The following is a 72,089-nucleotide window of genomic DNA, read 5'->3' as shown; positions in this document are numbered from 1 at the left end:
TTCAGTTTTAAAATAGAAATGAAAGGCAAAACATTTGTGTATACATATAAAACACATTATAAATACCTTTTTTTATCAGTAATCACATACCCTCAACTACATGAGGGGCTCAGAGAACTGGCAGAGGAGAAACAACAGCACAGTAATCTTCCCAGTGAATGCCTGTGCAAGAGGGGTGTGTCAGAACAAGTCTGATCATTCCAGAAGAGTAGGCTGAGTCCCCAGTACAACCATAAACCTGACCACTCTGTGCTCTCATGCCTTGTGTGATCAAATTTGGATAGAAAATGATAGAAAAGCATAGGGACTAATAGGAACACCAGGTATTTCACACAAAGGAAACAATATAAAGAGTAAAGGATACTTTTTCATACAAGTACATGGTACAGCTGGCACATATCAGGAATAGGAAATGTTGGGTTTACATATTATTAAAGGTCTGCTTGTGAATTAGAGACATCATGTAAAGACTTTATTCTACTATATAATTTTGGTGTCATCTATAGACACAGAAATGGTACTGTAATCACAAACTCTACATCATTGATAGGTTATAAAGTAAAGGTCCCAACACTGAACCTTGGGCTTCACCTCTAAAAACCTTAGACCATTTGGTGTTTGAATTATTGATCACTACTCTCTGAATACAGTCTTTAGGCCAGTTTTCTATTATTTGTTAAAATGTATTTTCTAAGTATATAGACCTTAATTGACATATTAGCTCTGAGTGGGGAACTGCGTTAAACACTTTTGCAAAGTCCAAGTATACTTTATCCACTCAAATAATGCATTCGTTGAGCTAATATAGGGACTTGGCACTTTTGTAAATTTAGGGTTAACATTGCATTGCCACCCAGAGATCTCTCAGTCAAAATTCTATATCCACAGCCAGGGCCGATCCTAGGCAGGGTGCACAGGGTGCTCCGCACCCAGGCGCCGCAGAGGTTGGGGGGCCGAAGCTCCAAAGTGCTCCCCTCCCTCCTCCTTTTCTTTGTCCAGAGGCGGAGCGCATGTATCGGTTGCTGTCCCCGGAATCCGAGCTGGGTACCACAGCAGCGCCTACAACTGGAACACGTTCCGGTACTAGGCTCCACTAATTAATTCTGTCTGGTGTGCATGGAGCAGTCTCCTGTCTGCCCCGCCCCCCCTGCGTGTGTTGGCTCTTTTCCCATAGGCGGTGTGATGAGAGGCTTCTGGGTTGGCCAGAGCTGCTGAGCTGCTGCCAATCATCCCGTGCACTCCCAGAAATGCTCTCCGAGTGCCACCCTCCAAGTAACCAAAGATGCCACGTATGCCCCGCCCTCTGTAATGTGCTTCTGCTCCCAGCGTTCCCAAGCTACATGGATCTATTGGATCCTGTGCATTGCCAGCACCCATCTGCTTCTGAGTGGACATCAATTACCCTAGTGAGCTCACCTGGAGCGGCAGCTCTCTTACCTACATGGATCTATTGGACAAGTACTGATCTATGGGGACACCTGATGTGGGGGGCTCTGATGGGGTTCACCTGCTGTGGGGGGGGCTCTGATGGGGGACACCTGCTGTGGGGGGCTCTGATGGGGGACACCTGCTGGGGGGGGCTCTGATGGGGGACACCTGCTGTGGGGGGCTCTGATGGGGGACACCTGCTGGGGGGGACTCTGATGGGGGACACTAATGAAGACTTCTTAGGGGAGCATCTCTGTGTTTGAGTCGTAGCCATAGAAACATTTGTAAAGGGGAGAAGTTAGTAAGATGACCATGCCCATGTGGGGGCGCCAGAAATATTTCTGCACCCAGGCGTCTGTGACCCTAGGATAGGCCCTGTCCACAACCACTCCTTTGTCTAAGTTTTGCTTCCTTCCTTATGAAAAAAAAAATAGTTTGACAACTTCAATCTTTTTTGAATCTATGCTGAATATCACTTATAATTTACATTTGTAATGGAAGATTGGGTATGTACAGTATATCTCCTTTTATGGTTCCCCTAGACATAAACAAGCATCTGGCACAGCCCCTTATTTGCCCAGAGTTAGGCATTAACATGTGTTAATGTCCATTGTGTTAAGGCAGTAGACACATTTAAATTAGTTGCCTAATGCACCAAAATGCACCAAAGAAGGCACAAGCACTATTTTTTTATAATGCAGCACACTACATCACATGGGTAGCTTGTTATCAAGTTTTATAGTACACTGCAACACAAGTCTGTTGGCAGGGTGTGTATGGGTGCCAATCATAATTACACCAACCACACAGAACACTTGTTACCAAGCATTGCAGTAACTCATATGCTTTTACACCTCAATGGTGATTTGCTAAAAAAAGTCATGGAACCCTTTATGATTTTAAAATGTGATGCCATCATTTATCATAACTCCCATGAATGTGAGTCATGAAGACAATAAAAATGAAAGGGCATCTCTAGATACAATGGCGCCGACGCAGCGCAGAGAGGCAAGCACTGAATTCATAAAGCACTTCCTCCCAAATCTGCGCTGGGTTTCCAAGGCGTAAGTCGGCGTAAGTGGAAATGGGCGTGAGCCATGCTAATGAGGCGTGACCCCATGAAAATGATGGGCCGAGCGCCAGACAGATATGAATCGCCAACTGCGCATGCGCTGTCCCGTGGGCGCATCTCAGTGCGCATGCTCACAATCACATCGGAACAACTGCCTAGGATACGTCGGATCACTGCCTACGGCGTGGACGTAACCTACGCCTAATCATATTCACGTCCTGCGTAAACTACGTAAAATACGTCAGGTTGTGTTCCCTGGTGCAGCCCTTTGCATGGATGCTGCTGAGTTACACCTCCTTTATGGGGCATAACTTTACGCCGGACGTATGACTTTACGCGCACTGCATCGGACGGACGTAAGTTCGTGAATCGGCGTATCTCCCTCATTTGCATATGTGAATCGAAAATTAATAAGAGTGAAAAATACGTCCAGCGTAAATATGCGCCCACTCTACGCTGACGTAGGCAAGTTACGTTGGTCAGATGAATATGATCAAAACCTTTTTATTGTTTCGATAATTAGTATAGATAGGGGGTGTACCATCGTCCTAGTTCAATAGAGAAATAGAGGGGTCTCAAGGATTCCCCAACAAACCCCGAGACTCCAATGAAGCAGTGTGGGCGGGGAGGACTATATCGGTACTTAATAATTAGGTTTAGAAACCTGGATAATTCATATTTATGAAAGTATTTATTAACAAATAAACATTCAAGACAAGCATAAAATTACACAAAATATACAGACATTACAAAAAATACAAACTTGACCACAATCAGGTCACCGGTTGTGCAATCCCCATTTAGCAGACGGGGTAGGTATCGGTGAAGCAATTGAAATCATGAGACCATAAGTCTCGAGTCTCGACTAGTTTCGCTTTCGCTTCGTCAGGAGACGGTCTAAAAACACAACATAAAACAAACATCAGGTATATTAAAAACAACACAATTTGTTATTAGTGGCGGGGTTCTTTTGTGTAAAAAGACTGCCCGGTACATACTGTAATATCCAAGGGGATTTTTATGTCCAATTATGTCTCATACCTAGAGGCACAAGGTCTCTTGTTCCCAGAGAGCGGGTCCCAGTTGAACGATAGGTGCATAAAAATTATGACCAGGTCTAATAGAACAGACCTGGATAACACAACAATATATAGTAAGTTGAGTGTGTATATGTGAAAATATGCAAAAAAGGGGAGGAGAAGGGGGATCGGTTTGTGAAGAAACTTCCGCAGTGCATGCAGTGATATTGAAGACTGTGACCTGAAAGAGAGATTAGGTCCAGATACTATCCAAAAATTACTTGTAGAGGATAGTTGGTGCATATATGCAGTGTGCTACAAAAGGTAGTGTAGTATGGTGGATACCATCCCAACTGAAAGTGAGTAAAATGTGAAAGAAAGAGAAAAAACAGAAATAAGGGAGAGAAGAAGTGGGGGGGAGGGAGGGAGAAAGTGGGGGGGGGGGGGAGAAAGTAAAGAAACGGGAAGGGGATTGTGAGAAGTGGAGGAGGGTGGTCAGATGAAGCCTATTTTCAGGCGTATCTTAGTTTCTGAGTCGTCGGCGCAAGTGCTTTGTGAATCCGGGCCAATATCTCTCCATGCTTATGACAACAAAAACCCTAGTATCTCTAAGTATGATTTTAATTACAACTATGTGGCTATGTTGGCCCTTAGTCACATACAGTGGCTGCTGCTGGATGTAATATCACATCCTGTGATTGCAGCTTTGGCCCAATATTCTTTCTACTGTTCTGCACTCTAGAAGGCTTTCTTACTAAAGCAATTGAAGTGAACCATGCTAACAAAAGTTTCCAGATGTTGTAATCTATGTTTTTATTACACCTAGAAGGATAGAAAACATTATAAATGCCTGTTCTTTCTCTTTTTTTTTATAGGTGATCACATTCTCTCTAATCTCAGCTGCATAAGAGCTAAGGGAGGAGAAAGAGCAGCACACTGATCTTCCAAGTGAAAGGCCCCTTTCACACAGGCGCCTCTGTCTTGCGGATTCCGCTTGTTTGGCAGGGGATGGCTCCACTGATCCCCTCTAAACAGGGGGGTGACAGGACCATGTCTGCTCCAGGTGCTAATCATACAAGATCTCGGATCATTTATGGACATTATATTTTAAACAAATGTTTTAATATTATGTGTATTGCTCACACACACACATTTTAAGTATACCTATATTCCAGTTGCTATATAATTTTATGTTATCACCATATCTAGCGCTGCTGTTCACCCCTGTTTTTTTCTGCTCACTGTGCAGAGTAGACACAGACACAGTTCTGCTCTCCTGTATAGGGAAATCGGATGGAAATGAACCGCCCCAAATTGTCGCGTCATTTGGCGGGCGTCTCCCATGGAGGCAGAATCGATCGTGGCGGTGTGTATTGTCGGGTCATGGAAGGATTACTTTGCTGGAATTTTCTTTTTAATTAAAGGACTTTTTTATTACCATTTTTGTCACTTTTTTGGTGAACTGGTAGGGGTACAATGTACCCCGTTACCAATTCACATAGGGGGGCCGGGATCTGGGGGTCCCCTTTGTTAAAGGGGGCTTCCAGATTCCGATAAGCCCCCCCGCCCGCAGACCCCAACAACCACCGGGCAAGGGTTGTGGGGATGAGGCCCTTGTCCCTATCAACATGGGGACATCCTCCTGCCAGGTTGCATGCTCGGATAAGGGTCTGGTATGGATTTTTGCGGGAAACCCCACGCCATTTTTTATTTTGGCACGGGGTTCCCCTTAAAGGGTCTGGTATGGATTTTGAGGGGGATCCCTACGCCATTTTTTTTTTATTTGGCTCAGGCTTCCCTTTAATATCCATACCAGACTTGAAGGGCCTGGTATGGAATTTGGGGGGACCCCCACGCATTTTTTTTATTTTGGTGCCGTTTTTTTCAATGACTTTGATCTATATTGCCTGGACCCGACAATTCATTATACCTGCGAGAAGAATGTGCCACTTTACAGGCATACTATAGACACCCCCCAGGTACGAAATTTAAAGGAATATTTCACTTTTATTATTTCATTTTAAGCATTATTAAAATCACTGCTCCCCAAAAAACTTCAGTTTTTAAAACCTTTTTTGCGCACTTTTGATTTTTCACGTTCGTGTCCCATAGACTTTAACGGTGTTTGCGTGTTCGAACACATTTTTTGCCTGTTCGCATGTTCTGCTGCGAACCGAACCGGGGGGGGGGGGGGGGGCATGGGGTGTTTGGCTCATCCCTAATACTTACCAATAAAGGGTCTAACGCTCTACAAATGTTCCATCACCTTACTCTAAACTCCTTTCTTCTGTCCTCAGTATGCCTGTGTAGGTATTTCTCAAACAGTAGTACACAATGCTGCATTACTAATACCAAGCAGTCCTTACATATAAAGCCCATCAGCACACACTTATCCTTATGGCCTAACATACTGTAGCTACACCTTTTGCCACAATAATATTTTAGAACAGGTTTTTTTTGCTAGCACATGACATCCCCCCCCCCCTCTTTCTAGCTCTGTTGGCTTTTCAATAATTACCTGGATTGTCCCACACTGCTGGGACCATTCCCAGTAAAACGATCTTTATTGGCTGCAGAACTGATGGACTTGGAGCTGCATACCTGCACCTTAACGACTTCAGCCCCGAACCATTTGGCTGCCCAAAGACCAGAGCACTTTTTGCAATTCGGCACTGCGTTGCTTTAACTGACAATTGCGCGGTCGTGCGATGTGGCTCACAAACAAAATGAACGTCCTTTTTTCCCACAAATAGAGCTACCTTTTGGTGGTATTTGATCATCTCTGCGGTTTTTTATTTTTTGCGCTATAAACAAAAAAAGAGCGACAATTAAAAAAAAAAGCTATATTTTTTACTTTTTGCTATAATAAATATCCCCCAAAAATTCCTCAGTTTAGGCCAGGGGTGGGCAATTATTTTTTCGATGGGGCCACATGAGAAACTAAAAATATTTTGGAGGGCCGGGCCAAAAGGCTAAACTCAATACTGCATAAAATCAATTGTATTTCTTTATAAAAAGCAGTAAATATCATTGTTGGAAAACTGGTACGAGTACTTGTTATGGACATGGCACAGGAGGGGGACAGAGGCTGGGGACATGGCACAGGAGGGGGACAGAGGCTGGGGACATGGCACAGGAGGGGGACAGAGGCTGGGGACATGGCACAGGAGGGGGACAGAGGCTGGGGACATGGCACAGGAGGGGGACAGAGGCTGGGGACATGGCACAGGAGGGGGACAGAGGCTGGGGACATGGCACAGGAGGGGGACAGAGGCTGAGGACATGGCACAGGAGGGGGACAGAGGCTGGGGACATGGCACAGGAGGGGGACAGAGGCTGGGGACATGGCACAGGAGGGGGACAGAGGCTGGGGACATGGCACAGGAGGGGACAGAGGCTGGGGACGTGGCACAGGAGGGGGACAGAGGCTGGGGACGTGGCACAGGAGGGGGACAGAGGCTGGGGACGTGGCACAGGAGGGGGACAGAGGCTGGGGACGTGGCACAGGAGGGGGACAGAGGCTGGGGACGTGGCACAGGAGGGGGACAGAGGCTGGGGACGTGGCACAAGAGGGGGACAGAGGCTGGGGACATGACACAGGAGGGGGACAGAGGCTGGGGACATGGCACAGGAGGGGGACAGAGGCTGGGGACATGACACAGGAGGGGGACAGAGGCTGGGGACATGACACAGGAGGGGGACAGAGGCTGGGGACATGGCACAGGAGGGGGACAGAGGCTGGGGACATGACACAGGAGGGGGACAGAGGCTGGGGACATGACACAAGAGGGGGACAGAGGCTGGGGACATGACACAAGAGGGGGACAGAGGCTGGGGACATGGCACAGGAGTGGGACAGACGCTGGGGACATGACACAGGAGGGGGACAGACGCTGGGGACATGACACAGGAGGGGGACAGATGCTGGGGACATGACACAGGAGGGGGACAGAGGCTGAGGACATGACACAGGAGGGGGACAGACGCTGGGGACATGACACAGGAGGTGGACAGAGGCTGGGGACAGGCAGCCACTGTTTAATCAATAGCCACAATTGATTAAACAGTGGCTGCATGTGATGGCACAGTGGCTGCGTGTGATGGCACAGTGGCTGCGTGTGATGGCACAGTGGTTGCGTGTGATGGCACAGTGGTTGCGTTTGATGGGCACAGTGGCGACAATTGATGGCACAGTGGCTGCGTGTGATGGGCACAGTGGCAACAATTGATGGCACAGTGACTGCGTGTGTTGGCACAGTGGCTGCGTGTGATGGCACAGTGGCTGCGTGTGATGGGCACAGTGGCTGCGTGTGATGGGCAGAGTGGCTGCGTGTGATGGGCAGAGTGGCTGCGTGTTATTGGCACAGTGGCTGCGTGTGATGGGCACAGTGGCTGCGTGTGATTGGCACAGTGGCTGCGTGTGATTGGCACAGTGGCTGCGTGTGATTGGCACAGTGGCTGCGTGTGATTGGCACAGTGGCTGCGTGTGATTGGCACAGTGGCTGTGTTTGGGAACAGTGGCTGCGTGTGATTGGCACAGTGGCTGCGTGTGATTGGCACAGTGGCTGTGTTTGGGAACAGTGGCTGCGTGTGATTGGCACAGTGGCGACAATTTATGGTGGCACAGTGGCTGCGTGTGTTGGCACAAGTGGCTGCATGTGTTGGCACAAGTGGCTGCGTGTGTTGGCACAAGTGGCTGCACCCCCCCCCCCTCCGTGACATACAGACTGCCCCCCCATGACATACAGACTGCCCCCCCCTGGACATACAGACTGATCCCCCCCGTAGGTAGCCTATACAAGACTGTGTCCCCCGCGGTCATCCTGATGCAGTGTTCCTCGGCAATAGCTCTCGGCGCGTGCAGAGTTAATCTGACTCAGCTGTGTTGTAGTGCAGCAGCTCTGCGCTCGATTTCAATGGACTGAAATCGGCACATGCTCAGTTGCTACATGGGATGCCAATTTTCTTGGGATACCGATCTTACTGCTACACCGGCCCTGCCTACTGTTATCACCGCGGCGGGGAACATTAGACAGCGTTCGTTTGAACAGCCGTTTTCCCCGCTGCGCATAGACACTCCCCCTTGGACGGATCTGTCCAATCGCGAGCAAGGGGGAGTGTCTATGTGACTCCCCCTTGCTCGCGATTGGACAGATCCGTCCAAGGGGGAGTGTCTATGCGCGGCGGGGAAAACAGCTGTTCAAACGAACGCTGTCTAATGTTCCCCGCCGCGGTGATTAACGTGGCAGCGGCGGCGGTTTCGGCAGCGGGGGTGGGCCGGATTAAAAGGTCCGCCGGGCCGTATACGGCCCGCGGGCCGTAGTTTGCCCAGGTCTGGTTTAGGCCGATACATTTTCTTGTACATATTTTTGGGAAAAAAAAATCGCAAGAAGCGTTTATTGATTGGTTTGCGCAAAAGTTATAGCGTCTACAAAATAGGGGATAGTTTTATGGCATTTTTATTCATATTTTTTTTTTACTAGTAATGGCGGTGATCAGCGATTTTTATCACGACTGCGACATTATGGCCGACACATCAGACACTTTTGGTGCTATTTTGGGATCATTCACATTTATACAGCCATCCGTGCTATAAAAATGCACTGATTACTGTGTAAATGTGACTGGCAGTGAAGGGGTTAACAAGTAGGGGGTGCTGAAGGGGTTAAGTGTGTCCTAGGGTTGTGTTCTAACCATAGGGGGGGATAGGCTACATGTGACACGTCACTGATCACTGCTCCCGATCACAGGGAGCTGTGATCAGTGTCTTGTCACTAGGCAGAACAGGGAAATGCTGGTTTACACTCCCAGCAGACATCGAGTTCCCGGGACCCGTGGTCACACTCACTGAGCTTGCGGTGGGCATATATATACGTCCATATGCCCAGGCGAGCCATTCTGCCGACATATATAGCCATGCATCGGTCGCCAAGTGGATAAACTGCTTGACTTTTTCCTCTCAACAGAGGCTGACCTAATTTCACTGGCCCGGATTCAGGTAGATTTGCCCCTTAGTTACGGAGGCGCAGGGCAGTGTTTTTGCCCTGCGCCCCCGCAAATTTCCTGCGCTACCCGCGATTCACGGAGCATTAGCTCCGTAAATTGCGTGTGCGCTGTGTAAACTTGCCCTGCGTAAGGGCGCCTAATGTAAATGATCCCGTAGGGGGCGTCCCGTAGGGGGCGGGAATCATTTAAATTAGGAGCGCTCCCGCGCCGAGCGTAGAGCGCATGCTCCGTCGGGAAACTTTCCCGACGTGCATTGCGGCAAATGACGTCGCAAGGACGTCATTTGCTTCAAAGTGAACGTGAATGGCGTCCAGCGCCATTCACGAATCACTTACGCAAACAACGTAGATTTAAAATTTCACGACGCGGGAATGACGGGTATTCTTTAGCATTGGCTGCCCCTGCTTTTAGGATGTGCAACCTTACGCGAAACCCAACGTACGCAAACTACGTAAATTGCGTACGCAGGGCTCACGCAACGTTGTGAATCGGTGTTAGTATGCAATTTGCATACTATACACTGAGCACAACGGGAACGCCACCTAGCGGCCATCGCTAGAATGCAGCATAAGAGCCTTATGCCACGCAGATTTTAGGCTGCAGTCGGCGTTACGATGTTCCTGAATCAGGAGCATTCGTAACGCCGGGGCAAGTAAGCAATTGCGCTGTGTAACCTATGGTTACACAGGCGCAATTGCTTCTTGAATCTGGGCCACTGTCATATTTATTGACTGTTTTATGATATTTTCAATCATACCAAAATCAAAAGCATTTTAGGATAATACATTTTTTGGGGTCCTGGTCTTATTCAGTTTATGTTTCTATAAGTATATACAGTATATTGGTTATGCCATCCCACTGAATTTAGATTGTTGACTCAAACTTCCTACTGTATTAAAGCAATTTTTTAAGTCTTCCTAAGAGTTGTTTATTATCCTTCGGCCTATAGGAAATCCTAAGTACCTACCAACATCCTTCATGTATCTGCCAGATTTACAATATTGCAAGTCTCAGCTTGGTTACACTGACAGTAAAAAATACATTATTGAATAGGGTTGAGCGAACCCGAACTGTAAAGTTTGGGTTCGTACCGGACTTTTGGGTTTTTGGTACCCGGACCCGAACCCGAACAATTTACTGTAAGTTCGGGTTCGGGTTCGGTGTTCGGCAATGTAATGGCGCGCTGCAGGGCAGCCAATCACCATTTGTTTTACTCGTGTGAACAAGAAGCCATCACAGCCATGCCTACTAATGGCATGGCTGTGATTGGCCAGTGCAGCATGTGACCCAGCTTTAGATAGGGTAGGGAAAGGCTGCTGCTGCTGCTGCTGCTCTGAGGGAGAGAAATATATAGGAGTCAGACTGTCCTGCTTCAGAAATCAAATTACACCAGCACTGCATATGTTCCTGTGAGATACTCTGCATTAGATAATTTAGGGAAAGGTTCCTGATTGTGCTTGTAGAGAGAGAAATATATAGGAGTCAGATTGTCCTGCTTCAGAAATCAAATTACACCAGCACTGCATATGTTCCTGTGAAATACTCTGCATTAGATACTTTAGGGAAAGGTTCCTGGTTTTGCTTGTAGGGAGGGAAATATATAGGAGTCAGTCCTGCTTCAGAAATCAAATTACACCAGCACTGCATATGTTCCCGTGAGATACTCTGCATTGGATACTTTAGGGAAAGGTTCCTGGTTTTGCTTGTAGGGAGAGAAATATATAGGAGTCAGTCCTGCTTCAGAAATCAAATTACACCAGCACTGCATATGTTACTGTGAAATACTCTGCATTAGATACTTTAGGGAAAGGTTCCTGGTTTTGCTTGTAGGGAGAGAAATATATAGGAGTCAGTCCTGCTTCAGAAATCAAATTACACCAGCACTGCATATGTTCCTGTGAGATACTCTGCATTGGATACTTTAGGGAAAGGTTCCTGGTTTTGCTTGTAGGGAGAGAAATATATAGGAGTCAGTCCTGCTTCAGAAATCAAATTACACCAGCACTGCATATGTTACTGTGAGATACACCCTTTAGATACCTTTCTTCTATTGTGCTATTCAAAAAACATCCATTTAGGGAAAAAAAATTGCAGTTTCCCTCAGTGTTTGCAGTGTTTCCTCCATATCTGTACGTGTGAGATAAACACTTTAGCTACTGTTCTTCTATTGTTCTATTCAAAAAACACCCATTTAGGGCAAACAAATATATTTTGCAGTGTTTCCTCCAGTGTTTGCAGTGTTGCCTCCATATCTGTATGTGTGAGATAAACACTTTAGCTAGTGTTCTTCTATTGTGCTATTCAAAAAACACCCATTTAGGGCAAAAAAAAAATATTTTACAGTTTTTCCTCCAGTGTTTGCAGTGTTTCCTGCATATCTGTACGTGTGAGATACACACTTTAGATACTGTTTTTCTATTGTGCTATTCAACAATTTTTTATTTAGGGCAAATAATTTTTTTTTGGTGCATTTCCTGCATATCTGAACGTGTGAGATAAACACTTTGGGGTAGATCCACGTACATCGGCGCATAAATAGACCGGCGTAGCGCATCTCATTTCCGCTACGCCGGCTCAACTTAGAGAGGCAAGTACCGTATCTTCAGAGTATTTGCGCCCGACGATGTGCCGGCGCAACGTAAATTCCGAGGCGTAAGCCGGCGTAATTGAAAGTAGGAAGGAAGTGGGCGTGTTCCATTGAAATGAGCCGTGACCCCATGCAAATGAAGGGCTGAACAGACGGCGCATGCGCAATGATGCTGACTATGTTCAGCGCCTCTCTGCGCATGCTCAGAACTCGGCCCGGCGTAATCAGTGAGATACAAACTAGGCCCAGCGTAATTAGTGAGATACTCCCAGGGTATAAATACCCCCAGACATGCGCCCGTCCAGTGCAAAAGTACATCCTCTTGTTTCCCCCCCTGAAGCAAGGTACTTTTGTTCTTTTGTTTGTAGCTGTTTGTTTTAGAACCATGTCAGCAGCTCGGAAGAAGAGAAAGCTTAATTTCTCCCCACAGGAGAGGGCGATCATTATCAGGGCCATGGCCCAGTATGATAGGTATCTCTATGGGGAAGAGAGTGCCAATACCACCCAGGCCAGGAGGAGGGAGATCCTGGCGCTGATTGCTGATGATGTGAATGCTTTGGGGAGTGAGACCAGGAGCCCCAATGAGATTTTTTCAAAAAGATCAACGATCTGCGGCACGTGGTCAAAGGTAAGCTGGCCAGGATGACCACTCATGCCAGGGGCACTGGAGGGGGACCAGCAACTACGGAGACGCTCACTGCTGAGGAGCGGGTGGTTGCCCAGTGCCTCCACAGGCATCAAGTGGAGGGAGTTCCTGGCTTTGACTCCATTGAGGAGGTCTTGAGGACAGGTAAGTGTGTTTTATCTCCTATCTGGTGTGTAGCATGTGTGGGGGTGGAAGGGAACATGTGACAAGTGTGTGGATCCTCCAACATGTGAATGTTTTGTGTCATCCACAGATGTGCAGGAGGGTGCTGGGCCATCTGGCCAGTCCAAACCATCCCCCGGACATCAGGCTGAGCCAGACCACCTGGCAAGCCCGGAGTCCTCTGTGGAAGGGAGTGGCCACACCTCTCCTCATGAGGTGGTTGAGGAGGAGGAGGTCACCAGTGGCAATGAGGTGAGGCTCCATTAGGAGTTGTCTTCCCCTGTTGCTGGCACCAGTCAACCCACCATCAGTGGTAGCCCCTCCCGCTCCTCCCCCAACAGGGCTTCCCCCCAAGGGTCTCCCCTTCACCTAGGCCCCAAGCCACATCAGGACCCAGGAAGGTGATCAGGAAGACAAGGGGGGTGGCAGACGTTCTGCCAGAAAACCTCTGGAGGGACCAGGCCCGCCAGATCCGCCATCTGGGTGAGGTTGTGAGGAGTATGGGCCACATGGCCCAAAGCATGGCCTTCATAAAGGAATCTGTGCAGGATGTTGGATGCAATTCCTCAGCTGTGGTCACCTGCATGGCTGATCTGCAGACCACCACAGCAGGTGTGGGTGAGGCTGACAGAGGCTGTCAGGGCCAACACGGCAGCCATCCAGGCGGGGGTGAGGCTGCAGGAGGACAACAATGTGGTCCTCACCCGCATTGCCCTGGCATTGGAGGGCAGGCCGCCAGGTGTGCAGAGACCAGGGGATGCTTCTCCTCCTGATTCCCCCCCCCCCATGAGTCTCCCATGAGGAGCCGGGGCCGCCGCAGGCGTGGGGCACGGAAGCGCCGTTAAGTTTTTTTTTTTATGTTCGACTCAGGTTATGAGTGTTTTTTTATGTTTTTTTTTCTATTATACTCAGGTTATGAGTTTTTATATTTTTTTGTAGCCCAAGCACACGGTTAGTAGTGCAGGCTACAGTGTGACTGATGTATGAATGTGGGGGTGACATTCCTGCCAGGAAAGGGGTGTCACCCTCGGTTGTTGGGGAGAAGTGATGCCCAGGACCAGGGAGAAGTGATCCCCAGGTCCGTTTGAATGGTGTATGAATGTACAGCAACATAATTGGAGCCTGGTCGTGGCATGCTGCTCCCAAGTCCTGATTGGTGGACTTGGGCTAATCCAATTTGATGAGGATGTGGGGTGTGTGCTAGGGACCACAGTTGTGTGCATGCGTGCATTCTGCTTGTGCCATGATGAATGTGTGGGTTTACATCTACCGTATATACTCGAGTATAAGCCGAGTATAAGCCGAGTCAGTGTACCTGTCGGGTCGCGAGTGTCCATTTTTAAAAAGTCGCGGCTTCCTCCTGGTCCATGATAGGCGTTTGACACTGTGTTCCACTACCGCCTATCACGGAGGTACTCTCATCCTCGGACTTTCCCAGCAGACACTGTGTTCAGTGTTCTGCCTATCCTCTTGTCCGAGGATGAAAGAAGGTCTGTGATTGGGGGAACACTGAACACAGTGTCTGCTGGGAAAATGAGTCTGAGGATGAGAGGAACTCCGTGATAGGCGGTAGCGGAACACAGTGTCAAACACCTATCATGGACCAGGAGGAAGCCGCGACTTTTGAAAAATGGATGCCCGCGACCCGACAGGTACACTGACTATCACAGAATGGAACAGGACCAGGAGGAAGCCGCAACTTTTGAAAAATGGATGCGTGCAGCCTGTCAAGAATACAGGTACACTGAGGCTGCAATAGGCACAGTGAGAATGGGCACAGTAAGGCTACAATGGGCACAGTGAGAATGGGCACAGTAAGGCTACAATGGGCACAGTTAGAATGGGCACAGTAAGGCTGCAATGGGCACAGTAAGGCTACAATGGGCACAGTCAGAATGGGCACAGTGAGAATTGGCACAGTAAGTCTGCAATGGGCACAGTGAGGTTACAATGGGCACAGTGAGGTTGAAAATGGGCACAGCGAGGCGTGCAAATGGGCACAGTGAAGCTGCAAATGAGCATTGTTGAACCTTTTTTCCCGCTTACAGTAGCTACAGCATTCTCACCCTAGGTTTATACTCGAGTCAATACGTTCTCCCAGTTTTTTGTGGTAAAATTAGGGCCTCGGCTTATACTCGGGTCGACTTATACCAGAGTATATATGGTATTTAGATGAAGATAATTATAAATTGTTGATAAAAGCCCCTATCATACTCACATATCCGACAAAGAGGATGCATCTTATGTTATATTGAATAAACAATTTTGTTGCCTTCCTCTGGATCAACTGTAGGCAAAGGATTGTGTGTAGGTTTTCTATTTGTGTTTATGTGTGTGTTTGTGTGTGTGTGCATTTTATTTATTTTTTGTTTCTTCTTTTTTTTTTTTTGGGGGGGGTTGAACTGGATGAATTTGTGTCCTTTTTTCAATCAGAATAACTATGTAATTATGTAGTATTTGCATAGTCTGTCTTTACAGCAAATAGGATGGCACCATAATCTATCTGTGGCCATGCTTATAGACACCAGAAGATATGATCTAATAATTATTGCACTGGTGCTCTCAGCAGGGCTTAACTGGGAAAACTAGTGTGGTGTATCATCATTACTGTTCATTCCCTGTAGATACTTCTGTTCACTCCAACAATCTGGAAACATAGCAGTACTTGGTTGACTTTGACCTAAATTGACATTATTGAATGTGTGATGATATATGGCTGGTAAGGGACATTGGAAAGTAAGCTTTACTAGGACCGGCATTGATACAAGTTATATGGAAATGTACTTTGTAAAGTATTGACAGATATATATGTTTATATAGTATACAGGAAAGGTAATCCACCTAAAGCCACGTTTCGAGTAATCTTCAGTCCTATATGTAGACTATGAATTTTAAAATATAAGGTGACTTACTTTAAAATAACACAAATGTACAGTTGTACCATGCATGTATTTTGCATCAAAAAGTAAATAAAAAAAAAATAGAGATGTAAAAAATACCATTGGAAACCCAAAAAACTTAGCATGCACAACAACTTATCCATTGATTTACTTGGAATGCTAAATCACTTTGCAAAAGCTTTGACCACTAAACATAGCAGAATGGATATTAGCAGCGGGCTGTCTGTATTTCTTGGCTTCTAAGAGATTATTTTTCTCCTGGACATTTTGCTGAAAGCTTTGGAATCCTTTGTTTAAGTGTATCTTGTTTCACATGTTCTTACTGCTCGAGTTCCTGCAGTGACTACATTTCTTTAGAGCACTTTCTGTAATAGTAAAAGTCAAAAAGATTGTTGCTTTTTGATGTTGGATGGTTATTACACATGACTTAGGTGCTATAAGCTGTTTGTACGTCTGATCAAGTAACACATAATAAAATTGCTCACATCAATTCTATATGCATAGTCTAACTTCAAGTTTACAGTGTCTGTATTTCTCATATTAAAGCAAAAGAATTGTTAAGTAAAAAGTGCTGTTAAATAGGAAACAAGAAAACTTATTGAAGAATTGTATTAAGGTCAGATTAATCACACCTGCTACATTAGAGAAATGCTAAAAATAAATATCAATCTGTATCTTTCAGACCTATAAAGAGCCTACACCTGCATGTATTTCTTAAGGAAATTGGTTTTCTCATACTACCACCATGAATGTGTAATGGCTTAGTACCAGTCTGAAGATTGTAACCTTAGTAGTACATGAGCATAACAATTGTAATTAGGTGAAATGTGGCTGCATATTATCCATGCTTTAGCAATACTGTGTCTGTGCTGCACTATGCCCATTGATGAAATTTGTAATATTTCCTAGCTACAAATGTACAGTTGATTTTGGGTCCAACTAAATAAATTATATACAGTAGTGCTTGAAAAAATCCCTAGCAAAATGAGTCAATTCATAGTTGAAATTAATAATATATATACATTCACTGACCATTTTAATAGGTACACGTGTTCAATTGCTTGGTAATACAAATTGCTAATCAGCCAATCATATGGCAGCAACTTAAAGGGAGTTTCAGCCTTTTTTATGTTTATTAAAAGTCAGCAGCTACAAGAAGTGTAGCTGCTGGCTTTTAATAAACAGACACTTACCTGTTCCATTGTCCAGCGAAGCGCCGCCAAGGAGTTTCGCTCCTCTCCCCTCCTCTCCGCCGGCGCCTCCATTGTGGGCACCCGGCCGTGACAGCTTTCAGGCTTCATGGCCGGGCACTCATTGCAGTGCTCCCTGAGTGGACAGGCGATCACGTGTCCCAGGTGATCACCTACAGGGAGGGGGCACATTAGGCGATATGATGAGCCACCTAAGTGGTACCTGGGCGGAAGGAGGAAGGAGGAAGTGGGACAGGAAGTCCCACTCCTACTGAAGCCCCCCCCTCACCCCCCACAAAAATTACATGCCAAATGTGGCATGTAAGGGGGTGAAGAGTGGTTTAAGCGGAAGTTCCACTTTTGGGTGGAACTCCGCTTTAATGCATTTAGACATCTAGACATGATGAAGATGACTTACTGAAGTTCAAACCAAGCATCAGAATGGGGAATAAATGGAATTTAATTGGCTATGAACGTGGCACGATTGTTGGTGCCAGACAGGTTGGTCTGAGTATTTAAAAAAAACTGCTGATCTACTGGGATTTTCACACACAACCATCTCTAAAGTTTACAGAGAATGGTCTGAAAAAGGGAAAATATCCAGTGAGCAGCAGTTGTGTGGTCAAAAATGCCTTGTTGATGTCAGAGGTCAGAGGAGAATGGGCAGACTGGTTTGAGAAGATAGAAAGGCAACAGCAACTCAAATAACCACTCATTACAACCAAGGTATGCAGAATACAATCTCTGAATGCATAACACATCGAACCTGGGAGCAGATGGGCTACAAACCACACCGGGTGCCACTCCTGTCAGATACGAACAGGAGACTGAGGCTACAATTCGCACAGGCTTTCCAAATTTGGACCATAAGAGATTGGAAAAATGTTGCCTGGTCTGATGAGTCTTGATTTCAGCTGTGACATTCAGATGGTCAGAATTTGGAAAAAACAACATGAAAGCATGGATCCATCCTGCCTTGTATCACCAGTTCAGGCTGGTGGTGTAATGGTGCAGGCCCCTTATTAACAATTGAGCATTGCTTAAATGCCACAGCCTACCTGAGTATTGTTGCTGACCATGTCCATTCCTTTATGACTACAATGTCCCCATCTTCTGATGACTACTTCCAGCAGGATAATGCACCGTGTCACAAAGCTCAAATCATCTCAAACTGGTTTCTTAAACATGACAATGAGTTCACTGTACTCCAATGGCCTCCATACTCCCCAGATCTCAATCCAATACAGCATCTTTGTGATATGGTGGAACGGAAGATTTTCATCATGGAATGTGCAGCCGACAAATCTGCAGCAACTGTGCAATGTTATCAGGTCAATGTGGACCAAAATCTCTGAGGAATGTTTCCAACACATTGTTGAATCTATGCCACGAAGACTTAAGGCAGTTCTGAAGGCAAAATGGGGTCCAACCCGGTACTAGCAAGGTGTACCTAATTAAGTGACCGGTGAGTGTATATTGGGTTTATTATACGTAGGCCTCCTGTCAGTGGTATAATCATGACCACTCGTGGATACAGATATATACAGTAATCTTCTGCGGTTAGCATGTGGTCAGGATATTTCATTGTGTTAAGAGTATTTCAATTACCAGAGGCTCAAATGAATGGGAAGCTTAGCCACAAAGTGGCGTAGTAGTAGGTAGGTGGAAGACTTCTGTAAGGATAATTTAGACATAGACCTATAGTAAAAAGATTTCAAAGGGGGCAGCAAGCTGAGGGCATCTGCAGCTTACAGAAATATTCACACTCAGAACATATTGGGACGTATGGATTTCTCAGTTTCCAGACTGCTAATATCTGAAATTATGTATTACATAATTAAGTTCTGCAAACCATAGATTGTTGCACATTATTATTAATGACATGTAAAATATTAACTGATTAACATGGAAAAATCTAAACATTTTTACTTTTCTAAAAAATAAGAAGTCTGCATTACCATAAAAATCGAAATATATAATGCTTTGTGTGTAGTTTTTATTTCTTCAAAGAGAACAGGTTTTCTTTCAGCCCTTAATAATTGCACAGTAAATGTATCTTTGATTGAAAAAAATCTTTTTTTCCCCCTTCTTATTTCTATCCAGAGTTAAAGGTAAATTGGATATAACCAGGTCATTAATCTTCCTGTCAAGGGTATTGCTGTTTTCACTCTTTGTTTGATCAATGGCAGTCTAATCAGAGGATTTAGTAACATGGAGATTAATGGATATTGATCATTATTTTCTTGAAAATCATGATTTGATTCTGTAGTGTAAGGATGAAAACCATACATCCTACGCATTAGCCTACACAATTACTTTGTGACAATTGTTTTATTATGTTAAAATTGGCTAATAGGTTGGTTTAGCCACATAATAAAGATATCTTTATTACAATAACCTACCTTCAACATGTAACCAATTTCTGTAATAATGTCTGCTGGTTATAGGGCATGAATTGAGAATGAAAAAAGGATCAGTATATGTGACCTTTTACCTTTTTCACAAGGAATAAGAGGACTTATAAAATAAATTAACTCTAAGTACAGATACAGTTACAAAGAGCCGTGTACTAAAACTCATCCCAATTAAAGGAATACAGTAATGGTTTTGTTTAAAATAAACTGCTATTTTATGTTAAACCTTTTTTTTCCCACAAATAAACATTTAATGAGTGACAATGGAATTCCCAAAGCACTATGGGTTAACTAACATGAGATAGATTATTAGTTGTCTTTATTTAAGTAGCATCCTTAAAACTTTGCTTGGAGCCTTAAGGAGTCATGGAGTGAGAGGGATGAATCATTGCTTTTGCTACATTCCATCTGGTATGTAAATACCAGACTGAAACACACACACGGTTTTCTCTGCAAGAACCAGCAAGAAAACTGTCGGCAGAGCTTTCTTGCCGAGTAAACCGTGTGTGTGTACGAGGATTTGAGGTTTCTCGTCAAGAAAACTGCCCAGAATCTAGACGATAAAAATAGAAAATATGTTCTCTATTTTCTCGTTGTGAGATTCTCAGCAGTGTTTTCCTGCCGAGAAACCCGAACGTGTGTATACTTAACTCTCCATGGAAACCTGCGCATGCTCAAAATGACTTCGTCGAATGCGCGGTAGCTTCCAAGGCATAGGTAGGGTGAAGCAAGATGGCGGCGACGGCATTGAATGTGATGAGCGCATGCTAGTCGTAGTTGATCACTGCGTTCGTGCCATTCAAAAGAACAGCGGTTCTTTTAAATGGTGTGTCTGTACTCGGCCGGCAAGGGATTCTTGCCAGGAATCTCGTCAGGAAAAACAACGTTTTTTCCCTGACGAGAATCTGGGCCGTGTGTACTGGGCTTGAGTCATGTTTTTGCCCCTTGATCTTTGTGAAATGAATTTCAGTATAGCTTTAGCTAATGTTTTACCTGCTATCAAGTACCATTTTTTGCATAGATTGAGGAAACCAGTGAGGTAAAACCTGCAATTCCTTGCTAGGGAAGTTTGGGTGGGTGAGGAGCCCAGGCTAAAAGCTGGAAACACAGGACCAATTCCCTTGTGTTTAACCCTTTCACTTGCAGATTTTTACATTTTTTATGCATATGTTAAAGCAGGAGTGTCAAACTCAAATTTATCAGGGGCCACATCCGAACTAGGACTAGGTATTTACTCTAGGACTAGGTATTTACTCTAGGGGCATGCTGCATACAGAGTACCGGGTTCAGGAGCTCACTGCGTACAGAGTGCTGTGTTCAGGAGCGTGCTGAGTACAGAGTGTCGGGTTCAGGAGAGTGCTGTGCACAGAGTTCAGGCGAACACTGTGTACAGAGTGCAGGGTTCAGGAGCACACTGTGTACAGAGTTCAGGATTCAGGAGCAAGCAGGGTTGAAGAACGTGCTGCCTACAGAGTGCAGGGTTCAGGAGCGCGCTTCGTACAGAGTGCAGGGTTCAGGAGCACGTTGTGTACAGAGTGCAGGGTTTAGGAGCACGCTATGCACAGTGTGCAACATCTTATTTCCACCCCTCCTCCTGGGTTCTGACCTCTGCAACGATCACATTCCTCCCATCCCACCACCTCTACACGCATTTTCCTCCACAGCCCTCTAAAAAAACAGCCTCACGATTCAGCCCGCTGAATGAAAAAACAAAACAAAACATAGCCGTCGAGCCCCGCATAGATGTATCAGCGGTGGAGTTTCCTGACAGCTTTGCTGGGCTCAGTTCACAAAAGGCGGCACCGCTGAAGGGACTGAGGAGGAGAGAGAGCGGGAGATGTTTATTCTTGTCCCCTTGGAGACCGACAGACCACGCATGCACTCAGCTCACAATTTCTATCAGAAAGCCGCTACACATCAGAAAATGCAACCAAAATGACGTAGTGGCCTACTTTGCATGCATGATGAGTTCCACAATGCGTTCAACTCAATGTGTGTGATGGATAATGGCTTTCTGATAGAACATATTCAGAACAGCAGATAACAATTAAAGAGGTTTATGAACGATTGCAATAGAGAACAATCTCATTGGTGCCTCTGGAATTGGTGCTGTAACAAATAATTGGAGCAAGATTCTGATGTTCTCTATTGCAACAGTTCAGAAACATCTTTAATTGTCATCTGCTGTTCTGTATTACAATCCTAATTGTAATTGGTGCATGCTCCCGCCACGGCTCACCCCGCTTGTGTGGTCAAAATATGTTCTATCGGAAAGCTGCTACCCATCACACACAATGTGTGAAAAACATTGTGGAATGGATCGCGAATGCGTAGTATGCTTCAGTCGCATTTTCTGATAGGTAGCGTCTTTCTAACAGGACACCAGCACCGCTGAAGGGACTAAGGAAGTGATCAAGTGGGAGAAGTTTATTCTTGTCACCTTGGAGACCAAAGGGCCGTGCATGCGCTGACACAAGCCTGCGCTGCTCGCAGGACTAAGAGGGTGGGTGTTTACTTTTGGGAGACTTGGCAGTGAGAAAAACAGGTGTCAGCCAGAGGCCACTGTTCAGGCCACTTAGCAAGGCCTGACAGGCTGGATTCGGCCTGCAGGCCTTTTGTTTGACACAGGGGAAGATCCAGGGGGCAACGGGGCAATTGTCCCCCCTGAGAAATTAGTGACAAGCAGGCGGGGGCAGCATGTGGATCAGCCGGCGGGTATGCCGGCAAATCAGTTAGTGGGGCCTACAGGTGAGTTGGTGGATCAGTTAGCAGGGACGGCAGGTGAATCAGTCAGTGTGTCGGCGAGTGAGCGGCCAAACAGGCCAGTCAGCAGGTGAGCAGACAGGTGGGGGAGCAAAGAGATGACATCATCTCTCAAAGCCTGCCCTGCATCACTGCTCTCCTGCCCTCACTGTGCAGCCACGTGCAGCTGAGAGATTACATTATCTCTATGCTGCCTGCCCTCACGCTGGGACACAGCAAGTGAGAATCTGCACCGTGTAGCTATAGCAGGCAAGTGACACAGCAAGTGACAATCTTCATCTGGTGGCAAGGTGACGTGGCAAGTGACACAGCAAAAGACAATCTGCAACATATAGCAAGTGACACAACAAGTGACAATCTGCAACTTTTGGCTGGTGACGTGGCAAGTGACAATCCACAGCTTGTAGCAGAAAAGTGACATGGCAAGTGACAATCGGCATCTGGTGGCAGGTGACAATCCGCAAAGTGTGGCAGGTTACGTGGCAAGTGACAATCTGCAATTTGTGGCAGGTGACATGGCAAGTGACAATCAGCATCTGGTGGCCGGCGACGGTGGCAGGTGATACATTCAAGACTTCCACTGATTCTGCATTAGGGTGAGTTGAACTATTTTTTTTTATATTCCAATGTAATGATAGAAAAAATGCCCTTCAATCATCCCGACACCATAACAACCATGGAGCCATGATGATTGAAGCACCAACACCAGTCATTTCTCCGATAAATTGCCTGCAAAACTTATTTTCTGGCAGTGCCCCTCCCGAGACTAGACTCTGCATCCGCCCCTGGTTTGACACCTGTGTGCTAAAGCTTATAGCTTCCTAACAATTTTTTTGTTTAAGCACTCTTCCTCACTGTTAGTGAGTACACTAGAAATTATAAAGCCTATGCTGAGCTTTTTAACCATTTCCCTACCGTAGGACGTCATATGACATCCTGGACTTTAGGGGGATATCTGAATGATGCCTGCAGCTACTGGCATCATTCAGATATCCTTCTCTTCTGCCAGTGATTCTGCGCACAATAAGAAAGATCAAATCGACAGTTCCGCCGCTTGATCATTCTTAAAGGCAATGGGAGGGGACGTCCCCCCCTCCCGATGCCATCCGGTGCTTTTCCGGGCTCTCCCGTGCCATCGGGGGCCCGGAGTCAGATGGAGTCCATAGAGATTTCCTGTCATCTCTATGAGCGTTGAAGGCCCAGGCATGATGTTATGACGTCACGCCCGGGTACCCGGAAGTAAACAAAGCCGCAATCGCGACTGTCAGCATGAGATCTGTGAATTTTTTTCCTTATCTCATGCTTTCCAGCCTGAAGGAGAGATGTAGGGTCTTATTGATCCCGCATCTCTCCATAAAGAGGACCTGTCCCTAACAATTCCTATTACAAGGGATGTTTACATTCCTTGTAATAGGAATAAAAGTGATAAAAAAAAAATGTAAAATAAAGTGTAAAAATAAAAAGTAAAACAAAAAAAAAATTAAAACGCCCCTGTCCCCGGTAGCTCACGCTCAGAAGCGAACACACATGTAACTCCCGCCCATACATGTAAACGGTAATCAAACCACACATGTGAGGTATCGCCGCATGTATTAGAGTGCGTGCAACAATTCTAGCACTAGACCTCCTCTGTAACTCTAAACTGGAAACCTGTAAAAAAAAATAAAGCATTGCATATGGAGATTTTTAAGTACCAAAGTTTGGTGTCATTCCATGAGTGTGCACAATTTTAAGTGGTGACAAGTTACTGCAGGTATCAATTAACTTGGCGTAACATCATCTTTCACATTATACAAAAAAATTGGGCTAACTTTACTGTTTTTTTTTTTTTTAATTCATGAAACCGTTTCTTTTTTTCCCCAAAAATTATTGCGCACATACCATGCAAAATAAAACATTTTAATGACCTACCCCCTTTATTCCCTAGGGTGTCTGCTAAATATATATATATATATATATATATATATATATATATATATATATATATATATATATATAATGTTTGGGGGTTCTGAGTAATTTTCTATCAAAAACATTATGGCCCAGATTCTCAAAGGACTTACGACGGCGCAGCGCCATGTACGCCGTCGTAAGTCCTAATCTGACCCGTCGTATCTATGCGTCTGATTCTTAGAATCAGTTACGCATAGATATCCATTAGATCCGACAGGCGTAAGTCTCTTACGCCGTCGGATCTTAACTGCATTTTTTTTTACCGCTAAGTGGCGCTTCCGTCGAATTCCGCGTCGAGTATGCAAATTAGCTAGATACGCGAATTCCCGAACGTACGCGCGGCCGACGCAGTAAAGTTACGACGTTTACGTTAGGCTTTTCCCGGCGTAAAGTTGCCCCTGCTATATGAGGCCCAGCCAATGTTAAGTATGGCCATCGTTCCCGCGTCAAAATTTGAAAAAGTTACGTCGTTTGCGTAAGTCGTCCGTGAATGGGGCTGGACGTCATTTACGTTCACGTTGAAACCAATGACGTCCTTGCGGCGTACTTTGGAGCAATGCACACTGGGAAATTCCACGGACGCCGCATGCGCCGTTCCGCAAAAACGTCAATCACGTCGGGTCACAGTAGTTTTACATAAAACACGCCCCCCTGATCCAAATTTGAATTAGGCGGGCTTACGCCGGCCGATTTAAGCTACGCCGCCGCAACTTACGGAGCAAGTGCTTTAAGAATACAGCACTTGCCCGTATAAGTTGTGGAGGCGTAACGTAAATCAGATACGTTACGCCCGCATAATTTTACGCGGCTCTACGTGAATTCAGGCCTATGATTTTAACAAGAAGGAGCGAAGTGCCAGAATTGGCCTGGTAGGGAAGTGGTTAATAGGACAGTCATGCTTGCTTTGCAAACACAATATCATCTGTACACCCTTTAATACATGTTTATTTTTAAAATAAATATCTGTCAAATAATAAAAAAGTAAATATCAGTTTATTAATGTGTAAAAAAAGTTTGATAAAAATTACCATAAACTATTTTAGTTTCCCTTTAATACTCAAATGTAAAGCAAAAAAAAATATTTAGCATATACTTGTATGTGTATTGTTGTGGTTACTGTGCTAAAACTTGGTTTTTCTAACAGAATTAAGGATGAGAAATGATATCCTTTTATAAATGGGAGCTGGAGTCTGTGGAATGATTTTGTTTTAATTAATTTTTCAGTCCTGACTCAAGTATCTGCAGTGTTTCATTTGCAGGTAATCTTCTCTGACTGCTAAGAGTATTTTAACTGTAGTATAAGCTATCTAAGTCTTAGCACCTACTGTTTTAGTAGTGCTCATTTATTCTTCAGTTCAGTGGTTTTATAAAAATTGCATTTACAGTATTCTGAAAAAGAAATAGAAATATACCCAAAGTAAATGAGGTCTATTTGTATAAAGCTTTAAAATCACCCATGTATGAATACTGATGTTTACTAATGCATGGTGGGGAAAAAAATATAGTGCACACCGTTTTCACATGTCAGATTTTTTTTTAATATTTAATATTTTATTTAATTCACAAAAAAGGCAAACAGCTTTTATGGCAAGACACAGAATGTAAAATTAAAAAAGCATGGGCAGATCCTAACAAAGTACTAATTTTCTTGAACGTTTTTTTGTGCTCATTCTTATTTCTCTGCCAGTAACACTGGTTAAAAAGGAATGGTTCAATTAATTACTGAAACGTGTCATGGTAACCTTTTAAGTTTTGTGCATAAATCTGCAGTGAAAACAGATAATAAAAGCTGTAGTGTAGTTATAAAGGTATCCTGGATAAACACCTACTTCAGCACTCTAAACAGCTACATGCAAGGTGGTCCTAGCACGGAATGTGAGCGGATGTTTCCAAATGCAGCACTGAACCATTCCCCCAATATCCTGCCTTATCCTGCACTCTAACTGCCTCTATGTTGCACTCAGACACTTATTTCAGGTTATGGTAGAATTCTCTACTCCCCTCTGCTTGCAGATAGATGGGCAGGCACAGAAAACTACCACCAGCAAGAAAGAGCATCACCACGCACTCCTGTCAAAAATATCTGCCACTCCTTTTGCCCCACAGTTTTTTCCAGTAACTACTCCTGAACTATTCAAGAATGCAGTTGATGTCTCCACGCCCTCTTTATCAGAGGTTCATCTATTCTCTCTGTCATCCACCAGCTCTGCTGCATCACAAAGAGGTTCCAAGTGAACCCTGTCTGAGATGTTCACAACCACACCATTAAATCACATAGAATTCATGGGGTAAGTGAAGGAGTTTAAATTGGATAGCTCTCTTTAATGCGCCAGGACATGTAAAAGATACAAGCGAGGGTGGCTGGTATGGAGAGGTGCATTAATGCTTTAGAGGATATTATGAACACCTTCACCTCAAACTATCTTCTCTTGGTAGTAAAGTCCAGGGAGTAGAGGACAAAACCAATGATCTTGAAAATTGCCTGAGGAGAAACAACCCAAGATTGGTCAGTCTGCCTGAGAAAGTGCTGATTCTTTAGAGAGCTGGTTATTGGTTGAGTTTGCTTGGAATTACCTATCAAATTGCTTTGTTATTATAATAACCACATAATCCCTGGTAGACCTCCACCCGGTAAATTGTCTTGTCCCATAATAATACTTTTGCCTGATTACTGGGACAAAAATGCCATCCTCAGGGCAGCCAGATTAAAAGAAAGCCTTAGTATTAACAAAATGGACAGCAGTTCATATGGCAATATCTGACATGCAAGTATTAATATACATATGTCAGGCTCTGTGAGTGACAGCAGGACACATTTTCTAAAAGGAATTGCATCATCTGTTATGTAATGTAAAAGAACACCAACAGGGGCAGCAGACTAAAAGTAGCAGTATACACTGGCACATTTGTATTCAGAAGATCTGGTTGTGAAGTTTCTGTTTATTAATCAACAAAGCCTAAAGTGATTCTAAATGAAAGAATAAAAAAAATAACAAACATATTATACTTACCTGCTCAATGCAATGAGTTTGCACAGAGAAGCCCTGATTCTCTTCGTTTTGTGTCCCCTGTCGGTGGTCCTGGCTCCTCCCCCCTGATGAGTGCCTTTTTGATATGGGGGCATTTTAGCAGGCCCGCTCCCAAGCCACGCTCTGTGTGTCCATTCAGCCCCATCCCCACTCTCACCTCTTTGTCTCACTGGCTGTAATTGACAGCAGTGGGAGCCAATGGCCAGTGAAAAGAGAGAGAGACCCAGGAGAGCCGCTGCTCTCATGCACATTGCTGGATCGGGATGTGGCTCAGGAAAGTATAAGGGGGGCTGGGGGGCAACTGCACCAGAAGGTTTTTTACCTTAATGCATAAAATGCATTAAGGTAAAAAATCTTGCACCTTTAGAGCCACTTTAAAGGAGAAGTACAGCCAAAACTTGTAGCCCGCTGAAGCCCGCTATCAGCTGATATCACAGAGTCAGTCCAGGCTCAGGGAAGTTTGCGATAATGAAGTCGGGATCTGCCCACATGCCTGGACCGGCACCTTTCAGCTGAGCCAACTGTTCACATCCCCTTCACAGCCCAGCGCTCCAGTGCAGGGGGGGCAGAGCAGACAGCTCACTGCTGAGGCCTTGTACACACGGACCAGTTTCCGCTGACATGTCCGACCGTGTGTAGGGCCGACCGGACAGTTTTCCGGCCTAGCGGACAGGTTTCCAGCAGACAAATGTTTCTTAGCATGCTAAGAAACATGTCCACTGGAAGCCTGTCCATCGGACATGTCCGATGGTCAGTATGACTCATCGGACATGTCCGCTGGCCCGAGAACCCGCGCATGGCGTCGAAGTGATTCGAAGCATGCGTGGAAGCATTGAACATCCGGGTTCGTGCACGTCGCCGCATCATCGTCGGCGCCACGTCACTGCATCGTCACCGCGTCGTCTGTCCGCAGGGAATTTGGCCTGATGGTGTGTACAGCCATCAGACCAAATGATCCCAGCGGACATGTCCGATGAAAACGGTCCGCGGACCGTTTTCATCGGACATGTCCGCTCGTCTGTACGAGGCCTGAGAGAGCCCTGAGAACTGAACGATCAGTGGTGTTTGATCATTCAATTCTCAGTCTTAACCGATGCTGCATCCACCTAGGTAAGTATAATTCTGAGGGGGAAAAAAGCGCATAATTATTTTTTAAGATTCATTCACACCACTGGACTGGGGTAATGCACATTAGAGCAACTCACTTTGCATGTGTGGCACAGCACACCAGCCCGTCCCATTTTTGCATAAGATGCTGTGCATTTGAGCCCATTCATTTTGAATAGACTGTGTAACGTAAAAAAAGGCAACCCATGACAACGTATGACAATGCTGGTGTTGGAGTTCACAGTACTGTGCTGTAAAAACGGCATTTGCTATACTTCTTAGGCCTCATGCACACTACAGCTGTCAAACACCCATTTTACAGTTGTTAGATTTTTTTCTACCCATAAGCAGGCTGCAGGCAGTAGAGTAGTGTTTGGGCAGAAAAAACGCCGGGCGTGCCTAAACGTGTTTAGTACTTGAGCGTTCATTCGATTCAATTGCCAGAATAAATGTATATTCTGAACCCCCAAGTGCTTAAGGTGCCTGAATGTGTCCAAGCATGCCTAAACACATTTGAAAATTGCAGTTTTAGGTGCGTATTAATGTTAATTTTCTCCTGTCGGAAGAAAGACTTTTAGAAGAGCTTAGTGTGCATGAGATCTTATTGTTGCCATTTTACATTTTCTAAATATATCATTTACATGTGTATGTTACCCTGGACTATATAAATTATGTTTTTTTTTTTTACATTAAAGCACTTCCTATTTGCTGTCCTACAACAGGGCATATTTCCAGTATGATCAGCTGCATGTGTGGTCACACTGAATGGTTGGACCCTCCAGAAGCTGTGGGAATATTTCCACAATAGTCAGCTACATCTGTGGTCACATTGAAAGGCATACTAATGGTTGGACCCTCCAAAAGCTGTAAGCATATTTCCAGTATTATCACCTGCATGTGTGGTCACAGTGAAAGAGATGCCAATGGATGGACCCTCCAGAAGCTGTGGGCATATTTTCAGTATGGTCACCTGCATGTGTGATCATACTGGATGGAGTTCTAATATTTGGACAAACCATTGGTGAGTGTCAGTTTTACTTTTCCAGTTATCAATAAGTACATGTTTCCTTGTTTTTTTATTTAGTTTTTTTCCACAGCCTAATTATGTACCCTGCTTTCTAAAATAGAAGGAGATCATCCTTGTCTTACAGTAATTATTACTAAGACATCCAGCATTACAGTTATACACTGATGATTATTATACATACTTGATGTTTAATTTGTTTTGTTTTGCTGTGCCGTATTTGTACTGTAGGTATACTCTTGAACAAGTGATTTGAGCTTTTCAGCTCAGTATTGTGACTTACTGGATCATATTAATACAGTGTTCTTCAGATAGAATACTGCATATATATTGCTGGAGTTGTTACGGATCAAACAATATAACTTTCTCTTCTATGCAGAATATGTATGATCCCAGATAGAAAGCAATTGTGCTGCAAGTTTGAAAACGATTTGTAAGCTATTGCCAGGCTCCACAAGTTTGTTGCACAATTGCAGCAAGTTCACATCCTTGCTGTAGAATCACCAGTGCTGTAGAATCTTGCTAGCGACTTGTCACGCAAATTTGCTACAAATTGTAAAAGTGTCAACTATAACTTGCGCTTCAAATGCTCTGCAAGTGTACAACTTGCCACACTGAATGGTTGGACCCTCCAGAAGCTGTGGGAGTATTTCCACAATAGTCAGCTACATCTGTGGTCACATTGGAAGGCATACTAATAGTTGGACCACTAATGGTTGAAGACAAGCAGCAAGTTACTGTAACAGACTTAGCAGGCCCGCTCCCAAGCCACGCTCTGTGTGTCCATTCAGCCCCATCCCCACTCTCACCTCTTTGTCTCACTAGCTGTAATTGACAGCAGCAGGAGCCAATGGCCAGTGAAGAGAGAGAGACCCAGGAGAGCCGCTGCTCTCATGCACATTGCTGGATTGGGATGTGGCTCAGGAAAGTATAAGGGGGGCTGGGGGGGAACTGCACCAGAAGGTTTTTTACCTTAATGCATAAAATGCATTAAGGTAAAAAATCTTGCACCTTTAGAGCCACTTTAAAGGAGAAGTACAGCCAAAACTTGTAGCCCGCTGAAGCCCGCTATCAGCTGATATCACAGAGTCAGTCCAGGCTCAGGGAAGTTTGCGATAATGAAGTCGGGATCTGCCCACATGCCTGGACCGGCACTCAGCTCAGCCTTTCAGCTGAGCCGACTGTTCACATCCTCTTCACAGCCCAGCGCTCCAGTGCAGGGGGGGCAGAGCAGACAGCTCACTGCTGAGGCCTCATACACACGACCGAACATGTCCGCTGAAACTGGTCCGTCGGACCAGTTTCCGCGGACATATCCGACCGTGTGTAGGGCCGACCGGACAGTTTTCCGGCCTAGTGGACAGGTTTCCAGCGGACACATGTTTCTTAGCATGTTAAGAAACATGTCCACTGGAAGCCTGTCTGTCGGACATGTCCGATGGTCAGTACGACTCATCGGACATGTCCGCTGGCCCGAGAAACTGCGCATGGTGTCGAAGTGATTCGACGCATGCGTGGAAGCATTGAAATTCCGGGTTCGCGCACGTCGCCGCGTCATCGTCGCCGCCATGTCACCGCGTCGTCACCACGTCGTCTGTCCATGGGGAATTTGGTCTGATGGTGTGTACAGCCATCAGACCAAATGATCCCAGCGGACATGTCAGCTACATCTGTGGTCACATTGGAAGGCATACTAATGGTTGGACCACTAATGGTTGAAGACAAGCAGCAAGTTAACAGACTTAAATTCAACACTGCTACAAATTTGTGGAAAGCCATCCTTTCTATCTGGGATAGGGTTGAGTGAACCCGAACTGTAAAGTTTGGATTCGTACCGGACTTTTGGGTTTTTGATACCCGGACCCGAACCCGAACAATTTGCTGTAAGTTCGGGTTCGGTGTTCGGCAATGTAATGGCGCGCTGCAGGGCAGCTAATCACCATTTGTTTTAATTGTGTGACCTAGAAGCCATCACAGCCATGCCTACTAATGGCACGGCTGTGATTGGCCAGTGCAGCATGTGACCCAGCATGTCACCCAGCCTCTATATAAGCTAGAGGCACATAGCACAGCTCATCACTCTGCTTTAGTTAGGGTAGGGAAAGGCTGCTGCTGCTGCTTGTAGGGAGAGAAATATATAGGAGTCAGACTGTCCTGCTTCAGAAATCAAATTACACCAGCGCTGCATATGTTCCTGTGAGATACTCTGCATTAGATACTTTAGGGAAAGGTTCCTGATTGTGCTTTTTATAGGAACAGAAATATATAGGAGTCAGTCCTGCTTCAGAAATAAAATTACACCAGCACTGCATATGTTACTGTGAGATACACCCTTTACATACTTTCTTCTATTGTGCTATTCAAAAAACATCCATTTAGGGCAAAAAAAATTGCAGTGTTTCCTCCAGTGTTTGCAGTTTTTTTCCATATCTGTACGTGTGAGATAAACACTTTAGCTAGTGTTCTTCTATTGTTCTATTCAACAAACACCCATTTTGGGCAAAAAAATATTTTTGCAGTGTTTCCTCCAGTGTTTGCAGTGTTTTTTTTATTTTTATTTGTTTTATGTTATTTTAAGTTATTTCCCTATCCACATTTATTTGCAGAGTATTTGCCACGCTCTTACCAACATTTTGCTGCCATTTGCAGCCCTCTAGCCCTTTCCATTATTGTTTTAGAGACATTTTAGTAGTCAAAAGTTCGGGTCCCCATTGACTTCAATGGGGTTTGGGTTCGGGGTCAAGTTCGGGTCAAGTTCGGGTCCCGAACCCGGACTTTTTTCCGAAGTTCGGCCGAACCCGTCGAACATCCAGGTGTTCACTCAACTCTGATCTGGGATAGTTCCAAAGATCTTCTAAATGTCCAGCTTTGCTCTGCAAAACTTTTCTCAAAGTCTTATTAAAAGCACTGTTTACTATCTAGCAGTTGAGTTGTTTCAGCAATAACTGATATCACATTCCTTGGAGCTTCTAATTTTATCCCTTCAAAGGCTTTTTAAAAGTGCCTTTGACTAATGTGTCTATCACCCTTAGGATTCTTATTTACAGTACCATTATCTGAAATATTTTACCAAAATATTTGTTATCTCTTTTAAGCTTTGTTTCATTTCCTAATTACATGGCTTTACTAACATTACAAAGGCTATTTTATAAAACGTTTAACATCTGTCCTAGTCAGAAAGCATACCACATATTAATGAACTGCATAATTTTCCAAACTGACAAACAACGAATGAAATGGGCATTATGTTGCCATATAGTTGTAATACACACTGCAAGAGTGTTCATGTTAATTATAAGTGTACCATGTGTTTTCTTTCTCATTTCGTCTCCCCCCTCTTCCCTTTCTCTTTCCTTTCATTTGTTAATTCTGATATGATGTCTCTTTCTTTTGTCTCTATCTTATTCTCTCACTCCCTCTCACCTCTTTTTTTTCTCTACCACTTCTTCTTTCTCTCTCCCTCTCCCACTCGCTCCCCCCTCTCGCTCTTTCTCACTCTCACTCTCTCTCTTGTCTCCCTCTCTATCTTCTTTTCTTCTTCTGTACCACGTCTCTCTTTCTCTCTCCCCCTCTCTCTCTCTTATTTTCTTTTTCTGTACCACATCTATCTTTCTCTTTCCCCTCTCTCTTCCCTCTCTCTTTCTTTTTTTTCTCTACCACTTCTTTCTCTCTCCCTCCTCCCCCTCTCTCTCTGTCTCTTCACTCTCTTTTTTTTCTCTACCACTTCTTTCTCTCTCCCTCTCCCCCTCTCACTCTCTCTATCTCTCTCTCTCTCTCTCTCTCCTCTCTCTCATGTCTCCCTCTCTCTCTTATTTTCTCCTTCTGTACCACGTCTCTCTTTCTCTCTCCCCCTCTCCCCCTATATCTCTCACTCTTCTTTTTCTGTACCACGTCTCTCTTTCTCTCTCCCCCTCTCTCTCTCTTTTTTTATTTTTCTGTACCACATCTATCTTTCTCTCTCCCCTCTCTCTCTCCCCCCTCTCTCTCTCCTCTCTTTCTCTCTCTTCTTCCTCTCTCCCTCCTCCCCCCTCTCTCTGTCTCTTTCTCTCTCTTCCTTTTAGCTACTACTTCTTCCTCTCCCCCTCCTCCCCCTCTCTCCCTGTCTCTTTCTCTCTCTTCCTTTTCACCACCACTTCTTCCTCTCTCCCTCCTCCCCCTCTCTCTCTGTCTCTTTCTCTCTCTTATTTTTCTCTACCACTTCTTTCTCTCTCCCTCTCCCCCTCTCTCTATGTCTCTTTCTCTCTCTTATTTTTCACTACCACTTCTTTCTCTCTCCCTCTTTCCCCCCTCTCTCTCTCCCCCCTCTCTCGCTCCCCTCTTTCTCTCGTCGCTCTCTCGCGGCTCTCTCTCTCTCTTCTTTTATTTTTCTGTACAACGTCTCTCTTTCTCTCTCCCCCTCTCTCTCTCCTCGATCTCTTCTTTTCTTTTTCCGTACCACGTATCTCTCCCCCCCCCCCTCTCTCTCTCTCCCTCTTCTTTTTCTCTATCACTTCCTTCTCTTGCTCTCCCTTTCTCTTCTTTTCTTTTTCTCTACCATCTCTCTATTTTTCTCTCTTTCTCGCTATCTCTACCTTTCTTTTTCTTTATCACTTCTGCCTCCCTCTCTTTCTCTCTCTTCTTTTCTTTTTCTATACCACTTCTTCCCCTCTCCCTCTCTTTCTCTCTATCTATCTCTCTCTTATTTTCTTTTTCTGTACCACACCTCTCTTTCTCTCACCCCCTCTCTCTTTCTCTTGCCTCACCCCCTTTCTCTCTCTCTCTATCTTCTCTTATTTTCCTTTTCTCTATCACTTCTTTCTCTCACTCTCCCTTTCTCTTCTTTTCTTTTTCTCTACCACTTCTCTCTCTCTCTTTCTCTCACTCTCTCTCTCTTCCTTTCTCTCTATCTCTACCTTTCTTTTTCTCTATCACTTCTCCCTCCCTCTCTTTTTCTCTCTTCTTTTTCTCTACCCCTCCCCCTCTCTTCCCCCTCTTTCTCTCTCTCTCTCTCCCCCTCTTTCTCTCTATTTATCTCTCTATTCTTTTCTTTTTCTGTACCACACCTCTCTTTCTCTCACCCCCTCTCTCTCCCCTCTCTCTTTCTCTCACTCTTTCCTCCTGTTTCTCTCTCTCCAGCTCTCTCTTCTTTTCTTTTTCTCTATCACTTCTTTCTCTCACTCTCCCTTTATCTTTCCTTTTTTCTATATCACTTCCTTCTCTTGCTCTTTCTTTCTCTAATTTTCTTTTTCTCCACCATCTCTCTCTCTCTCTCTCTCTCTCTCTCTCTCTCTCTCTCTCTCTCTCTCTCTCTCTCTCTCTTCCTTTCTCTCTATCTCTACCTTTCTTTTTTTCTATCACTTCTCCCTTCCTCTCTCTCTCTCTCTTTTTTCTCTACCACTTCCCCATCTCTCTCTTCCCCCTCTTTCTCTCTCTTTATCCCCCTCTTTCTCTCTATCTATCTCTCTCTTCTTTTCTTTTTCTGTACCACACCTCTCTTTCTCTCGTCCCCTCTCGCTCCCCTCTCTCTTTCTCTTGTTCTCTCTCCCCCCTCTTTCTCTCTCTCTATCTCTCTCTTCTTTTCTTTTTCTCTAGCACTTCTTTCTCTCGCTCTCCCTTTCTCTTCTTTTCTTTTTCTCTACCACTTATTTCTCTCTCTCTTACACTCTTTCTTCCTTCTCCCTCTCCTACCACTTTATTCTGCTTTCTTGCTTGCCTCTGTCACTGTACTTATATATACATTTTTATAGCATTATATAATCTTAAAAATGTTCTTCAATACTAAACAAATGGCTTCTTTACTAGTCTTTATGAATCCATGGGCCTCTTTAGTTTCTAATGCTATTGTTTAAACAGTGCTGAAGTGACAGCCCATTCAAATAATAGCAGTACGGTGGGCTCAACAATATTTATCAAAGCAATGACTAATATTTTCCTTATGTAATGCCATGTTTTTCCATTATTACTGCTTATTTTTTCACAGTGACCTCCAAGACTAATCCAAAGACATCAGTAAAGAGAATATTTAGGTTGTCAGTGAAGCTAGATTATTGAGATGTATTCTATGGTCACAGATTAAATATAAATTGAGATTTTCCTAGCTTGTGACGGAAAATATTAGTTATATGAAGACAGGAGGCGAGTATCTTATGCATTATCTTTCCTTTAATAATGCCCACAGCAGAAATACAACTTTAGTGGATTTTGGTAAAAATAAAAGAACTTTTAAAACAAACTACAAGTCCCAGCAGCCCCTTGGGCCTATCAGCCAATCACGTGGTCCTTGCCAGTATATAAGGGGCTGCCCTTTTAATCACTTCCTCTTTCTTGGAGCGAACTGTCAAAGACTTGAAACCGCAAACTTCAATTCCAACTAGTCTTCCGACCATCAACGATTTGGGTTCGGTGAATCGAGTAAGTAGAGATCCCAACGGGGACAACAAAGGAGATTCCTCCGGAAATTGCTCAGCCCGTGGCTCGCGTGTTGCGGTCCTCAGTAACCTGGAACAATATGAGAAAAAAGACCATGATAGGGTTGGGTCGGGAGGGAAGATACTCGCCTCCTGTCTTCATATAACTAATATTTTCCGTCACAAGCTAGGAAAATCTCAATTTATATATCAGACAGGAGGCTCATATCTTATGCAAGTTCAAAGTCATACATAGATATAGATACAATAACAATCAAATATACATCTAATTAACAACCGAGTTATAGAACCGACATAGATACGTGTTCCTCCGGTCTAAAGTAGAATTGGCGGAAAGTGGATTCGGAAGACCAGTCCGCCGCTCTCAGGAGATCCGAAAGCGAACCTCCCGAGGTGATTACCTTCGTGGCCATTGCACCCCTGGAAGAATGTGCACCGAATCGTGTAACGTCAATCCCAGCCAAGCCCATGGTGGATCTAACCCATCTGGCCAGAGTGGCCGAGGAAACCGGCAGGTGTGGGCCGACGTAAGAAATAAGAAGTTGGGATAGAGACGGAGACCGAAGCGGGGCCGTCTGTAATTCATACGTCTGTAAACAACGAACCACGCATAAACGTGGATGTGATGGGAAGAAGGGATAGAATACAGATTGTATCCCTGTCTTTGTTCTACGAACTACTGAAAACTGTACGCCCTGAGGTGAGAATTGGCGTCTGGATATGTCCAGGGCTCTCACATCGGATATGCGTTTGATGGAGACAAGGCATAAAAGGACTGTGAGCTTGAAGGACAACAGTTTTAGCGGAAGAGCATCGTTATCTTCCCATGTAGAAAACATGTTCAATACCCTGGAAACATCCCAGGTGCTTTGATATCTGGGGCGAGGGGGACGTTGGAACCTAACGCCTCGTAGGAGACGACACACCACCGGGTGTTTGCCCACTGGAAGGGAATCTACCGGGGAGTGGTAGGCCGAAATCGCAGAGCGGTACACGTTAATGGAGCTATAAGATCTCCCGGATGCGAAAGAATCTGCCAGGTAGTTAGCCACCATTGCTACAGGTGCGTGAACGGGATCAATTTCCCGTTGATCACACCAACGTACCCAGGTTCCCCAGGCTGATCGGTATGCCGATCTAGTCCCGGGGGCCCAGGCCAGGGCGAGAAGGTCCCTAGCTGTTCGTGAAAGGTCGTAATCTGCGCCTGACACCCCGAAATCAGCCAAGCGAGGAGATGAAGGTTGTGATCCACGATCAGAGGGTGGGGTTCTCCTGCAGGATTGGAGAGGAGGTGAGGGACCCGGGGAAGCAGTCTGGGGAGATCTATGGTCATTCCCAGGAGAAGGGGAAACCACGGTTGTGTTGGCCACCAAGGAGTGATCAGCACAACTGAAGCTTGCAGGTTTGCCACCTGCAATAGGAGTCTGAGGATCATGGAGAAGGGAGGGAACGCATAGTGTGTCCCTCGCGGCCAAGCCTGCCGAAGGGCATCTACTGCCAGGGCTTCGGGGTCCGGCCTCCAGCTGTAAAAGCGAGGGAGTTGGCAATTGAGGCGGGATGCGAACAGGTCCACGGAGAGAGGACCCCATAACCGGAACAGAGAAAGGAATACCGTCCGATCCAGTCGCCAATCGCTGGAATCCGTGAGGTATCTGGAATTCCAGTCCGCGATCAAGTTCGAGGCCCCCGGGATGTATTCCGCCAGAGGAACGACGTTGCGTTCCAGACAGAAGTGCCAGAACTCTTTTGCCAGGTTCGCCAGAGCTTTGGATCTGGAACCTCCTAGGCGGTTGACGTATTGGACTGCGGTCACATTGTCCATCCGCAGCAATACGCAACAATTGGAGGCGTTCGGAAGGAGACTCTTGAGGGCGAAGAAGGCCGCCATGAGTTCCAACGCATTGATATGAAGCAGGGACTCCCCTGCGGACCATGTCCCTCCTGTGGTGGATGTTCCGCAGCGAGCCCCCCAGCCGTGTCGACTCGCATCCGATTCTATAATATAATCCGGATTGGAGCTGAAGATGGTCTTCCCGTTCCAATCGGTGGCGTGACTCAACCACCAACGCAATTCTACTATCGCTTCTGCATCCAGAGGCACTTCGTCTGCATAGCGAAGACCCTGTCGCAGGTGGAGCGCTTTGAGTCTCTGAAGGGCTCGGTAATGGAGGGGGGCCGGGAAGATGGCCTGAATAGAGGCCGATAAAAGTCCTACTAATCGGGCCAAACCGCGTAAAGATACTCGCCGTTTGTACAATATGGCACGAATCTCCTTGCGGATAGTAGTTAGCTTGGCTTTGGGTAAGCGAAGTATAGAGTGTTTGGTGTCCACTAAGAACCCCAAAAACTCCATCTCCTGTGAAGGGGTCAAGATGGATTTCTCGTGATTGATGATGAAACCTAGTCCCTGGAGCAGTCTGACGGTCCAGGTGGCATGGGTCATCGCTTGGTGGTGAGATCGGGCCATTATGAGGAGGTCGTCCAGGTATATGATTAACCGGACGCCCCTGCTCCGTAAGGCCGCCACCACCGGCTTCAACAATTTGGTGAAGCACCACGGGGCGGAGGAGAGTCCGAAGGGGAGGCAAGTGAACTGCCACAACCTGTCTCTCCAAAGGAACCGCAGGAGGTGTTGGGAAGCAGGATGAATGGGGACTGTGAGGTAGGCATCCTTCAAGTCCACCTTTACCAGCCAGTCCTCGGGGCGTAACAAGTCTCTCAAATAGTGGATCCCCTCCATCTTGAAATGTCGGTAGACGACATGTTGGTTGAGGGTCCTTAGATTTATGACGGGGCGAAATCCGCCATCCTTTTTTCTTACTAGAAAGAGGTTGCTGAGAAACCCCGGGGAGACAGGGTGAACCTCTACCACGGCCTGTTTGGTAAGAAGGGCCTGAAGTTCTAGGTCTATGAGTGTTGAACTTTTGTTTGAGAATTTGATGGGTTGAGGCATTACATTCATTTCTGGCAAGGAGTACAGTTCTATCTGATATCCTGCCACCGTGTTGAGTATCCAGGCGTCTGCCGTAATCGCAGACCAAGCGTGGATAAAATGTCTCAGCCTTCCCCCCAAGAGAATGTGACAAGGATTCGGGTGTGTGACACTCACCGGTATTAGGTCTTGAGCGGTGGTAGCCTCTCCCTCCGCGTCCTCTCCAGGGTCGTCCGCGAGGTGGAAAGAAGGGGGCTGGTTGCGCCACCGGGATTGGGTAGGATTGTGGAGCCTGGCTGTACTGAGCGGGAGCTCTAAAGTAATGCCTGCCTGCGGAATAGCGACCGGCAGAACGGCCCCTGTTTCTGCCGGCCCTAGGAAAAACCTTGGTTGACCCTGATTTCTTCAGGGATGATTGGGCTTTGTCCAAACTGGTGTATAATCCTACCATCTTATTAATGTCCTTAATAAGTGAATCACCAAAAAGCATACCTTCGGCTGAAGGGCCTGGTTCTGAGTCTGCGAGGTGGGCCAATTGAGGGTCTAACCTCATCAGTATGGAGCGGCGACGCTCCGTGGAGCAGATGGTATTGGCGGAGCCTAGTAGGCACACTGTTCTCTGGGCCCAACCTCTAAGTTGGTCCAGGTCTACAGGGGTCCCCGTGGAGGAGGCCTGTTCGGCAATGTTCAGTATTTTGGTGACTGGGCCAAACAGGTCAAGGATTCTATCCTGAATAGATCGGAAGGATCTTTCAATCCCCTTTTTGGAGTATTTACCTTGTTTGGTAAGGTACCTGAGAAGTACTGGGTCTACCTCTGGGGTGACTACCATCTTTTTCGGGATACAGGGACGGGGGCACTCCGCCCTCAACTTACTGCGGTTATTCTTATCTACTGACCTACGGGCCCAGTATTGAATATATTGGGCTACCTCCGGGAGGGGGGCCCATTCGCCAGATCGGGGGTGAGAAATCCCTTCTGGGTCGAAGAAGGGTTCTCCCCTGGCGTCTAGGATAATTTCGCCCTGGGTTACAGGGGTGGCGTTGTCAGGAGGCGCCATATGCCCACTACCCTCATAATCCGTATCTTCCTCAGACTCATAGGCGTCTGACGCCTCAGATCCTGTGGACGAATCTGATGTGTCCACAAAGGAATCTGGTTTAGTCCGTTTGGCGGACTTCTGCCTCTGCTTTTGCTGCTCCCCGAGGCTCAGGGGTCGGTGAGAGTCTGGTAGGGTAGTGGGTCGGCAGCCCGGGTTGGGTGCTGCCTGGGGCACATTATTTACTTCCCCTGCCGGGGAGTCGTGTGTTGTGGGAACATGTTTGCGCTTGTGTGTCGCTTTGCCCTTTGAGGGCGGTTCACCACGGCCTGGGGGTCCAGGCATGACAGGTGCATTCAATTGTGATACAGGGGCGGAAGCCATGGCTATTTGCACCGAGTGGTTTATTAATTCCTGTATCTGGGCAGCAGTAAGGAAAATAGGGTTCTGGGGGGTAATATTTCCCTCAGTTGGCATGGCAGAGAATTCAGAGCAATCCTCATCAGCCATGATGGTTTCTCAATTAAACTTGAAGTGCAGTTTAGGGAAAAATATAATTATTTATGCCCTCAGCAATAATCTTTCCGTGTATCAGTAGATATTGTGGGTATCTGACAGAGACTAGGCGCTGAAGGGGTTAATTGCTTTTGTAGAAGAAAATTATCTTTTTTTATGGGCCGCAGGGGATACTCTAAAACGTCCTACCGTACCGCCAGGTCACTCCACACTGGAGCCGTGGCGTACGATAGGAGGATCCCCCGTTCAGGAGAGCGTAATCTCGCGAGATTACGTCTCCTGCATGTTGGTAGGTTGGAGCGGAGCTCCGCCGGGCACGCCCCCCCGCAGCGCACTGGATGTTGATAGGAGGAAGTGTGACCTGCTCGACACGCCACCCCCCAGAGACACGAGCAACTGAGGAGAAACGCGCGGAGCGTGTGAGGAGGTAGGGAAAAGGCGCCAAGCTAGAGAAATGGCGCTGCCTGGGAAATAAAAAGGTCTTGGTGGAAAAAACAACTTAGGAGGTTATTGTTAGCGCTGCAAACAGGTGGTCTGAGCGTTGGTAAACCTAGCGATTCACTACCTTTCCCAGAACAGTGATGATAAACAGAAATATATGTATTTTATCCTAAAGGAGAAAAACATAATATATATATACAATAGACAATATCTAAATAGTCTAGAAGCGTGGAGGGAGCAAGTCCCATCCACGAATCCTAATAATAATACAATCTCTGAATAAAGTAATGTATATCAACTAAAATTAGTACTCATTTGAATAATACTTATCTGATTTCTTGCTGTGAGCAGAAAGAAAGAGGAAGTGATTAAAGGGGCAGCCCCTTATATACTGGCAAGGACCACGTGATTGGCTGATAGGCCCAAGGGGCTGCTGGGACTTGTAGTTTGTTTTAAAAGTTCTTTTATTTTTACCAAAATCCACTAAAGTTGTATTTCTGCTGTGGGCATTATTAAAGGAAAGATAATGCATAAGATATGAGCCTCCTGTCTGATATATAACTATTGTTTTTTATAGCAGGCTAGAAAATAAAAGCTAACAACTGGCTGACCTGGGGACTACTGCATGTAATGGTTGATGTTGGTAACACCTCCACTTTTTCTGGTATAGCTCCCCTGCCAGGTTATTAGTGCAGCAATTCAAAGATTGCACAATTAGATTGTGTTGTGTATGGCTTGAGTTATACATATATACATTTTGGATATATTTTATTTATATATATATAAGGTCTATTTTTTATTCAGCAATATTTTTGTTATTATTATCATTATTACTTCCATTATTATTTTCATTGTTTATTATTACTGTTTTTTAACCCAATTGTTGAACTGAAATGGTATGTTTTATTATTCATATTCTCAGAGTTGTCCGAGGCTCTTGTAAATTGATTATATATTCCATTTAACCTAACTTTAATTTTTATACATCCAGTACTATTGGCTGTTGGATATTTGGTTTTAACTATGAAGGGATATTGTATTGATATGGTATGGTATTTTTTATTTTTTTTTATTTAAAGATGCACAAAAGATGTCAATTAAAAGTAAACGGCAAGCGGCTGGTGTGCCAGAAAACAATACAGTCATAGGCATGCACAACCTACTGCATTAGGGTGTGCACCCCAAAGATCAAACACACATGCATGTGGATAGATAGATAGATAGATAGATAGATAGATAGATAGATAGATAGATAGATAGATAGATAGATAGATAGATAGATAGATAGATATACAGATAGATAGATAGATAGATAGATAGATAGATAGATAGATAGATAGATAGATAGATAGATAGATAGATAGATAGATAGATAGATAGATAGATAGATAGATAGATATTATGTTGTCAAAAGTATGGGGACGTTTGCCTTTACACACACATGAACTTTAATGGCATCCCATTCTTACTCTGCAGGATTCAATATTCAATATTAAGTTGGCCCACCCTGTGCAGTTATAACAGCTTCAACTGTTCTGGGAATGCTGTCCACAAGGTTTGGGAGTGTATCTATGGGAATGTTTGACCATTCTTCCAGAAGCGCGAGGTCAGGCACTGATGTTGGACAAGAAGGCCTAGTTCACTTGAATCACCTAGTAGAATGACATCTAGCAGTTGAGTTGTTTCAGCAATAACTGATATCACATTCCTTGGATCTTCTAATTTCATCCCTTCAAAGGCTTTTTAAAAGTGCCTTTGACTAATGTGTCCATCACTCTTTGGATTCCTATTTACAATACCATTATTTGAAATATTTTACCAAAATATTTTTTATCTCTTTTAAGCTTTGTTTCATTTCTTAATTACATGGCTTTACTAACATTACAAATGCTATTTTATAAAACGTTTAGATGTTAAACGTTTTAACATCTCTGTCAGAAAGCATACCACATATTACAGTAATAATGAACTGCATAATTGTCCAAACTGACAAACAACGCATGAAATGGGCATTATGTTGCCATATAGTTGTAATACACACTGCAAGAGTGGTCATGTTAATTATAAGTGTACTGTGTGTTTTCTTTCTAATTTACGACTCCCCTTGAGGAAGTGCGGTGAAATCTCTTCATGGACTACAATAGAAAAAATAGACCAAAGTATTTACCTTTTCCAAGTCTATGCATAAGTTTGGGCTAAAGTTGGGCGTTACACAGCAGGTGCAGGTAAGAAGGGCAGGTCAACCGTTCTGATGCCGCGTACACACGTTCGGTCAAACCGATGAGAACGGTCTGATGGACCGTTTTCATCGGACCAAATTGATCGTGTGTGTGCCCCATCGGTTATTTATCCATAGGTTAAAAAAAAGCAATCTTGTTTTAAATTTTACTGATGGATACCTAACCGATAGTAAAAAAACAATCGTTTGTAGGCACGTCCATCGGTTAAAAATCCATGCATGCTCAGAATCCAGTCGACGCATGCTTGGAAGCATTGAACTTCATTTTTTTCAGCACGTCGTGTTTTACGTCACCGCGTTCTGACACGATCGTTTTTTAACCGATGGTGTGTAGGCACAACTGACCATCAGTCAGCTTCATCGGTTAACCAATGAAAACGGTCCATCAGACCGTTCTCATCGGATGGACCGATCATGTGTACAGGGCTTAACATGTATCCTCTACATCAGGGGTAAGGCAACCTCGACACTCCAGCTGTTTTGAAACTGCAAATCCCATCGTGCCTCTGCCTCTAGGAGTCATGCTTGTGATTGTCAGGGCGTTGCAATGTCTCATGGGACTTGTAGTTTCACCACAGCTGGAGGTTGCCTACCCCTGCTCTAGATCATGGCAAAACAAATCAGAGATGCCTTAAATCTAAACACATTTGTTTCAATGAAAGATATTATTTTGTCCATTCTGGCTACCATTAATGAAGTAATAAGAAGAGCATTGCATTATTTAGTAGTGTTCACAATGGAACTGTCAGTGCAGTGCTTTCCTCATTAATCAACAGCCTGCAATATCACTACAAATGACTTCATTAGAACAAAGTGAGCAACATCGCTCCGGGACAATGTTTGTCTTCTTTAAATTAACATTTTTCACATGCTTAAAAAAAATCCCATTAGTCAATGCAAACCGTTTTTGTAAAAAATAAGAACACACATGTGATTACCAAGGATAGGACACACAGTAAAACCTTGGATTGCACGCATAATTCATTCTGGAAACATTCTTGTAATCCAAAGCACTTGTATATCAAAGCAAATTTCCCCATACGAAATAATGGAATCTCAGATGATTCATTTCACAACCATTTATTCATAAATCCTTCAGTTTTTAGTCCATATAAAAATATTATAGCAATGTGATGGCAGCCTCTACAAGGGGATTAGAAGCAAAATCCAGCAGGAGCTACATAGTATAAAAGAGAGGAGAGGTTCCTTTAAGTGTAGCAATATAGATTCATTTAATGAAGGTACAACATTTATCAACTCACATGGTTGATGATTAAACAGGCACATCTAAATAAAGTGTTTAGGGTAAAAGGGCCAATCACAATGGCCCTTTACCACATGATCAGCTGTGTCCAGCCTCTTCATCAGAGGACATGACCGTGCAATTGTCATTCAAAATGCAACAGCCTGGGCAGGAAAGGGTTAAGGCCCCTTTCACAGGGACGGATAGAATAGTGCTTTTAGCTGCGGATTTTACCGCAGCTAGAAGCACACAATGCTTTCCCATGACATCATTCACACACTACGGTTACCTGCGGTTTTGTTACCCGCGGTTTTGTGCAGATAGAAAAAATAGAACTGGTTGCGTCCAGCTGCAAAATTCCGCAGCTATCGGCACATAACCGCAGGTAACCGCAGTGCACTGTGTCAGCTGCGTTTGGTATGAATCTTAAGGGAGAACTCCACGCCAAATTTCAAATAAAAAAACGACATGGGTTCCCCCTACAGGAGCATACCAGGCCCTTGGGTCTGCTATGGATTTTAAGGAGAACCCCCATACGCCAAAAAAACAGCATTGGGTTCACCCTAAAATCCATACCAAACCCGTATCCGAGCAGCAGCCCAGCCGGTCAGGAAAGGAGTGGGGGACGAGCGAGCGCTCCCCCTCCTTAACCGTGCCAGGCCCGCAACATGGGGGGTAGGTGCTTTGGGGCAGGGGGCGCGCTGTGGCTCCCCCACCCCAAAGCACCTGTCCCCATGTTGATGAGGACAGGGCCTCTACCCGCAACCCTGGTCGTTGGTTGTCGGGGTCTGCGGGAGGGGAGCTTATCAGAATCCGGGAGCCTCCTTTAATAAGGGGGCCCCCAGATGCCGGCCCCCCACCCTAGATGAATGAGTATGGGGTACATTGTACCCCTAGCCATTCACCTGGCGAAAAAAAAAAATGTAAAAAAACACACTACACAGGGTTTTTAAAGTAATGTAATAGTCAGCTCTGGGGCCCCCCTCTCTTCTTTAGCTCTTTTACGAGGGGGGCCTGCTTCTTCAATGTCTTCTGCGGGGGGGTCCCGGTCTTCACCGCCATCTGGTTCTCTTCCGCCGGGGGGGGTGCTTTCTTCTTTAGCTCTTTTACAGCGGCCCCCTCCCGGGCTTTTTCAACATCTTCGGCGGGGTGGGGGGGAGAGGGGATGTGCCGGTCTTCAACGCCGTCTGGTTCTGTCGCCTTCTGCCTTCTTCTTCTCTGCCTATAAGCATAACGAAGGAAAAATCTACACCTGCACTAATTTTGGGATTTTTTCCTTTGTTATGCTTATAGGCTTTTTGTTGCATGGACATTTAACTTAGCCTATTTCAGTCACTGTTGTGTGTTGTGTTATGCACGCTGTACACCCTATTGGTTAACAGTACACCAATTATTATTGTATTACACTGTATTATACTAGCACTGTCACGTTTTATTATCCTACTTTTGCCAGCTGGATTAGCTACACTGTAGCACATTAATTTTGATGTCAATATTTTTTCACATTGTCATTTTGATCATTAGTCAGACTGTATCTTTTTACATATAAGGATTTGCTACACTTCCTCTACACTTGTACCCCATTCCCTATTTACAGCGTAGCACTACCCTTTTCTTTATATCTGTTATGGTCTGATACACCTTTCAGTGCTGCAGCCGTACCCCCTTCCTTTTTTCCCTTCCCCCACTTCTTGGTAGCGCGGTAATACTCACTCCCTCACTGTACAAATGCAGCTGATCACTGTGCCTGGAGTCTTGAATTCCAGCAAAACATAAACATGCTTTTAGCTGCGGCAAAACAGCCGTCCGTGTGAAAGGGGCCTTAAAGTGGCCAGTAGGCAAATGGTTAAAGGGTATTTCCACTTTTGCAGTGAAATTTGAGAAAATCACACTGTGTGCCAGATTCAGAAAGAAGTTACGCTGGCGTATTTATTGATACGCCGCGTAACTTCTAGGATACTCCGGCGTATCTTTTTTCTGTATTCAGAAAACAAGATACGCCGGAATTTTGCTAAGATCCGACTGGCGTAAGCCTCTTACGCCGTCGTATCTTAGTTGCATATTTACGCTGGCCGCAAGGTGGCGCTTCCTTAGATTTACACGAGGAATATGCAAATTAGGTAGATACGCTGATTCACAAACGTACGTACGCCCGGCGCATTTTTTTACATTTTTACGTAAGTCTTTTTCCGGCGTAAAGTTGCCCCTGCTATATGAGGCGAAAGCAATGTTAAGTATGGACGTCGGGCCACCGTCTAATTGTTTAAGTTTTACGTCGTTTGCATAAGTCATTCGCGAAAAGGACTGTGCGTAAGTTACGTTCACGGAATTTTGAGCATGCGCACTGGGATTCTTTCACGGACGGCGCATGCGCCGTTCGTGAGAAACGTCAAATTTGTGGGGTCACGATTAGTTAGCATAGAACACGCCCCCAACCAGCCTATTTTGAATTAGGCGGGCTTACGCCACCCGATATAAGCTACGCCGCCGTAACTAAAGGCGCAACTTCTTTGTGAATACAGTACTCGCCTTTCTAAGTTACGGCGGCGTATCGTTTCTGAGATACGCTACGCCCGCCTAAAGATAGGTGCCTGTACGTGAATCTGGCCCTATATATTTTGTTATGTGTTTCTTATTCACACAACATACCTACAAAAATAAATATTTCTTACCTTTGAGATGTTTCTAAGGAAAAGGTGTCATGGCTGATTCTAATAATTTTTGGACAGTCTTTGTCCCATTACAAAGTGACCTATGACTCATTAACATACAATGAAGGAGGGTAGTTTCTAAATGTTTAACCCCTTGTTAGGATAAGAAATGGGAAGGCCTGGGAAAAAAAACAGGGGAAAAAATAAATAAAATTCATTTTTTTCCAAAGCCATTTTTTACCCCAGAAAAAAAGAAAAAAAAAAGGGGGAGTGTAGAATATGTTATTTTACAATAATAAATAATATATCTATGGCATGGTAATCAAAGTATATGACATTTAATCAAAGATTTCTGAAACATTATGTAAAGTCTTAAATTATTGCAAGTTCTCTCAGGCTTAGCTGAAGACAAGAAAGTTCTGGAATGAAATTCAAGTAACACTGCACTTCTCAATGCAGTTCTCAAACAAGAGAACTACGTTTTTTTTTGTCACTAGAGGGCACTGCAGGGGAAAGGCTCCAGTTTAGTTTTCTTGTACCTCCTACAGTTGGGTGATTGTTGACATACAGCAGATGATAGTTTCTGTCCTCTCAGGCCTTAATTGACAGGTAAGAGGGTACATTTTTCTGATAAAATAGTTTATCTTTATAATCTTTTAATGATTCCTAATCTGTATATGATTCTCCATCACAGCATAATGTTTACCTATAATCTGGTCAGTAAATTGTTTTTTTTTTTCTTTTCATCCTCTCGATAAAAGGATGAGGCCAACATCTAGAGTTTGGGAACATTTCCACAGTGCAATTTCTGCTGAGACCAAAGCTGCAATTTGCAAATATTGTGAGAAGAAATATTTTTTTCCAAATGCTACATGGATGCTAAAACACATCCTTGCATGCCAGAGGTTTACTAAATACATAAAAAAAATACTTCTTGGAATTAAATGATGAGGACCATCATGAAAGTGCAAGTAGCTTTTCCCTCCAGAGTTCCCATTCCATAAACACTCTTTCTGCTGCTTCAGGATCATCACAAAGTGTTTCTTCACCAGCAGCATCTTCAAGTAAGGAAGTCTTGCAAACCACTGCCTTCCAAAAATACACAAGACTTTCATTTGTAGATAAAATTACACCCTAAAATTAAAATTATTTCAATTTGTAAAACTACTGTTTTTTTATTTATTTTTTCCAAAAATATAGATTTTTACAGAATACAACAGGCTCATGGCTTTGAAATTTCCAGAAATGTTACATCTCTAGTTAGGATTGACAGCGTTCAAATCTAGTTTACAGCTGAAAATGAAGAATGTGAATATAGTACTGGCTAAAGTTCCACTTTAAATATTTATTTAAGTTATGCTACGTTAATGGGAACATGTAACAAATGTGAAGTAAATGTTATCCCAATTTGGCTGCAGAAGTGGAAATGTGCTTTAACTAGTTGCCGACCAGCCGCCGCAGTTATACAGCGGCAGGTCGGCTCCCCTGCGCGAGATCACGTAGCTATACGTGACGCGCGCGGCCGGCTGGGAGACGCCTGCGCCCTCGCCGTTCCCGACAATCAGATTCGCTTAGGAACTGATCAATCTCCAGCCCCAGGCCAATGATATCTGGCCTGGACCCGGTGATCACTTTTTGTCAATGGTTGTCTTCCCCTGTCTCTAAGTGTAAACATTGACCGAGGAAGTGATGTTCTCTCCCTCGTGTCGAGAGAACATCTAAAAGTAAGTTGCACAACACTACACTGACACCAGGTCACGTAGGCACACAATTCACCCCCCCGTTCACCCCTCGATCACCCCCCAAATTAACCCCTTCACTGCCTGTCACTGTGTCACCCAGTACAGCAATCAGATTTTTTTTTTATCGCTGTACTAGTGTCATTAGTGACTAAAATAAGGGTTAAGGGTAATTAGTCTTAGGCCCTAATAGGTCTAGGGACCCCCCTAACCCCCCAATAAAGGTTTAACCCCTTGGTTACCCCCTGTCACCAGTGATCACAGTATAAGTGCCACAGGTGACGCAGTTTAGCTTGTTTATTTTTTATAGCGTCAAGGCACCCACCATATTTTTCCCAATAAAGGTTTAACCCCCTGATCGCCCAGCAGGTGATCAAAGTTTGGTTTTAGCGCCAGATAGGGTCTGCGTCGCCCCAAGCAGCATCAGATTAGTGCCAGTAGCGCTAACACCCACGCACACACTATACGCCTCCTTTAGTGGTATAGTATCTGAACGGATCGATACCTGATCTGATCAGATCTATACTAGCGTCCCCTGCAGTTTAGGGTTCCCAAAAACGCATTGTTAGCAGGATCAGCCCAGATACCTGCTAGCACCTGCGATTAGCCTCTTCGCCCAGCCCAGCCCAGCCCACCCAAGTGCAGTATTGATCGATCGATCACTGTCACAAAACACAAAAACACATAACTGCAGCGTTCGCAGAGTCAGTTTTTTGGTAGCGTTTGACTCAGTCACTGACAGGTCAGGTGCTTTTTTACCTGTGAATCTTACTACAGTACCCCTAAATTTAGAGCCCAAAATGGCAAATCGAAGGTACAGTAGTGAAGAGGCCTACACATTTCTGAGTCTGACAGATAGTGAGGAGGAGGTCACGCATCTGTCAGATTCTGTCTCAGAATACGATCCTGTAGACGACAGCGGCTCCCTGACAGATAGCTCTGACGACGGAGTTGTGGTCCCTGCTAAGGTCAGGCGTACCAGACCCCGATCTTCTGCTGTCGCTGAGGTGCAAGAATCGCATGGCTCTCATATGGAGCAGAGAAGTACTTGTGCCGCTATTCCTTCTGGTGAACTGGCAAGCACCAGCGGCCTAGTACATCCTGGTCGTACATCCAGCACTGCAGTATCACGTGGTGACGTGGCAAGTCCCATAAGTGCAGTTCAAGCTGGCGAGGTGGCAAGCACAAGTAGTGTCCCGCTGCCACCAAGAAGAAGAAGACAAAGACAGGCCCGTCGTGCCCATAGTGCCCTTCCTGCTGCATTCGCCAATCCTGATTGGGTACCCACCACTTCTGCAGCACCCATACTTCCCCCATTCACTGGACAACCCGGAATTCAGGTGGAAACAGTTGATTTTACGTCACTTGATTTTTATTCGCTGATTTTCACCGAAGATCTCTATAGATCTATTGTGGACCAAAGCAATTTGTATGCTGGTCAATACATCGCCGCTAATCCCCAGCTGCCCCTTGCCAGAGATTGGAAACCAATTACAGGATCCAAATTTAAGATCTTTCTGGGCCAATCTCTCCTCATGGGCATTACTAAAATGAGTGAGCTGTGGTTATATTGGTCCACGCACCCAATTCACTTTATGCCCATTTTCTCTGCCTCCATGACCAGGACATGATACGAGCAGATCTTGCGGTTCATGCATTTCAGTGACAATGAACTCTGTCGTCCTCGGGAGACCCTGGATACGATCGGCCCCTCGTAAACCACTTCAATGAACGTTTTGCAGCCTTGTATAATCCCCATCAAGTTGTCTGCGTTGATGAGTCCCTGCTTACGTTTTCTGGCCGCTTGTCTTTCAAGCAGTACCTTCCCAGCAAGCGTGCCAGATACGGGGTCAAGATGTATAAGCTACAGGCTATACATCTAGCTTTATGGTTTACGAGGGAAAAGATAGCCATGTAGAGCCGGAGAACTGCCCAGATTACATAGGGAGCGCTGGTAAGATAGTGTGGGAATTGGTGTCACCCTTATTCAGAAAGGAGTACCACTTGTACGTGGACAATTATTACACAAGCGTGCCACTTTTTAGTCACCTTTTTGATTATGGAATTGGCGCATGTGGCACCGTGCGACCTAATCGCCAGGGCTTCCCCCAACGGCTTGTAGAATCCCGTCTTAGTCAGGGGAGAGAGCCCGCTTACAGTGTAATAATTTGTTAGCAGTGAAGTGGAGGGATTCACGGAATGTTTTTGTTCTGTCCTCGCTTCACGCAGACACGGCAGTCCAAATTCCTACGGCGACTGGTGTTGTGGAGAAACCCCTCTGTATCCACGAGTACAACCTTAACATGGGAGGGGTGGACCTCAATGACCAGTTGTTGGCGCTGTACCTAATTGCCCATAAGGCCTGACGCTGGTACAAAAAAGTGTCTGTTTATTTGTTTCAATTGGCTTTGCTGAATGCTCATGTGCTATACAGAGCTTCAGGACGGACTGGATCATTCCTAAAATTCCAGGAAGAGGTCGTCGCAGCCCTTCTGTTTCCAGACGGTGCTGTGCCCCACCTTCCCAATGCAAATGCAGTGAGCCGGCTGTATGAGAGGCATTTTCCTTTTGTCCTCCCTGGTACCCCTACCCAAAATACCCCCAAAAAAGATGTTGTGTCTGCAGAAAACGCAGATTTAGGCATGACATCCGCTTTTATTGTCCCTCCTGTCCTGACCAGCCTGGTGTCTGCATTGGTGAATGTTACAAACGCTACCACACACTAGTTGAGTTTTAGCGTAGGGTACAGCACCACACAGTCCTAGGCACACTAACACAGGGTCTCGGAAGATGTGATGGCCATCACATTTTGAGAGACCATAATCTGCAACGTTCAGTTTACAGTTTTTTACAGTTTTTATAAAGTGGAAAAAAAATTAAAAAACTCACACAAAAAAAATATATAAAATAAAAAATCCAAAAATTGTGGTTGTATTTTTCTCCTCTCTCTTTATTGTTCTCTCTTATGTTCACTCTCTACTGTCCACTCACTATTGTTCTATATCTATTGTTCTGTCTATTTTTACTATGTTTTTTTATATTTGCTTTGCAGGTATGGTATGTTATACTGTAATGTTTTTTTTATTGTTAACCATCATTTGCTTAGCAGGTACGCCATTCAGTTGCGTCACGGATTTATTTAGCGTGACCGCAACAGCGGTTGCTCCCACGATACATAAAGCCGCGACTCCAACGCTGTAGGAGGTGATTTCACCACCACAGTTAAAAAACAGAGCATATATGCCGAAGCATGGGGGCATTAGGGGTGGAGGAGCGATTTTGCTCCTAATGCCACGTACATACGGTCAAAATTCCGACGGAGGCTTGCCCGTGGAAAATTTTGACGGTGTGTACGCGGCATAACTTTTTTTTGCGGGAGGATGCCCCCATGCTTCGGGATATATATTTTTTAGGCACAGGTTGCGTTAAAAAAAAAAATGTTATTGTTTTTTTTTTGGTATTTGCTTTGCAGGTATGGTAAGGTCTTACTGTTAAAATGGTAATGTTACTTTGTTTTAATGTTAACCATCATTTGCTTTGCAGGTACGCCATTCAGTTGCAGCGCCGATTTATTTAGCATGACAGCAACAGCGGTTGCTCCCACGATACATAAAGCCGCGACTCCAACACTGTAGGAGGTGATTTCACCACCACAGTTAAAAAAAAGAGCATATATGCCAAAGCATGGGGGCATTAGGGGCGGAGGAGCGATTTTGCTCCTAATGCCACGTACATATGGTCGAAATTCCGACGGAGGCTTGCCCGTGGAAAAGTTCGACCATGTGTATGCGGCATAACTTTTTATGCCGCGTACATACGGTCAAAATTCCGATGGAGGCTTGCCCGTGGAAAATTTTGACCGTGTGTACGCGGCATAACTTTTTTTTGCGGGAGGATGCCCCCATGCTTTGGCATATATATTTTTTAGGCACAGGTTGCGTTCATTTATTTTTTATTTTTTACTGTTTTTTTTTGGTATTTGCTTTGCAGGTATGGTATGGTAAGGTCTTACTGTTAAAATGGTAATGTTACTTTGTTTTAATGTTAACCGTCATTTGCTTAGCAGGTACGCCATTCAGTTGCAGCGCAGATATTTTTAGCGTGACAGCAACAGCGTTTGCTCCCACGATACATAAAGTCGCGACTCCATCGCTGTAGGAAATGATTTCACCACCCCAGTTAAAAAATAAGCATATGTCCCGAAGCATGGGGGCATTAGGGGCGGAGGAGCAATTTTGCTCCTAATGCCGCGTACATACGGTCGAAATTCCGACTGAGGCTTGCCCGTGGAAAAGTCAGACTGTGTGTATGCGCCATAACGTTTTATGCCATGTATATATGGTCAAAATTCTGACGGAGGCTTGCCAGTGGAAAAGTCTGACCGTGTGTGCGGCATAACTTTTTTGCGGGAGGATGCCCCCATGCTTTGGCATATATAAATGGTGCATGTATGCCCATCATTAGGAGTGGGTGGATGAAGGGAGGTATTCTAATGGTGGGCATACCCACCGATCAATCTCTTTTTTTCATTCAGCCAACAGGCTGCATGAAAAAAAAGATTACAATACATGTCCAACAAGAACCATCAACGTATGGTATGTTGCTGGACTTTGAATGGTTATACCAGAATGATGCCTGTGGGTTTAGGTATCATCTTGGTATCATTCTTTTCAGCCAGCGGTCAGATTTCATATAAAAGCAATCCTAGTGGCTAATTAGCCTCTAGACTGCTTTTACAAGCAGTGGGAGGGAATGTCCCCCCCCCCGGATATAAACAGCGCCATTGGGAAAGTGGGAAAACATTTTATCACACCATCTTGGTGTGGTCAGATGCTTTGAGGGCAGAGGAGAGATCTAGGGTCTAATAGACCCCAATTTTTTCAAAAAAGAGTACCTGTAACTAACTATTGCTATCATAGGGGATATTTACATTCCCTAAGATAACAATAAAAATGATAAAAAATAAAATAATAAAGGAAGGAACAAATTAAAATAAAATTAAAAAAGCAAAATAAATAATAATAATAATAATAAAAAAAAAACACCCCTGTCCCCCCCTGCTCTCGCGCAAAGGCAAACGCAAGCGGCAGTCTGGCGTCATATGTAAACAGCAATTGTACCATGCATGTGAGGTATCACCGCAGTCATTTTAGCAGTAACTTGTAGAGGCGTTTAAAGGCTTTTAAAAATGTATGTCGTTTGTCGCCACTGCGCATTTGTGCGCAATTTTAAAGCATGTCGTGTTTGGTATCTATGTACTCGGCCTAAGATCATATTTTTTATTTTATCAAACATATGGGCAATATAGTGCATTAAAATAAAAAAATATGTATTTTTTCCCCAAAAAATTTGTTTGAAAAATCGCTGCGCAAATACAGCGTGGAAAAAAAAATGCAACACCCGCCATTTTAATCTGTAGGGCCTTTGCTTTAAATAATATATAATGTTTGGGGGTTCAACACAATTTTCTTGGGAAAAAAAATATGTCTTCATGTAAACAAAAAGTGTCAGAAAGGGCTTTATCTTCAAGTGGTTAGAAGAGTGGGTGATGTGTGATATAAGCTTCTAAATGTTGTGCATAAAATGCCAGGACAATTCAAAACCCCCCAAATGACCCCATTTTGGAAAGTAGACACCCAAGCTATTTTCTGAGAGGCATGTCGAGTCCATGGAATATTTTATATTTTGACACAAGTTGCGGGAAAGAGAATTTTTATTTTTATTTTATTTTTTTGCACAAAGTTGTCACTAAATGATATATTGCTCAAACATGCCATGGGCATATGTGGAATTACACCCCAAAATACATTCTGTTACTTCTCCTGAGTACGGGAATATCACATGTGTGAGACTTTTTGGGAGCCTAGCCGCGTACGGGACCCCAAAAACCAAGCACCGCCTTCAGGCTTTCTAAGGGTGTAAATTTTTGATTTCACTCCTCACTGCCTATGAGGCCCCGTACACACGACAGAGTTTCTCGGCAGAATTCACCGAGAAACTCGGTCAAAACCCGGATTCTGCCGAGAAACTCTGTCGTCTGTACAGTTTTGGCTCGATGGAGCCGCCGAGGAGCTCGACGAGAAAATAGAGAACATGTTCTATATTTTCTCGTTGTTCTATGGGAGAAGGCGGCCCGCCGAGCTCCTCGGCGGCTTCATCCCAGAACTCGACGAGGAACTCGACGTGCCAAGCACGTCGAGTTCCTCGGCCGTGTGTATGGGGCCTCACAGTTTCGGAGGCCATGGAATGCCCAGATGGCACAAAACCCCCCCCCAAATGACCCCATTTTGGAAAGTAGACACCCCAACCTATTTGCTGAGAGGTATGGTGAGTATTTTGCAGATCTTGCTTTTTGTCACAAAGATTTGAAAATTGAAAAAAGAAAAAAAAATCTTTCTTCATTTTTAAAAATAAATGAGCGCTGTAAAATACTCACCATGCCTCTTAGCAAATAGCTTGGGGTGTCTACTTTCCAAAATGGGGTCATTTGGGGGGGTTTTGTGCCATCTGGGCATTCCATGGCCTTTGAAGCTGTTATAGGCAGTGAGGAGTGAAATCAAAAATTTACACCCTTAGGCCCCATACTCACGAGCAAACATGTCTGCTGAAACTGGCCCGCAGGCCAGTTTCAGCAGACATGTTTGCTCGTGTGTGGGCGCGAGCGGGCCGAATTCCAGCAAACATTTGCCCGCCGGGCCTTTTCCCAGCAGACAAATATTCCTGGACTTGTTTTAAAACAGCCCGCTGGAATTCAGCCCGCTCGGACATGTACGGTCGTCAGTACAGACCTACCGTACATGTCCAGCCGCCCGCCGTGCCTCGCATGCGTCGAATGACTTCGACGCATGCGTGGAAGCATTTTAAAGGCGGGCCGCCCACGTCGCCGCGTCATTGTCGCGGCGACACCGCGTCATCGACGCGGCGACACCGCGGACACGCCCCGCGTATTGTTTACGCGCGGACTTCTGTACGATGGTGTGTACAACCATCGTACAGAAGCCCTCTGGCAGACATGTATGGTGAAAACGGTCCGACGGACCGCTTTCACCATACATGTTTGTCCGTGTGTACCCGGCCTCAGAAAGCCTGAAGGCGGTGCTTGGATTTCGGGTCCCGTACGCGGCTAGGCTCCCAAAAAGTCTCACACATGTGGTATCCCCGTACACAGGAGAAGCAGTAGAATGTATTTTGGGGTGTAATTCCACATATGCCCATGGCATGTTTGAGCAATATATCATTTAGTGACAACTTTGTGCAAAAAAAAAAAAAAAAGTTTGTCATATTCCAGCAACTGGTGGCAAAATATAAAACATTCCATGGACTCAACATGCCTCTCAGCAAATAGCTTGGGGTGTCTACTTTCCAAAATGGGGTCATTTGGGGGGGGTTGTGCTATTTGGGCATTTTTTGGCCTTCAAAACTGTGAAATCAAAAATGTATACCCTTAGAAAGCCTAAAGGCGGTGCTTGGTTTTCGGGGCCCCGTACGCAGCTAGGCTCCCAAAAAGTCCCACATGTGGTATCCCCGAATTCAGGAGAAGCAGCAGAATAATTTTGGGGGGCAATTCCACATATAACCATGGCATGTGTGAGCAATAAATCATTTAGTTACAGCTTTTTGTATTTTTTTTTTGTAATTATTCAATCACTTGGTACAAACAAATTAAATATTCAGTGGGTTCAACATGCCTCTCAGCAATTTCCTTGGGATGCCTACTTTCCAAAATGGGGTCATTTGGGGGGGGGGGGGGTTATACTGCCCTGCCATTTTAGCACCTCAAGAAATGAGATAGGCAGTCTTAAACTAAAAGCTGTGTAAATTCCAGAAAATGTACCCTAGTTTGTAGACGCTATAACTTTTGTGCAAACCAATAAATATACGCTTATTGGGCTGGATTCAAGAAGCAATTGCGCCTGTGTAACCATAGTTACACAGCGCAATTGCTAACTTGCCCCGGCGTAACGAATGCTCCTGATTCAGGAACCTCGTTACGCCGACTGCAGCCTAAGATATGCGCGGCATAAGGCTCTTATGCCCGCATATCTTAGGCTGCATTCTTGCGATGGCCGCTAGGTGGCGTACCCGTTGTGCTCAGCGTATAGTATGCAAATTGCATACTAACGCCGATTCACAACGTTACGCGAGCCCTGCGTACGCAGTTTACGTTGTTTCCGTACGGCGGTTTTTCGCGTAAGGCTGCCCCTGCTTAGCAGGGGCAGCCAATGTTACGTATACCCGTTGTTCCCGCGTCGCGAAATTTCAAATTTACGTAGTTTGCGTAAGTGATTCGTGAATGGCGCTGGACGCCATTCACATTCACTTTAAAGCAAATGACGTCCTTGCGACGTCATTTGCCGCAATGCACGTCGGGAAAGTTTCCCGACGGAGCATGCGCTCTATGATCGGCGCGGGAATGCGCCTAATTTAAATGATTCCCGCCCCCTACGGGATCATTTAAAATTGCGCGCGCTTACGCCGGGCATTTTGCCGGCGCGCCCACGCAATTTACGGAGCTACTACTCCGTGAATCAAGGGCAGCGCAGTAAATTTGCGGGGGCGCAGGGCAAAAACGTTGCCCTGCGCCTCCGTAAAAAAAGCGCAAATGTACTTGAATCTAGCCCATTGACATTTTTTTACTAAAGACATGTGGCTGAATACATTTTGGCCTAAATGTATGACTAAAATTGAGTTTGTTCGATTTTTCTTATAACAAAAAGTAGAAAATAACTATATTTTTTCTAAATTTTCGGTCTTTTTCCGTTTATATCGCAAAAATAAAAAATCGCAGATGCAATCAAATACCATCAAAAGAAAGCTCTATTTGTGGGAAAAAAAGGACGCAAATTTTGTTTGGGTACAAAATTGTATGACTGCGCAATTACCAGTTAGGCAGCACGGTGCAAATTGTAAAAACACCTCTGGTCTTTAGGCTGACAAATGGTCCGGGGCTAAAGTGGTTAATTTACAAAATACCAATTTTCATTAAATGGTAAACAATAAACACATGGAAAATTACAGCTGGAGTACAAAGCTCAAAATATAAAATATGGGCCAGATTCAGAGAGATCGGCGCATCTTTAGATAGGCGTAGCGCATCTCATTTGCGCTACGCCGTTGTAACATTGAGAGGCAAGTACAGTATTCACAAAGCACCTGCTCCCATATGTACGCCGGCGTAACGTAAATGGGCCGGCGTAAGCCCGCCTAATTCAAAGTAGCAAGGCAGTGGGCGTGTTGTATCATAATGAAGCGTGACCCCATTTAAATGCATGGCCGAACGAATGGCGCATGCGCGCGCATACTCAGAATCACATCGAATTTCCCCTCTAAGATATGCCGGCTCCATTCATACAACGTGAACGTAACCTATGCCCAGCCCCATTCACATACAACTTACGAAAACAACGTAAAATACGACGGCTGTTTTGACGTTTCCAACGTCCATACCTTTGCATTACCTGTGCCTCATATAGCAGGGGTAACTTTACGCCGGACTTATGCCTTACGTAAACGGCGTAGCTTAATGGGACGGGCGCAAGTACGTTTGTGAGTCGGCGTATCTAGGTCATTTGCATAATCGATGCGTAAATCTACGGAAGCGCCCCTTGCGGCCAGCGTAAATATGCACCTAAGATACGACGGCATAGGAGACTTACGTCGGTCGTATCTTGGCAAAATTCAGGTGTATCTGATTTCCAGAATACGCGTATAGATACGACGGCGCACATTTGGACTTACGACGGCGTATCTGGAGATACATCGTCGTAAGTCCTTTCTGAATCCGGGCCTATGTATGTAACATGCACTCATGTTCCTCCACAAATAGTGGGCCAGATTCACAAAAGGGATACGACGGCATTTCTCCTGATACGCCGTCGTATCCCTGTTTCTATCTATGCGACTGATTCATAGAATCAGTTACGCATAGATAGCCATAAGATCCGACAGGTGTAATTGTTTTACACTGTCGGATCTTAAGATGCAATACCGACCGCCGCTGGGGGGAGTTTGCGTCGTAAACCAGTGTCGGGTATGCAAATTAGGAGTTACGGCGATTCCGGACGGTTTTTCGCGTTTGCTATGTCGCCGCTAGTCTAGTTTCCCGTCGCAAAGTTAGTCGTTTTTTTTGGTGCCTTAACTTTACACAGCAATCGTATTGCTGTATAAAGTATGGCCGTCGTTTCCTAGTCGAAATTTAAAAAATAACGTTGTTTGCGTAAGCCGCCCAGGAATACGGAATTACGCTACGCGCGTCGCCGTTCGAAAAAATGACGTCACTTCGCGCAAAGCACGGCGGGAGTTCGGAAACGGAGCATGCGCGGTAGGTCCGGCGCGGGAGCGCGCCTAATTTAAATGGCACACGCCCATTTGAATTGGCCCGCCTTGCGCCGGAGGCCGCCGGCGTAGGTTTTCATCGCAAGTGCTTGGTGAATCAGGCACTTGCGATGAAAAATTGCGGCGGTGTAACGTATCTACGATACGTTACGCCGCTGCTCTTCTATGTGAATCTGGCCCAGTGTATCTACTAACATTTCTGAATACATGGCAATCAATAAAACTGTGCAGCTTCAGCAGAATACACAACAGTAGAAGATGTAGATATACTGCATATATTAGAGTTCTGCCTAAAAAAATATTTCACTTGGTCTGTTCAAGATGTTGCCTGCAGAAAAAAAGGTAAACAGTGTCATGTGGATCTGTAACTAGTTTTAAATACCTACATAGCCTAATAACAATTACAATGAACCAAGGGATCAGACAGACCTATTTATGATGATTAGCTTTTAAAGTATATGATGACTTGCATCTGGCTTGTTGATCCTATCTAGTTTATTGAAAGCCCCCTGGCTGGAAAAAGAAAGAGATAGATATGAAAAGGGGCAAAACTGAAAGAATGACAAAGTATATTCTGTAGTAATAAAAAACGTAGCCTGTCATTAGTGTACCATTGACAATGACAATACTTTGGATGAAATTTCACCATTGGACCTGAGCTGTGGTAATCTCCTTAAATTGTGCAATCCGGTTGGAATATTAAATCTCTGTGAGAGACTGTGTTGGTCAATCAGTTGCGACTCCCTCCCTGTGAACTGGTAAAGGAGTCAAATGTTTAAAAAAAGCAGACATAATTTTTAGTATTTTAGATATAAGCAGAACTGAAATTTGCTAACTAGATCAAAGAAGCAGATCAAGTGATCCTGTCAATGCAATTTTAAGAACTTTGTGCCAGATTCACATATCCTGGCGTATCTTTGTGCGGGCGTAGCGTATCCTATTTACGCTACGCCTCCGCAACTTAGACGGGCAAGTGCAGTATTCACAAAGCACTTGCTCCGTAAGTTGTGGCGGCGTAGCCTAAATGGGCTGGCGTAAGCCTGCGTAATTCAAATGTGGAAGAGGTGGGCGTGTTGTATGTAAATGAATTGTGACCCCACGTAAATGACGCGCCTAACGAATGGCGCATGCGTGCGCATGCTCAGTATCACGTCGAATTTACTCCATAAGATACACCAGGCCCAATGCCTGTGACGTGAACATAACCTATGCACAGCCCCATTCACGTACGACTTACGTAAACCACGTAAAAAGATACGCTTGCCGACGTCCATACTTTGCATTGGCTGTGCCTCATATAGCAGGGGTAACTTTACGCCGGACGTAAGCCTAACTTAAACGGCGTAGCGGGCGCAAGTACGTTCGTGAATCGGCGTATCTACCTAATTTACATATTCAACGCGTAAATCTACGGTAAATCTAAGTGGCGCTTGCGGCCAGCATAAATATGCACCCAAGATACGACGGCATAGGAGACTTACGCCGCTCGTATCTTGGCCAAATCTATGCGCAACTGATTCTAAGAATCAGGCGCATAGATACGACGGCTCACATTCAGACTTACGATGGCATACGCGGAGATACGCCGTCGTAAGTCCTTTGTGAATCTGGCCCTTCATCTTTACCAGCATAACTGGTTTTAAAGATTAAGCTTGGTCAAAAAAGGTTTTAGAACAATTCTTTACAGTCAGTGTGATGTGTCCCTTCTGCTGCTGACTGCAGATATAGTTGAAATCCTCCTACCCCCGCCGGCGCCACCGTAATCTTCTGATGCCATGGTGGTTAACAGAGCCAAGGGACCATATGCACTCATCAAGTGTAACAACTATGCCCACTCTTTCCCCCTCATCTATTCATAGAAGCTGTACTATAGCTTCTATGAATGAAACACAATCTATGAATGGAGGGGCATGCCTATCAATTATCCACTTGTTCTTCATTCTTAGATTGCCTTTTATTCATGGAAGCTATAGTACAGATTCTATGAATGCAGGAGGGAGCAGAAAGGAGGGGCATAATGGGCATTATTGATGAGTACATATGACTGGTTCAGCTTTGTTAAACCCTGCAGCACTGGAAGATTTTGATGGGGGGGGGGGTATGGAGGGATCAGCGGACAAGATATTTTAACGAAAGCAGGAAAAAGCTGCACATGGAACACATCGCGTTGACTGTTATCAATATTCCTAGTGTAATTTTTTTTTAAATCTCTTTTTATTAAGCTTAGGATTTAACAAAGGTAAAGTGATTCTAATCTAAGGTAGTGCTTATCTGAATATACTCATCTACTGTGAACAGTAACCGTGGCATTTCTGTGACTCATTTCCAAAACTTGCACACAGCCAGGATCTTAAATTTCACACATCTTCTTACATAGGTAAAATAAGCGCAAAGAATATTGGTTACATGCTACAAACTGCAAACCTTGCAGAAAATATAAATAACGAAACAAATAAATGCATAAACATATTAATTTCAGCTGAACTTTTACACCAGCACATCCTTTCATAATTGTATATTGCCATTTCCATAATGGCCTTTTGTTTCACACTGAACAGTGGAAGCCATTAAAGACGTCCAATAATAATACGAATATCAGTTATCCTTGAACTCTAACTCCATTCATGCATACACGTGAGTCCATGTGAGTCTTTGCATGTCTAATTAATCTGCATCTATGACAGTTTTAATAGTTAATTGTGCATTTAAGGAAAAATCTGCTTGTGTGGTCCTTAAGCCTTTCTACTATTTATAACTTTGTCAGAACCAGTTAGCTCTACGTGTGTTTAAAGTATATGATAAATTAATCAGCAATGTAAATATTATGCTAACTCTTCTGGGTTTCTCTACCCAGCTTTTGAAAGTAAGATTATATTTTTGTATAGAAGACTAGACTGGCACGTCTCCTAAGCCACCAGTAAATATCCCCAAGAGTCAGCTGTTTAATGGAAATGGGCAGATCACAGTGAAACATACATTGAACATATTTCTTTCAGTCCAGCTGTTAGGAAAATCATGTAAATGTTTTTTGGAAATGAATGTATACTAACTGCAAAAACACCCCAGGGCAATGTTATGGGTGGCAGTTTTAGGGTACAGTTTTGTGAAAAGTATCGGTTGGTGTAACCAAATCCCATCTGCAGCTGGGATTTTAGGATGGTGTCTCCAATAAAAACAGTTAATGGTATACAGTGGGCTCTGAGAGAGAAAAACATTAGCATTCATGGGAAATGGACTTACGGGTGTAATGCTTCACTGAAAATGTGAAAGGGACCATTCAAAGGATAAACAAATATAAGGAATATCTATTATTCAAATTCAATGGGAATTTAGTTTTCATTTGTAATGACTAGAGGTTTGGAGTGCCAGTTCCTAAACTCAACCCATATGCATGCAGTGGAGATGCAGTGTTTTGCACCAGAAGGGGTCAGTCATTGCTGGAAAGAGGTTAGGCTCCCAGTTGATGGTGGCTTCACATGTGGACTCTCTGATCAGAAGTGCATTCTTTGATCAAAAGTGCGAGTTAAAAACCAGGATTTGGCTATCATTTGCTTCTGCTTGCAGATTTGTTTTTTCCCCTCTTTTTCTCTGACACTTTTAAAACAGCTTTTTTTTCTTTTTCCTTTCTGCTAATTAAGGGGAGGGTTTAATTGTTCACAGGTGTGTGTTTGTTCACAGGTCTTCACAGGTGAGTATTAAAGTGGCTGTACAAGCTCCCAGAGGAGCTGGCTCCCAGTTGATGGTGGCTTCACATGTGGACTCTCTGATCAGAAGTGCATTCTTTGATCAAAAGTGCGAGTTAAAAACCAGGAGTTTGAAACAGGAGGTAAGACAGGAGTCTTCATTATTTTTTTCAATCACTGATCCAGAACAAGCTTGCAGCTAATAAAGTTGGAACTCTTGCTATATAGATTCAGCGGTGCAGCAGACGTTCTCATCTTAGTCTGCTCACCCCAGGGATAGTGAGAGCAGGACGCTCTCAAACGAGTCGGCTCTCCCCAGGGATAGTGCAGCCAGGCAGGGTCCACCACACCCCCCTAGCCAATTGATCCAGGGTTGCACCGATCGCCGTTAAGGGGTCAGGAAGGAATTTTTTCCCCCGATCGCTGCAGATTGGCACAGCACGCCTGGGGTTTTTCGCCTTCCTCTGGACCAATCGGGGAGAGAAGACTCAACGAGTGACGGCTCACTTGGACAGTCTTCCACCCATCACGTCCGGCGTCTCGCGGCTCTTCCCGCATCCGCGCCAGACCAGGCCTCATTCGCGGCCGCCGCAATTAGGAAAGACTGATGACAATGTGACTGGCGACAATGGCTAATCTGCGATACTCTGCGCACTCTATTCGGGGTCTGAGACAATTCGCAACAGCATTACCAGCCGTCACCAAAAAGGCCTTAAAAATAGAGCAACTTTTGAGATTCGATCGACGATCGACCATCAAAAATTTTAACTATTTAACCCAGCTCGAGCACATATCATGTGCTTTGATCAACACAAGATCGGCAGTAAAACACCGATTAGAAATCCACGATTTCTTACTACAAAACGATCTAGACTGCCTCTTTATTACAGAAAGCTGGCTCTCAGACGACTGCAACACCATTCTCGGAGAATTGGTGCCAGAAAACTATCGCATTATAACGGAAAACAGAATAGGGCAAAGAGGAGGAGGCCTGGCGGTGATCCACAAGAATCGCATTACAATCACTAAGCCAGCCCTTCAAAATCCTCTTCCATTCATGGAAACCCTTACTCTTCAACTTCAAACTTCCCCCCAGGAGACTGTTCACATTCTCCTCTGCTATAGGCCACCTGGGCCAAAATCGCAGTTTTTGCCATCATTAACGGAGTTTATATCCACTTATACCCTTAACAGCAAACACCTTTTGCTGCTCGGGGACTTTAATCTGTGGGCCAACTCCGCACAGGATCCCATTGCGGACGCCTGCATTGATCACCTGGAGGGATTAGGGCTACAGCAACTTATATGCGGGCCAACACATGCTTCAGGTCACACACTCGACCTAATTTTCAGACAAAATCTGAAAATAAGCATTTTAGAAAATGAACCATTGCCATGGACAGACCACCATGCAATTAATTTCATAATCTCCAAAATTCCCCCAGTGATAAAAGCACCCAAGCCGGTGACAATACACTGGGCTAGATCTCAGAAGAAGCTCCATTCGGAACTCTTCAAATCTACCTTGGGAAACAGAATCAAAACAATCCATCCACATCAAACAGCCGCAGATACACTGGATGCCATAAACGCAGCCCTGCTACAGTCAGCCGATTTAGTAGCACCGAAACGCAAAGCCTGCATCCGAAAAAGAAAGTCCGGCTGGTTCAACAACCAGCTGTCGCTTCTGAAGCAAGAGCGCAGAAGGGCGGAAGCCGCCTGGAAAAGAAGTCCTGCAGAGGATAACCTCATCATCTACAAGGCAATAACAACACGATATCATAAAGAAATCTTCAAAGCCAAGAAACATCATTTTTCTATGGCGATTAACAGCGCCCTAAACCGCCCCCGCGAACTCTTCAAGATGGTCACCCAGACCATGAACCCAGGATGTCTTGAAGTCCCCAACTCAGACACCCAAGAGTTCTGCAATGAACTATCGGATTTCTTCATCAACAAAATTGAAAGAATCCGGGAAAGCATCATGCAAAACAATACCCCCCTCAACCCCACCGTCAATCAACCACAAAACACCCACAGAAACGCTCTACAATCAACAAAGTTCACTCTGGAACCGATCTCCATCGATACCACAAAAAATATCATTGGTGCTTTGCGGAACAGCACATCGCCCAATGATATCATCCCCACCAAACTGCTGAAGGAATGTGCCGACATCCTGGCACCACCCATCACACAGCTTATAAACCAGTCATTTAAGGAAGGCACAGTGCCATCCCTGTTGAAAGAGGGCACAATCCAGCCCATCTTGAAAAAACCTAACCTGGATCCCAAGGACCCAACTCACCGCCGTCCCATAACAGGCCTAAATGTTCTCTCCAAGATAATGGAGAAAGTAGTGGTACAACAGCTGCAACAGCATCTAGATACCCACAATCTACTGGATCCATTACAATCAGGCTTCCGTCCCGGACACGGGACAGAAACGGCCTTACTCAAAATATGGGACGATGCCCTCGAGGCCGCAGACGAAGGAGAATCTTGTCTCCTGATTCTGCTGGACCTAAGCGCAGCCTTTGACACGGTAGACCACAAACTGTTACTGATGCGACTAGCCAAGGTAGCAGAAGTCGCAGAAGGTGATTTACCATGGTTTTCTTCCTTTCTTGAAAACCGATCACAAACAGTTAAATTGGGTTGTTTCACGTCGGAAAAGCGCACGGTGTCATGTGGAGTCCCCCAAGGATCCCCCCTGTCACCGGTGCTTTTCAACATCTATCTTCGCCCTCTCTTTGATATTATCAGTAGCCAAGAACTACTCTATCACTCTTATGCAGACGATACGCAACTGTATTTTCGCATCTGCAACAAAAAGGATCATCATCTCAGTTTAGAGAAATGTCTCTCTTTGATAGAAAACTGGATGACTAAGAGTTATCTTAAACTCAACAGTTCAAAAACAGAACTCCTTATGTTTCACGCCAGCCGAAAGAGTCAACTGGCAACAACCTGGACACCCCCGCCCATTCTGGGCCAAATCATCACCCCTAGCTCCAAAGTCAAAAGTCTCGGGGTCATCTTCGACACCTTCATGACAATGGACGCACAAATAGGGTCAGTAGTCAGCGGAGCGCACCATCTGTTGCGCCTACTACGCAGACTTATTCCATTTATCCCCAAAGAAGACGTAGCAGTCGTGGTGGGAACAATCGTGAATTCCAGACTGGACTATGCAAATGCCCTTTACCTCGGACTCCCAAAGTACCAAATCTCTCGTCTGCAAGTCGTACAAAACACGGCCGCCAGACTTGTGACTGGGAAAAAAAAATGGGAATCAATCTCACCTTCGTTGAGAACCCTTCACTGGCTGCCAGTAAAAGACAGAATTGCATTTAAAGCACTCTGCCTGACACATAAGTGCATCCATGGGAAGGCTCCGCAATATCTTTGCGACAAGATAGAACCTCACAATTCGAATCGCGTTCTGCGATCCACCGACCAAAATCTGGTCAGGGTACCAAAAACCAAATACAAGTCCAAAGGAGAAAGAAGGTTTGCTTTTCAGGGTCCTAGACTATGGAACGCTTTACCAACCAGCATTCGGTTGGAGGAAAACCACCTGACTTTCAGAAGACGAATCAAAACTCTGCTCTTTTGATGTCATGAGACACGAACAACTAGCGCCCAGAAGCGATTCAGTTCGCATGCGCCGCGCTTTATAAGTTTTTCATTCATTCATTCATTCATTCATGATGGTGTGACAATGGTATGTAAGTGAAGTGCACTCCTATATATTAACATATACCTGGTTAAACCTGCCTGTTCCTGTGTCCCCCCTTAGTGTGCTGACTAGGGATGAGCTTTGTGTTCAAGTCAAACTCACGTTCGACTCGAACATCGTATGTTCGACAGTTTGTCTAAATACGAACGTTACGGGCCGTTCGCGCCAAATTCGAGTGGCGTATCATGGCCCATAATTCACTGCGGCATCGCAGTGCATTGCTGGCTGATGATTGGCCAAGCATGCACTATGACCCGCATGCTTGGCCAATCACAGCTTGCAAAAAACGGAGAGCCATAATTGGCCAAAGCCAGGGTGCCTTTGGCCAATTATGGCTCAGGGGGTTTAGTACACGCCCCACACTATAAAAGGCCACCTGCAGGTCGGCCTTGTGTAGTGTGTTGCAGTGGTTAAGAGAGAACAGAGAGAGACAGAGAGAGAGTGTCATTCTTTGCAGGTAGATAGAGCAGGCAGGCAGGCTAATCATTTAGAATTACAGTGTGTAGAGCATATGTATGCATCCCAGGTGTTGTATATATATGTATACACTGTATAGTTTAGCTAGATCTGCTCTTCCTAATTTACTGATAGGCAGGCAGGTGATTGTGCTAGCTGCAGTATTCACACGTGGTGTACTGTTTGTGTCCTCTGCAGTGTGCACCTAAAGCTACGTGGTGTGTGTACTGTCCGTGTCCTCTGCACATTGTGCACCTAACGTAAAGCTGGCGTTTCTCATATTTACTCCTAGAAGCAGAGATCTTCTCATATTAATACTACAGGCAGGGTATATTGCTGCAAGTACTTTCGCGTGGTGTACTGTCCTCTGCAGTGTGCACCTAAAGCTACGTGGTGTGTGTACAGTCTGTGTCCTCTGCAGTGTGCACCTAAAGCTACGTGGTGTGTGTACTGTCTGTGTCCTCTGCAGTGTGCACCTAAAGCTACGTGGTGTGTGTACTGTCTGTGTTCTCTGCAATGTGCACCTAACGTAAAGCTGGTGTTCTCATATTTACTTCTAGAAGCAGGGATCTACTCATATTAATACTCCAGGCAGGGTATATTGCTGCAAGTACTTTCACGTGGTGTACTGTCTGTGTCCTCTGCAATGTGCACCTAAAGCTATGTGGTGTGTGTACTGTCTGTGTCCTCTGCACATTGTGCACCTAACGAAAAGCTGGTGTTTCCCATATTTTTTCCTAGAGGCAGGGATCTGCTCATATTAATACTACAGGCTATTTCTGCAAGTACCTTCACGTGGTGTACTGTCTGTGTCCTCTGCAGGCCATTAGTATGTCTGGAAGGACAACAAGGAGAGGCAGAGGGTCACGAGCTGATAAAAGAGGGCAAGCCAGCTCTGCGTCTAGAGGCAACAGTGCTGGTCATGGACACGCTGCATCCTCATCAGCACGTGGCCGTGGGACATGCTCGTCCTTTTTTTTGACAGCTGCCCGCTGCAACATGCCGAAGACTTGGTAGAGTGGATGACCAAGCCGTCCTCATCCTCCTCATCCTCTCTTACCCAGGCTCAGGGTACGTTGTCTGGCAAAGCAGATGCCAACGTGACCTCTTCCCTCTGCTCAATGGCATTAGTCACTCCTTCCCTAGCCCCACCATGTCCTCCTGAGGAGTCCCCCGAACTGTTTGACCACAGTGTTGGGTACATGCTGCAGGAGGATGCGCAGCGTTTTGAAGGCCCCGATGATGGTACACAGCTAGAGGAAGACAGTAATGTGAGCCCAGAGAGAGGGGGTGCCCAAGAAGGACAGCAATCATGTTCCCCCAGCTGCAGCATACTGCCAGGTTTTCCACAGTGATGAGGATGGAGGGGATGATGAGGTCACTGACTCTACTGACTCTACGTGGGTACCTGATAGGAGAGAGGAGGAGGCACATCTCCAACGAGGCAGGATGCCCTCTAGGGGCCAGCTTAAGGGCAGCACACCGACTGCATCACAAAGTAGAGCTACGCATGTGCAGGACGCTGCTGTCTCTCAGCGTTATTCTAAAAGTTCTTTGGTGTGGGCTTTTTTTGAGACGAGTGCATCAGATCGCACCGCTGCTTTTTGCAACATATGTCTCAAGCGTATCTCACGTGCCCAGAACATCACCCGCTTGGGCACCACATGCTTGACCAGACATATGTCGACCTGCCATGCAGTTCGTTGGCAAGCGTACCTCAAAGACGCACACCAAAGAACAAAGCGGACCTCTCCTTGTTCCTCATCAGCTGGGATCTCCAACCCCACTATACCCTCAGTCCTCTCTGAAGCCTGCACTGATAGGACTGAAGGTGTAGAATTAGGTGTGTCACAGCCAAGTACTTGCGGGCAATCTACTCTCGGTACACTGATGGCAGATTGTACCAGGCAAATTTCCCTGCCCCAGCTGCTGTAGCACCGAAATAAGTTCTCTTCCAGCCATCCACATGCCCAGCGGTTGAATGCTAGCTTAGCTAAATTGCTAGCACTTCAGCTGCTGCCTTTTCAGTTGGTGGATTCTGCCCCCTTCTGTGAGTTTGTGGAATGTGCGGTACCTCAGTGGCAAGTTCCCAAACGCCACTTTTTCTCACGGAAGGCGATTCGGACTATCTACCGGCATGTGGAGGGCAATGTCCATGCCTTGCTGGACGGGCGGTCAGTGGTAAGGTGCATATTACCGCTGACTCATGGTCCAGCAGGCATGGACAGGGACATTACCTATCTTTCACGGTGCATTGGGTGACTCTGCTGGCAGCTGGGAAGGACGCAGGACAAGGTACAGTAGTGTTGGAGGTTGTTCTGCCACCACACCTCCAAAATGCTACTACTGGTTGTGACACACCTCTCTCCTCCACCCCCTCCTCTTCTTCTTCCTCTGTGGCCTCTTCCTGTGCTGATGTGTCCTCGGAACCAGCGGTGCGCCGTAGGCGTTCAAGGGGCTACACAGGTACGCAGGCAAAGAGATGCCATGCGGTGCTTGAGCTGGTGTGCTTGGGGGTAGACATGTGCATTCCCTTTCGTAACAAATGGATTTTCGTACGAATTTGTTAGTTTTCATACATTCGTATCAATTCGTACATCCGAAAAGCTGAAAGAACAAAAATACGAAAATTATGGAATTACGAATAAGCAAAATAACGAACAAGCGAAAATACGAACGTATGATTGGACAATCTTACTAAAATACGAAACACTGAAAAGGAAAAAGAACAAAAAAGACATCTATAACGAACGATTTGCATTCCGTATTTTAAATCCTTTGTCTGTTCGTATTTTCATTCGTACTGTATGTTCGTATTTCCATTTGTGTGTTTTGTAAATCCGTTTCTTTGTCTGTTCGTAAATTTGTGTACTTGTATCGTTCTTTCGAATGGGCACTGGGCAGTGTAGTTAGTGAGTGATTACTTAATATCTTAGCCAATCAGCTTATCTCTTTTGTGCTGAGTCACATTGTACAGTGTAAAGCCTCATACACCAGATCGGACTTCAAACAAACTTTTCCGTGGATTTTTGTCTGAAGGGAGATGGCCGGACTTTTGAAACCAAAAAAGTTTGTCCGATAGAGCGTACACACGGTCGGATTTTTTTGAAAGCGCTCATTTTGACGTTTGTTGGCAAAAAGTGCAACCGTGTGTACGGGGCTTAAGAGAAAGTATATCTTAATATGGATTAGCCGCGTGTTGCTATGTATTTACGAAAGTACAAAATTACGAATACATTAAACTAAAATTATTATCTAACAAAATTACGAATTTCGAATCAATGAAAATAAATTAGACATAATTACGAATCATTCAGTATAAACGAAAATAAAACTGTTCCGAAAATACGAACGGGTCCGAATAGGAAAACTTGATTCTTACGAAATTACGAATCTTTACGGACCTACGGAACGAGACGAAACGGAACAAAAAAATCCGAAAAATGTTGTTGTGCAGACGAAACGGAACAAAAAAATATGACATTTTTTGTTGTGCACATGTTTACTTGGGGGACAGGAGCCACACTGGGCCAGAGGTTATGTCAGCTCTGCAGGGGCAGGCTCAGAGGTGGTTGACGCCACGCCAGCTTAAGCCAGGAATGGTGGTTTGCGTCAATGGCACCAACCTCCTCTCCGCCCTGCGACAGGGACAACTGACCCATGTGCCCTGTTTTGCTCATGTCCTTAACTTGGTGGTGCAGCGGTTCTTGGGCAGGTACCTGGGCTTACAGGATGTCCTGAAGCAGGCCAGGAAATTTTTGACGGTCATATAATGCCAGTGCTCGGCTGGCAGACCTTCAAAAGGAATACAACCTGCCCAAGAACTGCCTAATCTGTGACATGCCCACCAGGTGGAACTCTACGTTGGGCATGCTGCAGCGGCTGCACACGCAGCAGAGGGCCATCAATGAGTATCTGTGCCAATGTGGCAGCAGGACAGGGTCAGGGGAGCCTGTTTTTTTTCCCCACGCCAGCGGGCCATGATCAGGGATGCATGCACTGTCCTGTCACCATGTGAGGAGGCCACGAGGATGGTGAGCAGTGACAGTGCATGCATCAGTGAGACTGTCCCTCTTATTCACCTGTTGGAGCACACGCTGCGTGGAATAATGGACAGGGCCCTTGAAGCAGAACAGAGGGAGGAAGAGGAGGACTTCCTTACCTCTCAAGACCCCCTTTATCCAGACAGTGTTCCTGCTTGCCCGCCTATCACACAGGAAGAGGATGAGGAGGAGGAGGATTGTGTCAGCATGGAGGTGGAGCCTAGCACTCAGCATCAGCAGCAGTCTTCAAGGGATCAATTACAGTCCCAAGAAACCCATGGACTTGTACGTGGCTGGGATGAGGTGGCTGTGGATCCTGTCATCCTCAGTGACCCAGAGGACTCCGCACCGAATGCCTCAGCAAACCTACGCTGTATGGCCTCCCTGATCCTGCAAAGCCTGCGGAAGGATCCTGGTATTTGTGCTATCAAGGAGAGGCATCATTACTTGCCTTCAACCCTCCTTGATCCACGTTACAAGACTAAGGTTGCGGACCTTATCTTGCCGGCGCAGAGGGAGCAGAAGATGAAACATCTTCGGGAGGCCTTGCAGAAAGGTCTGTGCAACGCTTTCCCAGAGACTGGGAGGTTACAAAATCCTGGTCCTGGACAACGTGTTGCTGAAGCTTCGGTCAGTCACAGAAGGAGCGGTGGAGAAGGTGGCCGTCTGACTGATGCGTTCAGACAATTTTTTAGTCAGCAGCCCCAAGGTATGACCGGTTCCAGCAACCATCGCCAGCGTCTGTTTTACATGGTGCGGGAATACCTAGGCAAGATCAGACTTGGACACCTTTCCCACCGAAAATCCTCTGGCTTACTGGGTCTTGAGGATGGATCACTGGCCAGAGCTTACACAGTACGCAATTGAGCTACTGGCTTGTCCTGCATCCTGCGTTCTTTCAGAACGCACATTCAGTGCTGCTGGAGGCTTTGTAACCGATCACAGGGTGCGTCTCTCCACCGACTTGGTCGATCGACTGCCCTTCATAAAAATGAATCAGGCTTGGATCACCACCCCTTATTATTCTGTGTAACACCGGAGAAAGTCTCAGTGTGGTGGTGGTGTATGGCAGCTTTTCTCTCTATCCTTCTCACTTACCTGCCTTTGTGTGGAATTTGGACTACTTCTTTCCTGGAACCAGGATTTCTTTTGTTCATCTACCTGTGTACACATTAACTTTTGATTGCTTTATTTTCCCAATTCTATGTTTTTGGACATTCCACGGTTTGTCCTCACTGGACACTGATTTACAATTTATTTTGTAATTTATTAAGTTTTTCAGCACTGTTTTGATGCACTCATTCTTGCTGATATTTAATTAGT

Source organism: Rana temporaria, chromosome 1 (assembly GCF_905171775.1).
Source record: "Rana temporaria chromosome 1, aRanTem1.1, whole genome shotgun sequence".
Classification (NCBI taxonomy): domain Eukaryota; kingdom Metazoa; phylum Chordata; class Amphibia; order Anura; family Ranidae; genus Rana; species Rana temporaria.
Note: the sequence above shows the minus strand (reverse complement) of the source record.